Genomic DNA, 72089 nt, shown 5'->3' with positions numbered 1-72089 from the left:
ACTGATCATCTTGCGTGATGGCTTAATACAGCCAACAGTCTTCTCAGGCTGGGGTGGAGCATAACTAGTCTGAGAGCAGTCACGTGCATAGTGTCCTGGCTTCCCGCATGTGAAGCAAGTCCCTGAGGTTGGACGTGGACCCGCACTGACAAACGGTCTACCAGTAGGCCTGGGTGGAACATACGACTGAGTTGGAGAAGGCACCACATAGGATGGCCTCGGTGCATATCCGGAAGGAAGAGCGGAGTTTGGAACCCAAATCCGGCGCTTCTGGGAACTAGAACCGGAGGAAGATCCCAAATCACAGGATGTGCTTACGAGACTCCTCGTAAGTGAGTTGAGCTGTCTCTGCATTGATGGCCTTGTTCACAAGGGCTTGGAATGTATCACAATGATGCAGGTGGAGATCACGACGCAACTTGGGGTTGAGACCCTTCCGGAACCTAGCTTGCTTCGTGGCGTCCGTGGACACTTCTTCTGTGGCATAGCGGGCAAGGTTCTCGAATTCTCTGCTATAAGCATCAACAGCCATCTTACTCTGGGTGAAACTACAGAACTCTTCTCTCTTGCGATCAATGAGGGCCTGGGGAATGTGATGCTCGCGAAAAGCCTCAGTGAAATCCTTCCAGGTAGGAATCTGGCCAACTGGAAGCATAGCCTCATAGTTCTGCCACCAAAGACTAGCAGGACCTTCTAGGTGATATGTGGCATAAGTGACCTTGTCATCTTCAGCTACGCTCGCGGAACGCAGCTTATGGGTGATGCTACGGAGCCAGTCATCTGCATCGAGTGGCTCGATGGAATGATGAAAGGTAGGTGGGTGCAAGCGCATAAAGTCATGAATGGTCACAGATCCCTTGAACTGATGTGCGGTATTCTCCTCGATACGTGCCAACAAGCGGTTAGACTCACGCTTGTTCCTCTCCATCTCTAGCATGAACTCTGTCAACGAAGGCTGGTCGGGAGGATCCTCATCCCTACCATATCCATGGTTCTGGCTACGAGCAACGGGAACTTCGCTTAGCCGATGACATCCTGAGAAACGAACCAAGGACGGAATCAGCATCAACTATGGACTGTAGAATGTAGGACAAGGAGTTAGTATCACTCGAACTCCTAGGGCAATTCCGGCAGCATAACGGCAGTAAAATGCTCAGAATGAGACATCATACTAAAAATGGGGTAGTACAACAACTCAACATCACCACTCAAGGTTCTGGGATAGTACTAAACAGACTACACCGGAAATACTTAAAACTGGGGTATGACCCTGATCAACCAATCCTATGGGCTACGGAGTAGTAACACGTGATCCTGATAGACGGAAGAGAAGCCTAGTTCCTTAACCCCGTCGGAAAGATAGGACGACTCAGATCAGAAGGCCATGAGGTAAAGGAGTAAAAGAGCCTTACGTTCCTTCCCACAATCAATTCCCTTACATAACTAAAGAATTTCTAGACTCAACTTCGACCAGAATGGCTTGGTAATCCTACAGGCAGTCAGGCTCTGATATCAAAGCTGTCAGGACCCCGACTCGATGTCACATCGATCTAGCCGTAACACCTCATATCACTTTGCGGCCTCACGCACGGTATCCCCACGGGTGTCGTCTTACCTTTTCCCGGGACCGTTTGCGCCTTTTGGCTCACGTATATGATAGTGTCGCTAGCATCCATATGATAAGGAGCCCGGGCTGACATGACTAGTCGTAAACCCAAAGTGGCACAGACTTACAGGGACAGGCATCCATGACCCAGCTTCGAACATGTCGGTCATCAGCAAGTGGGTCCGGGCTGTAGCACTGGGCTAGCAGGACTCCGGTACTCAAAGCGTGACATTTCCCCGAAGGGACAGACACAGGAACGAAGAAGGACACATGCCGGCCAGCCTAAGTGTTCCAGAGCAGTAGCAAGCTACCATGGCTCAGCGGTAACACTAGGAGACATTTCCCGGTAAGAGAGGCTACTAAAGATAAACAACTGGATAGTCAGATCCCACACATAGCACTACACATTACACGTACGCATAACATGCAAGTATGTGCTGTACAACATGGCATCACAGCATAACTCAACAATTATATAGATAAAGGCTCAGAAGAGCCGTCATAGCAATTATTGCAAACAGGGTCACTAGACCCATCATACAGAGCATACAAGCAACAAGCGGAAGCATTACATGTCTGGGTACAGACATCTACAAATGAAAAAGGCTGAAGAGCCTGACTATCTACAACATCCGATCAAGATCGTAGCTGAGGTACTAGCTACTAGTCGAAGTCCATGAGAACCCTAGTAAGACCGAAGTCTCCGCTGCAAAAACATAAATAAAGCAACATGAGTACAAAGGTACTCAGCAAGACTTACATCAGATCCTATCATACATGCATTTGTATCAAGAGGGTAATGTGGGGTTTAGTTGCAGCAAGCCAGCTTTGACTCTGTGGCTATCCTATTCTACGACTACCAGAAACTTTTGAGGTGAAACAACGAACACGAGTCCACTAATCACCATTCAATACACTACTATGGATTCGTCCCCGTCTCCCTACGAGAAGGCCATCCATAGCACTCACACTTGTCTTGAGCATTTTAGGGTATCCACTTCAAGTTGTCTATGTACTATGTAAGCATCCAAGAAGTCCATAACCGCGGACCCGGCTATTCGAATAGATCATGTTAACCCTGCAGGGGTGTACTTCTTCACACACGCTCTCGCCACTTACCGCCATGTACACGTCATGTATCTCGGCAACCTTCAAGCAGAAGCCTGGCGAGGGTGTCGGCCACGACCTGACTAACCACACAAGACTCTAGTCCAGGTTTATCGCCTATTCGGGTTCCATCCGCAAGGAGATCCGGCCGGGGTGTCGCTTATGGCCCCAAACGATGTGTACAGGGTTCCCGAGCCCACCAACCGGGTGCCACTCGGTACACCGGGCCACGTGTGCCTAGTCTGTCCCAAGCCCACCCTGCCGGGTGCCACTTGGTAGAAAAATAGCACTACCTACAAACACCAGAAACTAGTTGCGACTCCTGGACAGAGATCAAGTTGGTTAATAAGTCGAGAGGGCTTGGAGCGCCCGGAGCCCAATGTGTGGTAGTATCGAGTCACTGGACAACATACACAGAACTCAGGGCTTAAGGACGGTTCCAGTGAGACAACCCACCATGTACTCCTACATGGCCTCTCACCGCTACCTTTACCAAATCGTGTTCACACACTTCACTCTCAGCATCAGAACATATCGTAACACTCCAATTCATTCCCAATGAATCAGACCTGACACAACTCTAAGCAATAGCAGGCATAGCATGGTAGGAACACAACAATGGCTTCAATCAACTCCTACACATGCTAGTGGGTTTCAACTATTTACTGTGGCAATGACAGGTCATGCAGAGGAATGGGTTCAACTACCGCAGCACAAAGTAGCAGATGAATCGTTGTTTTCCTAATGCAATAACTGAGAGCAGGAGCAAGAGAGTAGGGTTTTATCGAAATGAACAAGGGGGATTGCTTGCCTGGTAACACAACAAGGCAGGCACTGCTTCACAGACAGGTACTCTGGAACGTCTCCGGAGCAGGACCTATCGAGAAGGAACGGTGCCGGCAATCAATACACAATCATATGCAACAATATGATGCATGAACATGGCATGTAGATGTGATGCTGTTCAGCTAATGCAACTAGTGTTCAATTGGTTTGAAGTCCATTTGAACCAAAGGTTCAAATGCATTTCTAAATTAGGTCTCTTATATATGCCATAATGTGTTTTCCCATATTCAGCATGTATAAGTTGGTTTTTCATGCATGAAACTAGTACAGATGGAAAGGTTGCATTTTTCTGATAATTTTTCATATATAAATTATTTAAATCTGAGCTACGGTTGAATTGATATGAATTTTTGAAGTTTAAATCAATTTCTAGATTTTCTGAATTATTTTAATTCCAGAAAATGTATAATTGCGTCAGCATGACGTCATCATTGCATCAGCGGTCAACGCGGCTGTCCAGGTCAATCCTGACGTGTGGGGTCCACACGTCAGTGACACTGGGGTTTAACAGGGGTTAAACTAACTTAATTAAAAGGTTAGGGGCACCGGGGCCCACATGTCAGCCTCAGGGGGGGGGTTAGCGCGGTTGACCGGTCAATCCCGCCGGCGTTTAGCCGCCGGCGAGGCCGAGCGCGGCGGAGGGGCTCGGGATCGCCGTTCCGGCGACCATTCGGGCGGCGGAGACCACCCACGCGAAGCCCGCGCTCACGCGCATCCAGTGGAGCACGCGGAGGGCTGCGGGGGGGCGGAGCTCGCCGGAGCAGAGCTCAGGGCGGCGGCCGGAGTTCGGCAACTTGTGGCCGCGGCGTTGTGGTGCACGGCAGTGGAGACGGAGGGTTCCTACGGGCCCTGGCGCCACCAGGAACACGGGGACGCGCGCGGAAGGGACCGGCTTGGGCTCGTGCCACCGTGGCGCCATGGCCGGCGGCGAGGAGCAATCGGCTCCGGTGAGAAGGCGCTGGAGTGCGGGAACGAGCGCGGGGAGGAGGGGAAATGGAAGAGGAGCTCACAGCGAGGTCGATGAGCAGCTCGGTGGTCTCGGGGAGGCGGCGGAGACGGCGAATTGACCGCGGCGAACTTCGGTGGCCGGCGACGGAAACGGCGATGGTGGCGGCGTTGCAGCACGTCCGGGAGGTCCGTAGCTCAACGAGGAGGTGGAGGGGGTTGTGGCGGAGCTCGGAAGCGGGTCGGGGAGGCGAGGGGAGGCCAGTTGCTACGGCGATGCCCGTCGGCGGCGGCGGTGGTTCTCGGGTGAGAGGGAGAGAGAGCAGGGGGAGAAGAGGAGGGCGAGGGGGAGTGAGAGTGGTGCGGGGCAGCTACGTGGCTTCGTCCGGGGCATCGAGGGAGTCCGGGGAAGCAGGAGGTGGCTAGCAGGGGGGGAGGTGGCGGGCGCGCGTGCCGGCGAGCGTCGGGCACACGCCGTTCCCCTGTCGGGGAGGAACACGACAGAGGAGGGGGGGCCAGGTGGGCTGGGCCGCCTGTTGGCTGGCCGGCCTGCTGCGGCTGGGCTGCACAGGGGAAGCCCCAGGTAAGCCCCTCCTTCTTTTATTTCTGTTTTTCTATTTTTTTTCTGACATTTGTTTGATTTAATAAATATATTAAATCATTTAATTTTATTATGCCAATTTTTGTAGGGGCTAATGGTATTATTCCAGGGCTCCTCAACAAAAGGCACAATTTTTGGACATATATTTCAAATATATAATAATATATGTCCAAAGCAAATAATTATCGAATTAATCCAAATGGCCAAAATAAATATCCATGAGCTCCTAAAAATATTGTTTTGATTTTTATCTCTGTCCAATATTTTTAGAGGGCATCATGAGCATTTTCTTGGACCCTTTGGAGCAATTTTTATTTGGGTCATTTTTTTAAAAAATGATTCTGAGGGTTCCACCAATCCTCATTTCAAATTTAAATGAAATTTAAATATGATGCACAAATGTCTAGCTAGCCTAGGTCATACCAGACTAGGGATGTGACAGTATTACATGGGTTGTTTGCGAAGATTACCTCACTTGCGACATTGCTTTCAATGCGGTTATGCCTCTAAGTCGTGCTTCGACCTGTGGGAGATATAGCCGCATCGAGGGCGTTACAAGTTGGTATCAGAGCCTTCCCCGACTTAGGAGCCCCCTGCTTGATCGAATCGTTGGCGTTGTTGAGTCTAGAAAAATGTTTTGAGTCTTTTAGGAATTATATATCGGAGAGTTAGGAATTTTATCGTTGCAGTTCTGGAATACCTGAGTTTCGCCGACATCGAAAATCTCTTTTATGCAGTTGTTGGTGAGATAACCTCGACGCCACCCAGTACTGGGGCGGGATTTCGAGAGTATTACCATAACTCGTATAACGGATGCTCTTCGAAGGTTGAGGTAAATGATTTCCGAAGGTTTCTTGGTTATGTGTTGAAGGATGGATACAGCTGGATGTAGGATTTGCTAGTTTTGGGTGAGATATTATGCTTCCCCCGTATCCCCAACACCTGATTGCATAACCGAAAAGTTTCGGGAGTTTATAAGTGGGAATTCAAGTAGCTCTTAGGATATCTTTCCGACAGATGTATGATATGAAATTGGGGTTCGACGTCTAGTGGTCCGCCTATCCACGGTTGGTTTACAGTGGTCTCGTTGTGTCTTGAAGAGTCCTTGGCTATGCCGACTTGGGGACGCTTCGTATGTCATGTGCACTGCCTTCCACATGATGGTGTTGTACAATCGAGCCCATGTAGGCCCCACCACGAAAACTTTGGACAAAATCTCTATCATTTGTTTGTTTCGGCTTATTCTGCAAGCCAATCCTTTGTTTTGTTTTGAGTTGTGGTATTCGAGTTGCTTCGAAGTCAAATGTTGATTTCATACCTTTCCTAAATGGTGTTCTCATATTCCTATGCGAATACTAATCCTTCTCGATCATCGAGTTTGTCATTTCAATTTCTTGTCAACCGATGTGCTTCTCTTCAAGTGGATCCGATCATTTCAACATCCGCAAGATCAACTCAAACTCTCTCAACGGTGTTTGTTTCATCCTTCCCAAGTTGCCTTTGTTTTCCCACCCTCCCACCCTTGGTTCTTTAAGGACTCGGATTTCTTATTCTAGTATCTATCTTATGTTTGTGAAGTCTCTCCATTCTTTTCCGTCAATGTTCTTATCCGGTGATTCTCATGAAGATCCTAACGGAGCCTCAAGTTCATCATTATTCGTTATCTTTCTTCTCCGGTGGTTTCAAGTCAAGTTTTGTTGATCATTCCCTTTCCTCATTTCAGTGCCATCTCATACCAGTGCTCCTCTTAATCATTCACCTCCCGCTATACATTTGTCCCGGAGTGCTCAAGATATCTCGAAGATTCATGTTTCCACTCTGCTTTCGTTCAAACTCTTTCGAGGATGTTACCTCATTCTAGCCATTTATTTCAACTCGTGCTATCTCCTTTTCAAGTAATCGTTCAACGGTGTATCTTTTGAATGGGCCCTAACCCACAGGTCTTTTTCCAGGATCTTACCTGACTGTTCTAATTCTCCCGGAGCTATCCTAAAAAAATTCTTTTCGAAGTTTGATGTAAAAATGAATTGTCATCAGTCAAATGCCTTTCTCCAAGATCTTTCATTTTTTTCATCGTTGGCTCAACCTCTTCGCTTTCGATTCTCCCGGAGTGTCTAAATAATTCATGGTGGTATTTCTCATCGTCATTCTCGGATTTTGAAGACCGAAGAAGAGTTTTCCTCAAAATCTTAACCATTCTCTCAGAGATGCGTAGTTCAAGCTTGATACCATCCTCTCATAATTGTTTTCGATTGTGAGAATTATTTTCACCTATCAGGAGCAATTCAAGATTCTGTTCAGTTTGATTATCCGGAGCCCATCATCTAAGATTTATTCATTCTCAGCTTTCAGCTATGGTTCTCCAAATCTTACTGGTGCATCATTCAAATATTCTCTAATCAATTCATGATCTCTTCGTTTCACGTGTATCTAGATTCTCTCAAGCATCTTCGTTCATTTGCAAATTCTTCCCGGTGATTCATTATCTTTTATTTATTCTCTTTCAATCCTTATGGTTGTTCGTTTAAGATTTCTCTTCCTTCTTTATCATACCAATTCATTCGTTCTTTTCAATCCCGACCGGTGATTCGTTGAAGATCTTCCCAAGTTTGAGCTATATCTCTCTTTAATCCTTTCTACGAGAATAAGTAGTGTGCCAAATCCATTGGTTGTCATCAATTTAATTGGTGAAGGATAAGCATAATGTAATTCTTATTCTTGTTTCAACGAGTGAACTCAATTCCCTATTCCGGAGGCTCATCAAATTCCTGATTTCAATTTTTTCATCTTCTCTTTTTCTCGGAGTTCCAAGCTCACAAAATCATATAATCACGAAGATCCATCTAATCATTGCAAGTCTCCACCTTGTGTTTTCAACTTCTCTTTTTTTCGTTATCCTTTTGTTTACCGGAGTTCTTCATGGAGGCTCTACATGATGGTTCATCAAGAATTTAATTCCTTCTCCAAGTTTTCATCGAGATTCTTTTCAGAGGAGATCAAATATTCTTCATCTTTCTATCCAAAGTGCAATTCTTTTTACCTTATATTTTGAGGTGGTGTTATGTCATTGTTGACAATTTCCCTTCATGTTTCATGATTCAAAAGTTGTCAGGAATGAGATATTTAAACCCATCAATCTCTTCTTTGGAATTATCTTCGGTTATTTTTCACCTAAAGCTTTCCCTAAGGATTGTTGCTAATTATGGTGCTTATTAACGACCCTAGTTCTTCATTTATCCTCCCGGTGAAATAAGTTTCTCGTCTTCTTGTTCATATCAATCCAATCGATTGTTTCCGTTAGTGGAAGAATTTCACCTCAAGTTCTTGAGATGTTTTCCATAAGCCCTCAACAAGCCTGTTCTTTTCGTTGTTGATTTCCCAACAACTCCGTTAAATCCTTCTTTTTAAGGATGCTCTCTCAAATTCATTTGAGGTAGAACATGTTGTTTTCTTCTCCGTTCTTTTCATTGCATTCTTTCATTTGTTCCGGAGGCATTGTGATGCTGCTCTCTTCGACCCATCATCTTGTTTTGTCAAGATCATGTCCAATTCCTTCCATTTACAAGCGGAGTGCTATCCAAATCACATCATTCTTATTCCTTCCCTATCGTGTTTTAACTGGAGTATTGTGCCCCTTTGCTCAAGTTCTTTTCGCCTTATCAAGCTTTGCATCTCTTTTCAACCGGAGTGCTGTCTGAATTTGTTTCTTCCTTGTTACTCTTCCCTACTGGAGTGCTTTCAACTTTGTTCTTCCTCGTTCCTCTTTCCTAACGGAGTGCTTTCAACTTTGCTCATCTCCGTTCTATTTTTTTTTCGAAATGGCTTAACCTTTTCAAGGTTCTTTGGTTTCACTCATTTGTCAAAGAAGCAACTTAGTTTTACCTCTTCTCTTTCTCTTCCGTTTTTCCCTCCGGTGTCATTCTAGATCTCGGGACGAGATCCTCTCGTAGTGGTGGAGTGTTGTAACACCCCGAGACCGTTGCGCCAGGTGTCGTCCAGTTATTCGCTGTTGTTGCCTTGTCATTTGCTTGCGTGTTGCATCTTGCCCCGTCATCATGTGCATTGAATCATCATATTTTCAAAACTTGCATTAGTCCGGGTCTCCCAGTTCCATCCATTGTCCGTTCTTAGCCCAGACACACTTGCGCGCGCCCACGACATGTCCATAATATTATTTTATAGGTGGCCGGAAAATGTTCTCGGTTTGGGTTGAAAGTTGGCGTGCGGTCTTATTATAGTGTAGATAGACCGTTTGTCAAGTTTCATCACATTCGGAGTTCGTTTGATAGCCCAACCGTTAAACTATAGCGGCATTATAGCCGGTCTAACGTCGGACGTTTTCGGTCTCCGGAAACAGTCGCCGGGGCTCTCTCTCTTCTCTTCTCTCAGCTCGAGACCGTCTATATAGTCCACTACTCACCGCCAGACCCTACCTAACCTCTCTTGTTAGCCCGCGACCCTCCTCGCGCGCGCGCCCGAAAGCTGTCCCGGACCCGACTCGGGCTGTCGCTACCGTTGTGTCCGGATCATCCCCGAACAGCTACAAAACGTCTCCGTTTTCCTATTTGAACTCCCTACCTTTTTTTCGGAACATCCGATTACGATCGGAGGGACCTAACCGCCCTAAACTGGTATGTTTTGCTATATATAGCCCCCCTAGTCCATTTCTAGACAAACCCTAATTTCTAGGCAGTTTGTCCCATCCCACTGCCGCCAGCATCTCCCACCTCGGGATCCGTCTCCACCCAATCCCACCACCGCCTCCATTTTCCGTGCCCGACCAACCTCCTTTGGTCGCAGCCCCGCGTCACCACGCTCGTGCCCGAGCAGGAGCCCCTCAAGACGGAGCTCAATCGCAGCAGGACCCTTGCCTCCCTCGATCCACCTCGTCCCCGTGCGCGAGATCCACTCCTCCCGATCCATCCACCATGGTCGTTGCCCCGCTTCTTCGAGACCAGCCGCTGGTGATCTGCATCCGTGTCGCCTCCCACCGTCGACTGCAAGCCAAGGAGCCTCCCCGTGCTCCTCCACCTCGCCTCATCGTCTGGCAACCGGTGCTGCCGCCGGCGACCCCGAGATAAGCACCGCTGGCCTTCTCCTACTCCTGTTGTGTCCCTGCTTTCCTCGCCTCACCTCCCTGTCTCTCTTTCTCTGTTCAAACAGGAGCACCATGGCTATCGGTCCCCATCAAGCTCCACGCCCGGACCTCCTCGTTGAACCTCGCCGGAGTTCCTCCATGATGCCAGTAGGAGACCCCTATCCCGTCGTCTCTCTCTTCTTCCTTCCCCTATTCCCTCTCTGAATCTCTCTCTCCTTTCTTCAGGCAATAGCACCAGCCGTTGCAGCCTCTCGCCGGCGAGCCGCCGCCTTCCTCCACGCCTCCTCGTCGGCCTCCTCCACCTTCCCATCGCGCCAGCAGCTCCAACCGCTCAAGTCCCAATCTCGAGTTGCGCCCCTGCCTCGCCATGGCCGCCGGCCTCGTTGTTTCCTTGTTGTGAGAAACTTCCATCTTAACCGAATCTTCTTTATTTTCCTAGATCCGTTCTGGCGTGTATAGTTTATTTACAATTGCCACTCTGTTTCTCCACGAGCTCAGTAGTAGCCCGACTGGTAAAAGTTCCTTTTTCCCTCCAAGAGGTGTTGGGATCGAGTCCCAGGCGCCTTAGGTTTTTTTTCTATTTTGTTTTTGTCAACGCTATCACACGCGCTTGGGCCTAATCTGCCGGTGGTCTGCTCTGACCTTCTCAATCCAGCCCAGTTTTCTTTTTTTCTCTGCTCAACAGTTTTTCCATTTGTCCAGGAAAATTGTTTTACAGATTAGTCCCTAAAGTCATGCATCTAATAACTTTTCACCCATGCATCGGAATTAAAAAAACTATATATGTAAAATGCTTAGAATTTCATCTAGTTTAATAATATGCAACTTTCATCCATGTTAAAAATGTTTAAACTGCTATTTGTGTAATTTTGCTCCTATGTCATGTTAAAATGCTTTATTTCATAACTAAATAACCGTAGCTCCAAACCTAACAAACTTTATATGTAAATGGGGTAGAAAAATGCCTAGTTTAACATGATGCACTCTTCTAGCATGTTTAACAACTCTAAAATTATGTTTAGGGAAGAACAGTACCAAACCTAATATATGCATATGAGGAGTTTGCGGACTTGTTGTTTTGTTGTTTCAGCCTCATTTAAACTTGCCTATATCAGATAGTTGCATCATGCTTCACCTCTTGTCATGCTAACAACACTTAATATTGTTGGGTACATAAACAAGATCGATCTAAATAAGTCATGTGGTGTTTCGTCAATATGCAACTGAGTTGCATATTGAGCTCCACTTAATTTGTAGGGTTGTTTGTGCATTTTGCCATGCCATGCCTCATTAAACCGGACATGCATCATACTTGGTTGTGCATCATGCCATGTTTATGTGGTGGTTTTTTACTATGTTGTTTGCTTCTTTCCGGTGTTGCTTCTTCGGGTTGGTTCCGATAACGTCGTGTGTGTGAGGATCCGTTCGACTACATCCGTTTGTCTTCTGCATGGACTCGTTCTTCTTCCTTGCAGGATCTCAGGCACGATGACCATACCCTCGAAATCACTTCTATCTTTGCTTGCTAGTTGCTCGCTCTATTGCTATGCCTATGCTGCGATACCTACCACTTGCTTTACCATGCCTCCCATGTTGCCATGTCAAGCCCCTAACCCACCTTGTCCTAGCAAACCGTTGTTTGGCTATGTTACCGCTTTGCTCAGCCCCTCTTATAGCGTTGTTAGTTGCAGGTGAAGATTGGAGTTTGTTCCATGTTTGGAACATGGTTATTTTGTTGGGATATCACAATATCTCTTATTTAGTTAATGCATCTATATACTTGGTAAAGGGTGGAAGGCTCGGCCTTATGCCTGGTGTTTTGTTCCACTCTTGCCGCCCTAGTTTCCGTCATATCGGTGTTATGTTCCCGAATTTTGCGTTCCTTACATGGTTGGGTTATAATGGGAACCCCTTGACAGTTCGCTTTGAATAAGACTCCTCCAGCAAGGCCCAACCTTGGTTTTACCATTCGCCACCTAGCCTTTTCCCTTGGGAGTCGTGCATCCCGAGGGTCATCTTTATTTTAACCCCCCGGGCCAGTGCTTGTCTAAGTGTTGGTCCGAAATAGAGCCACTTGCAACTCCACCTTGGGGAAACTTGAGGGTTGGTTTTAGCTGTACGTAGTGTTCATCCGGTGTTGCCCTGAGAACGAGATATGTGCAGCTCCTATCAGGATGTCGGCGCATCGGGCGGTCTTGCTGGATTTGCTTTACCATTGTCGAGGATGTCTTGTAACCGGGATGCCGAGTCTGATCAGATTGTCTTGGGAGAAGGAATATCCTTCATTGACCATGAGAGCTTGTGATGGGATAAGTTGGGACACCCCTGCAGGATTTTGAACTTTCGAAAGTCGTGCCCGCTGTTATGGGCAGATGGGAATTTGTTAATGTCCGGTTGTAGAAAACCTGAAACTTAACTTAATTAAAATGCATCAACCGCGTGTGTTACTGTGACGGTCTCTTCTCGGTGGGGTCCGGGAAGTGAACACGGTGTTGGAGTAATGTTTGACGTAGGTTGTTCTAGGATCACTTCTTGATCATAGTTTCTCGATCGTGCTTTGCCTTCTCTTCTCGCTCTCATTTGCATATGTGTAGCCACCATATATGCTAGTCGCTTGCTGCAGCTCCACCTCATACCTTTTACCCTTCCTATAAGTTTAAATAGTCTTGATCGCGAGGGTGTGAGATTGCTGAGTCCCCGTGACTCACAGATACTTCCAAAACCAGCTTGCAGGTGCCGTTGAACCGTGCAGATGACGCAACCAAGCTCAAGGAGGAGCTCGATGAAGATCTCATTCATTTTGTTGTTTCATTTCAGTTGATCAGTAGTGGAGCCCAGTTGGGACGATCGGGGATCTGTGTAGCATTTGGGGTAGTCTTCTTTTATTTTGGTTCCGTAGTCGGACCTTGATTGTATCTGGATGATGTAATGCTTTATTCATGTTTTGTGTGAAGTAGCGAATGTAAGCCAACTATGTATCTCTTACCCTTTATGTATTACATGGGTTGTTTGCGAAGATTAACTCACTTGCGACATTGCTTTCAATGCAGTTCTGCCTCTAAGTCGTGCTTCGACACATGGGAGATATAGCCGCGTCGAGGGCGTTACATAACATGGCCAGCTTCTCAAGTGTTTCTTTAATTAAAGTTGGAGCTGGTTTGTTATAATCTGTCGTGCTAATAGCCCGCTGAGACCTGGAGTATAGCTGTTCAACCAATGTGTATGCCGCTTTGAGCTTCATCCGCATATCTGTACCAAGATGAGTGATCCGAGTGCCTGCCAAAGATTTTATCAACATTTTGGTCAGTTGTAAGGTTCATCGACTGGCGCAACACACATAAGCAGTCACTTACCAAAGATAGCAGAGGTCATAGCATTGATTTGGTGTTTCAAACCGGCTAGTTCATCAACCACTGGCTTCAGGGCTGCCTCAGCGTCTACAGCTCTTTTGGTTAAACCGGATTTCTCGGTTTCCCAGTCAGCACGGTCTTTGTTGAAAGCTTCCTTGAGCTTTTCCATGGCGGCTAGGGCTTTCGTTAGCTCCTCTTTGGTTTTAGTGGCTTCCTCTTGTTGGGACTTCATAGTGTTTTGCAAATCAATGTTTCGGGCCTCATTATTCCTCAGATTAGACTGCAAACATTGAAGACATATCAGATGACAGGATACGTACATATTCTAAGTACAAATCGCATAACAGGTTATGCACTTCATACTTGGGGGCTAATGTGTATTTGCTCAAAATTTCTACAGTTTATACAAGTCTCCAGTACAATGTAAACATTATCCTTGACACTTGGGGGCTAATGTATGTTGATTCAAAAACAGATGCATGGATTAACACCCAGATTAACTTTTTAGAGTTAAACCGGCCTTTGGGGGATAGGAGATAGAAAGCTATCTACTTAAAAGGTAAATCCGGTTCTTATCAGTGGCTTAAAGTGCTATGAAGACCCGGGTTATGATTTACATTATAACCCGGCCCTTGGGGCTATTTGGGCTAGCATGTTCAGACTATGAATCAAGATACAAAGGAGGAAGAAAATACCTCATATCGCTCCTTCATCAAATTTACTAAACCGGCTTCGTAATCCCGGTTTGCGTGCAAGCGATTCAAGAAGCCGGAGTGAAGCTCCTCTGCGTTGAGATGAGCGTAACTTGCCAAATCACTGCTCCATTTGCCTTTTTCTCTAGCAGCCTGCTCTTCTTTGGCACTATGTTGAGCCAAAGCTACGGGATGGCCAGGAGAGCTATGGCCTATTCTAGTAATAATAACATCATCACCTTGGCCTTCAGGGTTTTTGGTTGATGATATTGGAATTTCAGCATCTTTTACCGGACTAGCCCGGTTTGGTTCTGTCGGTTCAGCATCGGGCGCGGCAGGCTCTGTGTCTGTGGGCTTGTCAGTATTTTGGCCTTCAAGGGGCAGGTCATCAGAAGTAGCTTCAGGATGAGGACCTTCCGGTCCACAAGTTTGTTCCGGTTCACCTCTTGGTTCTTCTTCTTCTTCGGCGACCGGATCTTCGGGCGGATTGGTGGTCCGAGGTTTCTTGCTGGGTCTGGCTTTGGCCCTGCAAACAGGATAAAAGAGGATTAACATCCTATTCAAATGATTTATGACGCATTGATAGGAAAGGTTTTTGCAACTTACCCGACCACAGTTTTCAAAGGGGGGAGTTGAGTTGCTGTAGATTCACCAGAAGATGAAGGGGGTGTCACCTGATAATTTGAATCGGACGGATTAAGAGGCTGTCTGAAATAACCTGCCTTGTCCGGCTGTAAGAATGGTCAGAAGTAGGAGAGACCTCAGACCGGCGCTTCCGAACCGGAGTATCAGGTAAACCGGCTGAAGTGACCTGTTGGCCACTGTGCCGGCTTGTCCGGCGAGCTTCATGTTGCTGAGTCTTCAAAATAAATGTTGGATCCAAGTGAGTAAGAGGATGAGAAAAGCTTACTTTCTGGACTGCTTGGCGGGAATTTTGTATTGGCATAGAGTTTGAACCGGAGGAAAGGGTAATTACCTCTACATCATCGGCTTGACTAGCTTCTGCGTCCTCCTGAGGAAGATCATTGTTAATGAGATGCATGAAAAGAGAGCCAAGTGAGTCAAGTTCTACCTCAACTTCTGGATCATCAATGTCATCATCAAGCTCCATGTTAATCCGGTCAGCCGTTTTCTGCTTTGACGTCCGCTTTACGGCTTTTGTTTTTGGGCGGGATGGCTTGACCGCTTTATCCCCAGTCGACTTTGCCGCTTTCTCTACGGTTTTACATTTCCAGAAGGGGTCATCACCCTATACATACATACACAAAAGAAGGATTACAGGTTGCTCAAAGCTAAAAATATTAGAAGTGAAAAGGAAGTATGATGCTTACAGCCGGCGGTTTGTTCTTGGCATAAAAGGGACTCAAACCGGTTTGGCTACATGCCAGTTCCGATTCATTTAGACTCTTGTTTACACCTTCAGTGACTTCTTCCTCGGATAATTGAAGGTTGCAATGGCGTTGAGGGTCGTCAACCTCACCGGTATACTCACACATTAAACCGGGACGCCGGCTTAACGGCAAGATGCTCCAGGATATCCAACAGCGTACAAAGTCCACGCCTGTTAAACCGTTCGCCATAAAGGCCCGGAGTTTGGCGAGTTGAGGGGCATATTTCGCCCTTTCTGAGGAACTTAGGCGTTGCGGCATCGGATGGGTGTTGGAAAGCCGGTGTTCGCAAAAGCCTGGAAGGGGATTTTCATTTTCAGGTGAAGTGTCTCTGCAATAAAACCAAGTTTGGTTCCATTCCTTTGGGTGGCTGTGATGTTTAGCATGAGGAAAATCAACTTCTTTCCGCTTTTGAATCGAGACACCGCCAAGTTCTGTGTTTGGGCCATTTACAAACTCTGTGCGCCGGTTTAAGTGAAAGAAATCCTGGAACAATTCTGCAGTTGGTTCTTCCTGTAAGTAAGCTTCACAGAAAACCTGGAAGTTGCATAGGTTGGATACTGAATTTGGCCCAATATCTTGGGGATGGAGTTGAAAATTGACAAGCACATCCCGGTAAAACTTTGATCCTAGCGGTTTGAAGCCACAGCCTATGTGGTCAACAAAGACCACCACCTCACCCTACCTTGGGGTCGGAGGATTTTCTGTTCCTGGAGCTTGCCATTTAATTTCAGTCTTCTTAGGCAAAGAGCCCATGCTGACCATATCATTCAACTGATCCTCGGTGACCCAGGAACGAGCCCAGTTGCAGGCAGTGAATTGTTTGGCCATAGCGGAAAAAACAAGCTGAAAATAAAAGGCCGGTTTACAAATCACTCATGATGATATACAAAGATACAATGGAGTATGAAACGTACTGATATGCGACATGACATAAACTGGAAACCAATGCAAGGATAAAAGGTAATGCCAGCATAGGAGTACTCAGGCACTGTTAAACCGGAGTATAACTATGAAGGTAAAAGACTCCTCCGGTTTATCAGAGGGCTAATGGTACAGATTGATTATGCAAAGTTAAACCGCTTATGATGGTGTGAGGAGAAACAGATTTCACAGTGATGTATAAATATTTCGGATCTAAGAAAGACAGAAAAGCAAAATATTTTGACCTAAAAAGGGTACGACCTGAAACAGTTTATGAAGGACTGCAACAGTTTTTTGCGTATAAGGATTTGTGAGGGTAACAAAAGATTCATCACGGCAAGGGGTATGATAAGTACAAAGCATTCATCTACGGGCCAAGAAAGAACACCGCTATAAGCTCTGATGAAACTCAAGAACAACGAAGAGCAAGGAAACCCTAATGGATCTAAGAAAGAAGGGGAAAAGGACTTACTGCAACCACGGAAGCAGCGGAAGGGCGCTGTGGAACTCTGGTGCGTACAGGTTGATGCAGCGGCCGACGGCGAAGCAGAGGCGAGGTTCGAAGATGACGGCGGCGCTCGGGTGCGGGGTCATCGAGAGGAAGAAGAAGAGATGAATGGGTAGCGGAAAGAAAAGAAGGGGGTCCTCTGCCCCTATTTATAAGGCGAAGCGATAAAATGGCAAGTGCGGGAATCGAGGAGCCCCAAAATGGATAAGTTAATAAAAGTGTCGCCTCGGTGGCTGAATACACGTTAACTGAAGGTAATCATTGATATCAGCGGATAGATGATGTCAGGGCGGGTTATCATAATCTGGAGGCATGACGTCATGGCAGTTTACAAGATCAAGGTGAAGATATGAGGGAAGATTTTTTCTAAGTATAGAAGATTGACATGAACAAGTTCAAACCAACCTGGGGCCTAATGTTGGGGATATTACTACTGGGGGTAAACCGCCTTATGTAGCCGGGTTGACTCCTTGAAGATTAGAAGCCCATGAAGATGCAAGGATGATGGCACTTCATGGAGGCCCAAGGCCCAAAGGCAGGTTAAAGCCTGTAAATGTAAACCGACTTAGTCATGTAACTTGTATGGTAAGATAGGAAGGATAGAGACCAAACTAGACACATTTATGACCCGGCTTCGGTACTCTGTAAACCGGCGGACGTCAACCTATGTATATAAAGGGACGACCCGGCAGCGGTTTAGGGACAGACAACAACTCGAGAGCCAGACAAAGCGGATTCGCTCCCTGGCCTTCGAAACCCTAGCAATACCAATCACAACTAGACGTAGGCTTTTACCTTCCACGAATGGGCCGAACTAGTATAAAACTCCCCATGTCCCCTTGTCTGGTTTAACCCCTTTGAGTTAACTCATAGAGATGGCTCCACGACTAAGTCCTTTCACAAGGACATCTGCCGTGACAAACCCACGACACCTTGCATATTATAGTTCATCACGAAGTTCTACTAACTTGGTGATGGTGACTAGAGAATTCTGTCAATCACTATTTTATCTCGAAGATTAACTCCCACTTGATTCAAGCGATTGTAGTACCCAGACAATCTGAGCACATGCTCACTGCTTGAGCTATTCTCCTCCATCTTTTAGCTATAGAACTTGTTGGAGATTTCATATCTCTCAACTCGGGTATTTGCTTGAAATATTAACTTCAACTCCTGGAACATCTCATATGGTCCATGACGTGCAAAACGTCTTTGAAGTCCCGATTCTAAGCCGTTTAAGCATGGTGCACTAAACTATCAAGTAGTCATCATATTGAGCTAGCCGAACGTTCATAACATCTCCATCTGCTCCTGCAATAGGTTTATCACCTAGCGATGCATCAAGGACATAATACTTCTGTACAGATCATGGATCCAATCCGCATCATTGCTAGTAACATCTTTCAACTTAGTTTTCTCTAGGAACATATCAAAAATAAAACAGGGGAGCTAAACGCGAGCTATTGATCTACAGCATAGATATGCTAATATTACCAGGACTAAGTTCATGATAAATTTAAGTTCAATTAATCATATTACTTAAGAACTCCCACTTAGATAGACATCCCTCTAATCCTCTAAGTGATCACGTGATCCAAATCAACTAAACCCTGTCCGATCATCACGTGAGATGGAGTAGTTTCAATGGTGAACATCACTATGTTGATCATATCTACTATATGATTCACACTCGACCTTTCGGTCTCCGTGTTCCGAGGCCATATCTGTTATATGCTAGGCTAGTCAAGTTTAACCTGAGTATTCCGCATGTGGAACTGTTTTGCACTCGTTGTATTTGAACGTAGAGCCTATCACACCCAATCATCACGTGGTGTCTCAGCACGAAGAACTTTCGCAACGGTGCATACTCAGGGAGAACACTTATACTTTGATAATTTAGTGAGGGATCATCTTATAATGCTACCGTCAATAAAATCAAGATAAGATGCATAAAAGATAAACATCACATGCAATCAATATAAGTGCTATGATATGGCCATCATCATCTTGTGCTTGTGATCTCCATCTCCGAAGCACCGTCATGATCACCATCGTCACAGGCGCGACACCTTGATCTTCATCGTAGCATCGTTGTCGTTTCGCCAATCTTATGCTTCTACGACCATCGCTACCGCTTACTGATAAAGTAAAGCATTATAGGGTGATTGCATTGCATACAATAAAGCGACAACCATATGGCTCCCGCCAGTTGCCGATAACTCAGTTATAAAACATGATCATCTCATACAATAAAATTTAGCATCATGTCTTGACCATATCACATCACAACATGCCCTGCAAAAACAAGTTAGACATCCTCTACTTTGTTGTTGCAAATTTTACGTGGCTGCTACGGGCTTAGCAAGAACCGTTCTTACCTACGCATCAAAACCACAACGATAGTTTGTCAAGTTGGTGCTGTTTTAACCTTCGCAAGGACCGGGCGTAGCCACACTCGGTTCAACTAAAGTTGGAGAAACTGACACCCGCCAGCCACCTGTGTGCAAAGCACGTCGGTAGAACCAGTCTTGTGTAAGTGTACGTGTAATGTCGGTCCGGGCCGCTTCATCCAACAATACCGCCGAACCAAAGTATGACATGCTGGTAAGCAGTATGACTTATATTGCCCACAATTCACTTGTGTTCTACTCATGCATATGATGTCTACACATAAAACCAGGCTCGGATGCCACTATTGGGGAACGTAGTAATTTCAAAAAAATTCCTACGCACACGCAAGATCATGGTGATCCATAGCAATGAAAGGGGAGAGTGTTGTCCACGTACCCTCGTAGACCGAAAGAGGAAGCGTTCGCACAACGCGGTTGATGTAGTCGTACGTCTTCACGATCGGATCGATCAAGTACCGAACGCACGACACCTCCGAGTTCAGCACACGTTCAGCCCGATGACGTCCCTCGAACTCCGATCCAGCCGAGTGTTGAGGGAGAGTTTCGTCAGCACGACTGCGTGGTGACGATGATGATGTTCTACCGATGCAGGGCTTCGCCTAAGCACTGCTACAGTATTATCGAGGTGGACTATGGTGGAGGGGGGCACCGCACACGGCTAAAAGATCAAACGATCAATTGTTGTGTCTCTGGGGTGCCCCTGCTCCCGTATATAAAGAAGCAAGGGGGTGCGACCGGCCTAGAGAGGGGCGTGCCAGGAGGAGTCCTACTCCTACCGGGAGTAGGACTCCCCCCTTTCCTTGTTGCACTAGGAGAGAGAAGGGAAAGAGGTGGAGGAGAAGAAGGAAGGGGGGGTGCCTCTCCGTGTCCTATTCGGACTAGGGAGGAGGGGGCGCGCCCTTGTCCTGGCCGCCTCTCCTCTCTTCCACCAAGGCCCATTAAGTCCCCGGGGGGTTCCGGTAACCTCCCGGTACTCCGGTAAAATCCCGATTTCACCCGGAACACTTCCGATATCCAAACATAGGCTTCCAATATATCAATCTTCATGTCTCGACCATTTCGAGACTCCTCGTCATGTCCGTGATCACATCCGGGACTCCGAACAACCTTTGGTACATCAAAACATATAAACTCATAATATAACTGTCATCGAAACATTAAGCGTGCGGACCCTACGGGTTCGAGAACTATGTAGACATGACCGAGACATGTCTTCCGGTAAATAACCAATAGAGGAACCTAGATGCTCATATTGGCTCCCACATATTCTACGAAGATCTTTATCGGTTTCACCGCATAACAACATACGTTGTTCCCTTTGTCATCGGTATGTTACTTGCCCGAGATTCGATCGTCGGTATCTCAATACCTAGTTCAATCTCGTTACTGGCAAGTCTCTTTACTCGTTCCGTAATACATCATCCCGCAACTAACTCATTAGTTGCAATGCTTGCAAGGCTTAGGTGATGTGCATTACCGAGAGGGCCCAGAGATACCTCTCCGACAATCGGAGTGACAAATCCTAATCTTGAAATACGCCAACCCAACAAGTACCTTTGGAGACACCTGTGGAGCACCTTTATAATCATCCAGTTACGTTGTGACATTTGTAGCACACAAAGTGTTCCTCCGGTAAACGGGAGTTGCATAATTTCATAGTCATAGGAACATGTATAAGTCATGAAGAAAGCAATAGCAACAAACTAAACGATCAAGTGCTAAGCTAACGGAATGGGTCAAGTCAATCACATCATTCTCCTAATGATGTGATCCCGTTAATCAAATGACAACTCATGTCTATGGTTAGGAAACATAGCCATCTTTGATCAACGAGCTAGTCAAGTAGAGGCATACTGGTGACACTCTGTTTGTCTATGTATTCACACATGTATTATGTTTCCGGTTAATACAATTCTAGCATGAATAATAAACATTTATCATGATATAAGGAAATAAATAATAATGTTATTATTGCCTCTAGGGCATATTTCCTTCATCACGTTCAATGCACTTCAAACATGGAGGAACAAATTCATCCTGAGTAGCGTTGATCTGTTGAGCAAGTAATGAATCATGCTCCTTTTGAAGATCTTCATAACTCATTCTTAACTGCTCAAGATCTTGCTTTCTTTGAAGAAATTCATAAGAACGCTTCTCATGATCAGATAGGAGAGTGTTATGATGAGCTTGAAGATTGTCAAACTTGTACTGAAGTCTCTGAAGATTTTCAGTCAAGATTTTAGTGCGATCCATTTCCTCGCCTAACATATCATTGCTTTTATCTAGCATATTTTTAACCTTTTCAAGAGCTGTTTGTAGTTTCACAACAATCTTAGCAAGTTTAGAATAGTTGGGTTTGAGGTTTTCATCAGATTCATTCTCACTAGATTCAGATGAGGGATATTTGAGTACCTTTGAGCCTTTTTCCATGAAGCAATAGGTGGGAGCATAGTCCTCATCGCCGTCATCAGTAGTGTTGGGGAGGTCATTTTCTTCAGAGTTGAAGATGGACTTGCTTACGAACGCGGTAGCGAGGGCTAGGCTCGCCACACCAGAGTCTGACTCCTCAAATTCCTCTTCTTCCTCATTTTCCTCAGATTCAGCCTCAGAATCCATTTCCTTGCCAATGAATGCTCGAGCCTTCTTGGAGCTGCTCTCCTTGTGAGATGAGGACCTTGAGGGTCTTGATGACGAGGACTTTGAAGATTTCTTCTTCTTCTTTGAATCAATAGAACTGTAATCCTTGTACTTATTCTTCTTCTTCGATTCCTTTTCCCACTAAGGACAATTTTGAATGTAGTGTCCAGGTTTTTTGCATTTATGGCAGAGTCTCTTCTTGTAATCATGGGATGAGGAATCTGATCTCAAGTCACCACCTCTTGAGGATTTACCAAAACGACCACGTCTTGAAAACTTTTGGAACTTCCTCACGAGCATTGCTAGCTCCTGGCTCAGTTCTTCAGGGTCAACAAGGCTGCTGTCAGAATCTTCACCATCAGATTCGGATACTGCCTTGGCCTTTAGAGCCCGTGATTTACCATAACTTGGTCCGTAGAGATCTCTCTTCTCAGCAAGCTGGAACTCATGAGTGTTTAGTCTCTCGAGGATATCAGCGGGATCAAGTGACTTGTAGTCTCCACGTTCTTGTATCATCAATGTCAGGGTATCAAATGAGAAATCAAGCGATCTCAGCAATTTCTTCACCACCTCATGGTCGGTGATATCAGCGGCACCAAGTGCTTGAAGCTCGTTTGAGATGTCAGTGAGGAGATCAAAGGTTTGCTGAACATTTTCATTGTCGAGTCTTTTGAAGCGGTTAAAGAGATTTCAAAGAACGTCAACTCGAGAGTCACGTTGTGTTGAGACTCCCTCATTGACCTTGGACAGCCTATCCCAGATAAGTTTAGCTGTCTCCAGAGCACTCACTCTGCCATACTGCCCTTTGTTCAGATGGCCACATATGATATTCTTCGCTTGAGAGTAGAGTTGCTTTAATCTCTTCACATCAGCAGCATTGATGGTGGGAGTGACAGAGGGAACACCATTCTCCACAACGTACCAGAGATTGTTATCAATTGCCTCCAGATGCATGCGCATCTTATTCTTCCAATAGGAGTAGTCCGTCCCATTGAAGGTAGGACACCCAGCAGAAACCTTGATCATACCTGCGATCGACATAACTAAAACTCCAGGTGGTTAAACCAAAATCACACAAAACAAGGGAATACCTAGCTCTAATACCAATTGAAAGTGCGTTATATCGACTAGAGGGGGGTGAATAGGCAATTTTTATGAATTCTTCACTGAGGAATTTGCGGGTGAGGAAATTCCTGAGTGAAGAACTACTTGCAGCGGAATAAGTACTCAGAAGTAAACATAGCAGTGCATGAGCATGGTCTCCATGATGAAATGAAAACAAGTATAGAGTACAGAAAGCGTAAACACAAGATAACACGGGATAAGACAAACAGACTAAAGAAATTGAATTGAGGAAATAGAGGAAGTCTTCAGTCAAAGTCTTCAAATAGATATGAACAAGCACTCAACACATAAAAGAGGAAATGGAAGGGTTGAGGAAATGGAACCAGGTAATTTGGCGAAGACAATGATTTGGTAGACCAGTTCCAATTGCTATGACAGTTGTACGTCTGGTTAGCGCGACAGTCTCGGACACCCAGTTCTGAACACGTAGTTCAGAACACTCAGTCCTCACCGTATTCCCCTTGAGCTAAGGTCACACAGACCTCGCCCATTCACTCGTGATAAATCTTCAGGTGACTTCCAAACATTCACAGACTTGGTCACTCGACGATCCACAATTTCCACTTGGATGCTCTAGACCATGACGCCTAATCGTCTGGAAGATGCACAGTCTTCAAAGGTAACAAGCGTCGGATCCACACAGGATCAATCTTTTCAGTGATGCTCAATCACTTTGGGTTTGTAGGTGTTCGGGTTTGGATTTTTCCTCACTTGATGATTTTCACTCAAAGTCCTCGGAGGATGGGATGCTCTCAAATGACAAGTGTCAGTTTCTCTCGGAGCAGCCAACCAGCTAGTGGTTGTAGGGGGCGGTTATTTATAGCCTAGGGAGCAACCCGACATGATAAGCCATAAATGCCCTTCAATGATATGACCGTTAAGTGGGTAGATATTTTGGGACAGCTGGCACATAGCACAGCAACGGGCGGAATTTTGAGTATCAAATTCCTCAGGGCTATCATGTTCCTCACTGTGTAGGTAATCCGCACTGGCGAATTCCTAACTGCTCAGTCAGAACAAATTCCTTAGAGACCAGAAGAACTTCGTCTCAGTCACTGAAGAAATTTGACTGAACTGTATGAGATTTCCAATGGGTTCACTCGAAAGGATTGGTAGGTAGGATTTGAGTTGAGCATCATATGGAAATTTTTCCTTAGTATTTCTTCGACCCCTTTAACAGTACGATGTTTCCTATGACTCAAGAAAGAGAAAATGAAACTACAAAAACAAAAGTCTTCATACTTCATGCTACTCGAATGAATACCAAGTCTTCAGGATTGTACCAATTTTCTTCACTTTCAAAGTCTTCAGAAAGCCAAAGTCTTCAGTCGAAAAACTTCATTTTTAGGGGTCGACTTTCTCTGTAAATATCAAACTCTTCATAAACTTATAGACCTGTGTACACTCATAAACACATTAGTCCCCTAATCTATAAGTTTTCAATACATTAAAATCACTAAGGGGCACTAGATGCACTTACAGTAATGAACTTGAGCACCCAATGAATGAGACAAATATGCCATAGACGATGATGCTCTTCACATTCTCCTTGGGGAGAAGTACCACATTAGAGAAGTTGATTCATTGGAGATTTGCCACATGCATATGTAGATCGGTAGTACAAACCAAATATGAGCCAACCTCATTTTGACGAATTTGACTCGAACTAAGTTTTTAATATAAAATCCAATGCTTTATGCAAAATGAAAATACAACTCGAACTAGACTTATTCCTAGGATAATATGAGATATTATTTTGTTGGATTTCGCTAAAACCCGAACTTCAGATTTTTTAGTGAATGGCAAATCGAACATTCGTGACACCAAATTATGTTTCGCGAGGATATCAATTTTCTCCGGCAATCCTGACAAATCCCGAGGACAACATAATTTGCCGTCCAAGGCGTTCGATTTGTCACGCCAGATTTTTAATATTTCCCTACTTCTATAATAATGATAAAAAAGGACAAGTTGTACTCCCTCCATCCCATAATGTAAAAACGTTTTTGACACCGCTGCAGTGCAAAAAACATTCTTATATTATAGGACGGAGGAAGTATAACAGAAACGTCCTGTCCGCGTGGCGCGTGCGGATCGGAAGATACAAACAAACCTAGTCATCCGCCGATCCGATCAACTCCGTAGGGCAAGGGGCCGGTTTGCCTTGCCATGGCGGCGGACAGGCTGAGCAAGTTGCCGGACTGCCTGCTCCAGGCCATCCTCTCCTCCCTGGGAGCCAGGCAGGTCTTGCAGACGACGGCTCTATCGCGGCGGTGGCGACACGTCTGGCGTGGCGCTCTGTGCCTGTCCCTCGACATCGACCAGCGGGAGTTCGAAGCAGCGTCGGCCGACCGCGACGGCAGGAGCAGCAGATCAGTGGAGCTCGAGGAGTGGGCAAGGTTCGACGACTTCGCGGACAGCCTCCTCCTGCTGGAGTTGCACCGCCGCGACGGCGCCGACGGCCTGCCCCTGGACCTGGACTCGCTCCGCCTGCACGTCGTCGACCATCTGCAGGCCAGCCGGCGGAGGCTGCCGCTCCACATCAAGTGGCTGGACTGGGTTCACGGCTGCCTCGACCGCTACCGTCCCGCCGCGCTCGAGATCCAGAGCAGTTACGACATAACCGTCGACCTGCGTCTCATGGGCCTCCGCTCCGATCTGAGCCGCCTCAAGACGGCGCGCCTCGTGGTCCTACACAGCGGCGGCCTCGGCGACTCCGTGTGCCCTCAGCTGGAGCACGTCGAGTTCACCAGCTGCGCCATTGGTTTTGTGGAGGTGGTGACCAGTCCCACGCTGAAGAAGCTCGTCATGGACCGTTGCTGGAGGAGAGGGGACATGAAGCAACGTGCTACCCCGCTCGTCGACGCTCCTGCCCTTACTTCTCTACGTCTGGTCCTCGAGTTCCAGGGCATATGGGTGTTCCGGACGCCGTCGCTCGTCGAGGCATCGGTCCGTTCCACGAGACGGTGGGTCGACAGGTTCGACGAATACCAGCTTCTCTGCAACCTCTATAACGTGACAAGATTAGAGCTCTCCGGCTTCCTGGCGCTAGAGAAGGTGCGTTCTATGGCCGACGAGAACTTCTCTTTCACTTTTACTTTGGCTTATCTTTCATGCAGTGCAGACACAAGGCGAGCAAGAAAGCAATTTTTATGACACTGAATTCCTCTTTGTTTCAGATTAGGATGAAGCGAGGACATCAAGATTTGCCAACATTTCGTAACCTGACTACATTGCTCTTGGACGAGTGCGACTTGACCGGTGAAGTTTACAACATGCTAGAGTTGTTTCTTAACAATGCTCCCAACCTGGAGAAACTTACTCTGCAGAATTGCAAGGTACTTAGATATCTCCCCTTACTCCCAACTTGAAATAACAGTTAAGCTTGCATTAATAGTTTCAACTTAAATTAAAGCTTCCGCAAGATTGGACCGGGTCGAAGAAGATGTGTCTGAACCTCAAGTTTAGGGAGATCAACTGTCATAAGGAGGGCGATCTTCAACAGGTGGATCATTGAGCTTTTGCTGGGATTGAAGAACGTCCAGAAGACCGGCATTTGCTAAGAAACAATGAAGGGACTTGGGCGTTGATCAAATAAATGTTCTATTCAATTCAAACACAAGCATGCTTGTATTCAAATAGGTTACAGGAAACCAAGAAAAACTCTTGCAGATAACATTGCTATCATCTGCTTTCTCTCTGCCCCGAGGATTTGTAAGAGCGTGACTATGACTAATAATACTCAAAATGATATTTGTGATGTCATCTAAAGACATCATATATATTCACTCATAATAAAGTTGGCTATTACTCTCACAGAATCGTCATATTGGTAGGCTCCATATGCATATGCATTATCGAGGAAGGATGTCGAGGTGATGTGCAAACTCAAAGCCTCCATATTTACTGCCTCCATAATCGTGGGACCTACTCGTCAATGGGACATCCCTTTCCCCAATCTCCCTGCCATCCCATGAAGTTTCCTTCGTGCCATAGCCATGCTAAAGGCGCTCTATATCTTCATGAAGGACGCCATATTTGGCTACATCAGCCCCCCCCCCCTATCCACTATATCACAACAAACATTGATACTACCTCCGTTTTTATTACCCCGTGTCTAAGTTTTTCCCAATTGCTTTGCGCGCCAGCCCATTTCTCTATTTCCTTCCAACTTTGCCTTGCTTTTTCGGCTTATCACGCAGCTAATGCGTGTACTACCCAATCTGTTGTGTGACAGAGAAATTACTGTAGGAGTTAGTGCGCATACATGAGCGGGCGAGCGGCATGCAGGACAACCGAGTCGTTGGGGCCAATCAGCCGCATGCCCTTACCTATAGTGAGTGGGTTCCCAACATGCAATTAACATCAAAGCAGGGGTAAGACGGTCCAAGAAAAACTCAGTGATGTGCTCCTTTGTATGCGGGTTTGTAACACCCTTGATGCGACTATAGCTCCCACGTGTCGAGGCACAACTTAGAGGCATAATCGCATTGAAGGCATATGTCGCAAGTTAGGCAATCTTCACAACATCCCATGTAATATACATAATAAAAGGGGAGATAACATAGTTGGCTTACACTCGCCACGTCAATCAAGTACATAAATAGCATTACATCATTCAAACACTCATGGCCCAACTACGGCGCCAAAATAAAAGACAACCCAACATGCGACACGGTCCCGATCACCCCCAACTAGGCACCACTACTGATCATCAGGAAAGGAAACATAGTATCGTTGAGAGTCCTCGTCGAACTCCCACTTGAGCTCAAGCGCGTCACCTGGAGCGGAATCATCAGGCTCTGCATCTGGTGTAATAGTAATATGTGAGCCATAGGGACTCAGCAATCTCGCACCCTCGCGATCAAGACTATTTAAGCTTAATAGGTAAGGTAAGGTAAATATATGTGGAGCTGCAGCAAGCGACTAGCATATATGGTGGCTAACTTATTCGCAAAAGAGAGCGAGAAGAGGAGGCAAAGCGCGAGCGAGAAACTAGGGAGCAACCTGCGCAAGCATTACTCCAACACCGTATTCACTTCCTGGACTCCGCCGAGAAGAGACCATCACGGTAACTCACACTGTTGATTCATTTTAATTAATTTAAGGTTCAAGTTATCTACAACCGGACATTAACAAATTCCCATCTACCCATAACCGCGGGCATGGCTTTCGAAAGTTCAAATCCCTGCAGGGGAGTCCCAACTTAGCCCATGACAAGCTCTCACGTTCAACGAAGGAATAGACCTCCTCCCGAGACGTTCCGATCAGACTCGGTACCTCGGTTCTTCAAGACACTTCGACAGGTTAAAACAAGACCAGCAACACCGCCCGAATGTGCCGACAAATCCCGATAGGAGCTGCACATATCTCTTTCTCAGGGCACACTCAGATTGTCTTAGGTACGGGTAGGCCAGCCCAGAGTTACCCCTGGTGGCCACCGGCAGCTGACAGGTGGACCAACACTCAGAGGAGCACTGGCCCGGGGGGGGGGTTTAAATAAGATGACCCTCGGGCTCCGGAAACCCAAGGGAAAAAGAGGCTAGCTGGAAAATGGTAAAACCAAGGTTGGGCATTGCTGGAACGGTATTCAACATAATAATATCCCAACAAGTAAATAATGTTCCAGCAAGGAACGGTCTCCAATCTTCACCTGCAACTAGCAACGCTATAAGAGGGGCTGAGCAAAGCGGTAACATAGCCAATCAACGGTTTGCTAGGACATGGTGGGTTAGAGGTTTGACATGGCAATTTGGGAGGCTTGAAAGCAAGTGGTAGGCATCGTAGCATTGGCATAGCAAAAGAGCGAGCATCTAGCAAAGCAAAGATAGTAGTGATTTCGAGGGTATGATCATCTTGCCTGCAAAGTTGTCAGAGTTGACTGGATCCTCGAAAGCAAACTCAACGGGCTCCTCGTTAGCGAATTCGTCTCCCGGCTCTACCCGAACAAGACAAACAAACAAACGGATCACAATCAACCACGTGCAAAGCTCAAACAATACGATGCAAGGATGGTATGCTATGCGGAATGCGATGCGGGATGCATATGCAAGATTTGACAAGGAAAGCATGAACCTGGCCTCAACATGGAAATCCAAGTGTGGCACTGGAAAGATGAGATGAAATCTCTTGAAAACGATATAAAGAACGCCGGAATCGGAGTTACGGTTTGGAAATGGCAAGCGATTCAAATATGACCACGATCTGCGATTTACAGCAAGTAGCCATCTAAATGCAATGATATGAACATGTTATAGCACCCAAACATGACAACAAAATACATGGCAGGGATCCACTCAAGATGCTTAACAAAATTGTAGCATTGAGCTACGGCCAATTCATCCATTAACAGGTTCAAACAAGCATGGCAAAAATGCATATGGTTAACAGATTTCAGACTTAGTGATATCAACACTTGTCTGGAATCCCAGATCAGATAACATTCTTTGGAGCAACAAAACTACATGCTATAGGACCTGAACATGGCAAAGTAAAACATGGCATGGAGCTACTCAAAAGGCTTAACAAAAGTCCCTTAGTGACCTTGAGCCAAAAGGGATCAGAAAACACATTTGCAAGTCCCTTCAGAGCTCGATTGACTCAAGGTAGGGTGCTCGATAATTGCAAACAAAGACATGGATGGATAGAGCACTACAAGATTAACAAAACATCCTTGCTGATCATCCTCAAAAGAGGCACAGATCACTAGGAAACAACATGAAAATATGGCCAGATGAGATAAACAGCTCAAGGACTTAGTGGAAATGCTAAGTCCCTGAAATCAGCATTACCAAGTGCCTCACTTTGCAAGTTTGTGCTAGTCACCACACACATCACAAAAATACATAGGTTGCACCTCTGGAAAGATGGCAAAACCCTTAACAAAACATATGTAGAGCTCAGGGGCATATCATGCACACAATAATCATGGCAAAAATGACAAATATCTAAATGGAGCAGCAGATCTGACAATTATCTCAAGTAGCACTCTTCTAACAACATTTCGAGCATCAAGATGAACTCAAATGAAAATGATGCAATGAGATGAAATGATGTACTCTCTGAGGCGAACATTTTGATATGCTATATGCCCAAAACGGAGCTACGGATGCAATGTTACGACACGATGAACAAGGGCATATAATTAGGGTTTCGGGGGTAAAAGTCAACCCGATCTGGATCTGGATCTGGCCCAGTATTGTAGCAGCGTGTTCTTCGAGGATCACCGGCCCGAGCTCGCCGGAGTTGACGGAGTATACGGCGGCCGGCGGATCCGTGGGAGGGGGAAGGTGGAGAAGCGGCCGGAGCTCGCCGGACGCTCGCCGACGTCGGGCGGCGAGGAATCCGCGGCGGGGCGGCGAGGGGTGGCCCGGCCGGCGATGGAGCGTGGCGGCCGGCGCGGGGCTTCCCGCCGGAGATGGAGGCGACGGGCGGCTGGGCGAGAGGAGGCGGCGCGGGGCGAAGACGTGGGACGGGAGGGCCCGCCGTGGGATCTCCGGGCCTCGGCGCGGGGGCGGCTGGTGGCGCCACGTGGCAACCGCGGATTGGAGCATCGGTGGGGCGCGGACGTCTCCGGTCAGAGTTGGACGTGTCCGGCGCGGCGCGAGGGGTGGATCTAGGGTTTCGGAGGAAGAAGAACGGGAATTTCGGAGGGGGTCTATTTATAGGCATAGAGGGAGCTAGGAGAGTCCAAATGAGGTGCGGTTTTTGGCCACGCGATCGTGATCGAACGCTCTAGATGATGGAGAGGGTTTTGGTGGGTTTTGGGCCAACTTGGAGGGGTGTTGGGCTGCAACACACACGAGGCCTTTTCGGTCCCTCGGTTAACCGTTGGAGTATCAAACAAAGTCCAAATGGTACGAAACTTGACAGGCGGTCTACCGGTAGTAAACCAAGGCCGCTTGGCAAGTCTCGGTCCAATCCAGAAATGTTTAATCCCCACACACAAAAGAAAGGTAGAAATGACCACCGGAGGAGAACGAAGCGCCGGAATGCAAAACGGACAACGGGGAAAATGCTCGAATGCATAAGATAAACACGTATGCAAATACAATGCACATGATGACAATGATATGAGATGCATGAAAATGATAACACACACGGAGAAAAAACCCGAACCCGAGAAAATAAAATAACTTAAGGCTGGAAACGGCAAGAGTTGGAGTACATATTGGGTAAGTCATATCCGGGGTGTTACAACACTCCATCACTACGAAAGGATCTCGTCCCAAGATCTAGGACTGAAAGAACACCGGGTACTCAGAACGGAGGTGATCCTCGCGTTCCCAGGTAGCTTCACGGTCGGAATGGTGTGACCACTTCACTTTGAGGAATTTGATTGACTTGTTGCGAGTCTTGCGTTCAGTCTCTTCAAGAATAGCAACGAGGTGCTCACGATAGGAGAGATCATCTTGGAGCTCAATGTCCTCGAAGTTGACGGTGCGGTCAGGAGTCTTGAAGCACTTTCGGAGCTGAGAGACATGGAACACGTCATCAACATTTGGAAAGTTTGAAGGAAGCTCGAGTTGATAGGCGAGATCGCCTCTCTTGCTGACAATCTTGAAAGGTCCGACGTATCTAGGGGCAAGCTTCCCTTTGATACCGAAGCGATGAGTACCTTTCATAGGAGAGACGCGGAGGTAAACATGATCTCCGATCTCGAAAGCCAGATCACGGTGCTTACTATCATAGTAGCTCTTCTGGCAGGATTGGGCTGCTTTGAGGTTATCTCGAATGACTTTGCACATTTCCTCTGCCTCTGTGATTAAGTCATTACCCAGCAGCTGACGTTCACCAGTTTCAGACCAGTTGAGAGGGGTATGACACTTCCTGCCATACAGAATTTGAAATGGTGCCTTGCCCGAACTTGCTTGAAAACTGTTGTTGTAGGAGAATTCAGCATATGGAAGACAATCCTCCCACTTCATGCCGAAGGAGATCACACAAGCCCTGAGCATATCTTCAAGAATCTGGTTGACACGCTCGACTTGACCGCTAGTTTGAGGATGGAAAGTTGTGCTAAAGCGGATGTTGGTGCCCATGGCCTTCTGAAAAGAATCCCAAAACTTGGAGGTAAAGATGCTACCACGGTCTGAAGAGATCACTTGTGGAATACCGTGCAGAGAGACAATTCGAGAGGTATAGAGTTCCGCCAATTGAGCTGCAGTGATCGACTCTTTGATAGGCAGAAAGTGAGCCACTTTAGTGAGTTTGTCGATGACAACGAATATAGCATCATTGCCACGTTTGGACTTTGGAAACCCAGTCACGAAGTCCATCTCAATGTGGTCAAACTTCCATTCTGGAATGGCAAGAGGTTGGAGGAGACCAGCTGGCCTTTGGTGTTCTGCCTTCACTCTTCTGTAGACATCACACTCATTCACGAATTGAGCAATCTCGCGCTTCATTCGAGTCCACCAATAAGCCTGCTTGAGGTCCTGATACATCTTCGTGCTCCCAGGGTGGATGGAGAGGAGAGAATTGTGAGCCTCGTTCATGATCACTTTACGAAGGTCACCTTTGGGCACAACAATACGATCCTCGAAGAAGAGAGTATCCTTGTCATCAAGGCGGTAGCACTTGTACTTGGGTTGACTCTTGGCAATCCCAATCTTCACCTTTTTCACCATAGCATCAAGAAGCTGGGCTTGGCGAATCTGGTCTTCCAAGGTAGGAGAGACTTGAAGGTTGGCGAGGAAACCTTGAGGAACAACTTGCAGATTAAGTTTGCGGAAAGCTTCACAAAGCTCGGGTTGATAAGGCTTGAGAATCAGACTGTTGCAATAAGCCTTCCTGCTCAATGCGTCAGCAATCACATTGGCCTTGCCTGGAGTATACTCGATACTCGGATTATACTCTTGAATCATTTCGACCCATCGAGTTTGCCTGAGGTTGAGATTAGGCTGAGTGAAGATGTACTTGAGACTCTTGTGATCAGTGAAAATGTCCACTTTTCTTCCCAATAAGAGATGTCTCCAAGTCAAAAGAGCATGCACAACTGCCGCCAACTCGAGATCATGAGTGGGGTAGTTCTTCTCATTGGGCTTCAACTGGCGAGAGGTATAAGCAACAACTTTCTTCTCTTGCATCAACACTGCGCCAAGACCTTGGAGAGAGGCATCACAAAAGACCTCGTACGGCTTGGATTCATCAGGCGGAGTCAGAACTGGAGCAGTGATCAATTTCTCTTTCAAAGTGTTGAAAGCAATGTCACACTCCAGAGACCAAACGTACTTGACGTGCTTCTGGAGAAGATTTGAGAGAGGCTTCGCGATCTTGGAAAAGTTTTCAACGAATCTTCGGCAGTAGCTTGCGAGACCGAGGAAGCTACGAAGTTGCTTCATGTTCTGAGGAGGTTCCCAATTCACAATTGCAGACACCTTCTCAGGATTCACCGCAATGCCCTTGGCAGAGATGATATGACCAAGATAAAGAACCTCATCGAGCCAAAATTCGCACTTGGAGAACTTGGCGTAGAACTTGTGTTCCCTGAGCTTATCGAGTACCAAACGCAAGTGCTTGGCATGATCTTCCTTGTTCTTCGAGAAAACCAGAATGTCGTCGAGATAGACCAAAACAAAGTCATTGGTGTAGGCGTTGAAGATGAAGTTCATCATGCGAGAGAAGTCGGAGGAGCATTGACGAGGCCAAAAGACATGACAGTGTATTCATATGAACCATAGCTTGTCCTGAAAGCCGTCTTGGGAATATCTTGCTCACGGATTCGAATCTGATGATAACCCATACGGAGATCAAGCTTGGAGAATACTTGGGCACCTTTGAGTTGTTCGAACAGCTCGTTGATGTTGGGAAGTGGGTATTTGTTCTTGATGGTCTTCTTGTTCAATGGACGGTAGTCAACACAAAGTCGGTCCGTTCCATCCTTCTTCTTCACAAAAAGAACACCACAACCCCACGGAGAAGAACTAGGCCGGATGAGACCCATTCTCTCTTGAATATCGAGTTGCTTCTTCAGCTCCTTCAACTCTTCAGGTCCGAGCTTGTAAGGACTCTTGCACACTGGTTCGCAGGCTCAAGATCAATGACGAATTCAACTGGCCGGTGCGGAGGCATTCCTGGAAGCTCTTCTAGAAAGACGTCTTGATATTCGCAAATGACTGGAATCTGCGAGATAGCATCCAGTTCACCTTTCTCATTGAGAGAAAACAGACGGATTGTATCATCACGAGCGGCAAAGACAATTACATCCTCAGACGAATGAGTCAATTGAATCTGCCTGGCTGCACAATCAAGCTGAGCCTTGTGCTTAGAAAGCCAAACCATTCCGAGAATAAGATCAATATCCGAGTCACCAAGAACCGTTGGAGAAGAAAGAAATTTGTAGTCACCCAAAGTGATGGTAACATCCGGAGCAATGGAGTTAGCATGCATGCGCCTACCGGGAGTGACAACTGCTAATGGACTAGGCAAAATTTGCAAAGCCAAACCATGCTTAGATGAAAACGGTCTCGATATGAAACAATGCGATGCACCCGTGTCAAAAAGAAATTTTGCAGGAACATCGTTAACAGGAAGGTTACCCATGATGACATCTGACGAGTCCTCTGCCTGAGCTGCGTTCATCAAGTTGACCTTGGCGTGTTTGGGGTTATGCTTGACCACAGCTGTACTTGCCGATCTCACAGGAGGAGGAGGAGGAGGGAGGCGCCTCTGGTTGAAACACGTGTTGGCATAGTGACCCTTCTATTGGCACTTGTTGCACGTGACTTCTGAAAGCGGACGGTGATACGGAGCACTCGATCTTGGAGCTTGAGACGAAGTCTTGTTCTGAAAGCCAGGGTTGGGTGGGTGGGATGATCCACTGCCACCTTCGCTCTTCTGATACGGCTGACGAAACGGAGGAGGAGGAAGCCAATACTTCTGCTGCTTGGCCACTTGAGTAGAGGAAGAAGGAGTAGCATCTCTGACTCGCTTCTTGGAAGCATCACATCTCAGTTGAGTGGCCTCTTGCTTCAGTGCCATGTTGTAGAACTCATCGTACCTCAAGGGTTCAAAGAGAACAAGAGCTAGCTGAATTTCTTCTCTGAGACCACCCATGAACTGGTATATCATGCTCTTCTCATCATGGACGTCCTGCTTAGCAAAGCGGGCGAGCTTTTGAAACAACTTGTTGTAGTCATAGACAGACAAAGAACCTTGCTTCAGGTTGTGGAATTCCTCATGCTTGCTTTCAACCACGCTCTGAGGGATATGGTGAGCTTTGAAGTCTTGACGGAATTCATCCCAGGTAATAACACATCCACCTCTGGAATCCTTGTACTGCTGGAACCATTCTGCAGCTTGATCTTTGAGTTGGAAGGAAGCGAACTTGACAAAGTCCTCAGGCCTGACGTTACTGCACTCGAAATGCTTGCACAGGTCCACGAGCCAATCGTCAGCATCAGTTGCCTCAACACAATTGCTGAAAGTCTTTGGCCCGTTAGAAAGGAACTGGTTGAGTGTAGCAAAGTGATTTTGATTGTTGCCTTGGTTCTGTTGGTTGCCTTGATTGCGCTCTTGAAGAATTTGCATGATCAACTGCGTGTTTGCATTGGTTGCGGCCATCACAACTTGCCATGCCTCCGGAGGAGGTGGAGGTGGTGGCGGATCTTGATTCTGATTGGTGCTCTTAGCGGGAGCCATCCTGAAGAGGTTGACCACCGTTAGCACATTGTCAGATAAAATGAAGCTGAATCCAACAGAATGAAAATTGCAACATAAAGTCTTCACATCCGAACAAAATGAACGAATGCATTCCTCTTGAAATGGTCACATATCCATAAATTGAGAAGCCACTTAGAATTTAGGTAGAGAAATAAATCAACAAGGTACGGATCAAGAACAAATACTCGGTAAGAAATCCCAATCTCAAACCAAATATCCATGGAAGAAGAACTAGAGCTACAAGAATTCCCACCTATGAAACTCCCGAACCTTTCCGGTTATGCAATCAGGTGTTGGGGATATAGGGGAAGCATAATATCTCACCCAAATCTAGCAAATCCTACATCTAGCTGTATCCATCCTTCAACACATAACCGAGAAAAACTTCGGAAACCATCTACCTCAACCTTCGAAAAGCATATGTTATACAAGTTATGGCGATACTCCCGAACTCCCGCCCCAGTACTGGGTGGCGTTGATGTTATCTCACCAACGAACTGCATAAAAGAGATTTTTGATGTCGGCGTACTAAACTCAGGTATTCCAGAACTGCAACGATAAAATTATGACGACAACACCTCAGAGCTCAACTCCCCGAGACACTTCCACAAAACCCCTGACAGGAGGCACCAAGACAATGTTCTCGTCATAAAACCATCGGAACGATTCGAAGATACCCGCGTGATCCTAAATTTTTTTAGTGAAATTTGAGAAGAGAAGAGTCAGAACTCTACGTCAGGATGCCTTACCAGAGCGATGAGGAGACTGGGAAGTAAAAAGAATTCCTAAACTCTCCGATATATAATTCCTAATTGACTCAAAACATTTTTCTAGACACAACTCGGCTGCTAAAAACGATCAATCAGTGGGGGCTCCTAAGGTCGGGGAAGGCTCTGATTACCAACTTGTAACACCCTCGATGCGACTATAGCTCCCACGTGTCGAGGCACGACTTAGAGGCATAATCGCATTGAAGGCATATGTCGCAAGTTAGGCAATCGTCACAACATCCCATGTAATATAGATAATAAAAGGGGAGATAACATAGTTGGCTTACACTCGCCACGTCAATCAAGTACATAAATAGCATTACATCATTCAAACACTCATGGCCCAACTACGGCGCCAAAATAAAAGACAACCCAACATGCGACACGGTCCCGATCACCCCCAACTAGGCACCACTACTGATCATCAGGAAAGGAAACATAGTATCGTTGAGAGTCCTCGTCGAACTCCCACTTGAGCTCAAGCGTGTCACCTGGAGCGGAATCATCAGGCCCTGCATCTGGTGTAATAGTAATCTGTGAGCCACAGGGACTCAGCAATCTCGCACCCTCGCGATCAAGACTATTTAAGCTTAATAGGTAAGGTAAGGTAAATATATGTGGAGCTGCAGCAAGCGACTAGCATATATGGTGGCTAACTTATTCGCAAAAGAGAGCGAGAAGAGGAGGCAAAGCGCGAGCGAGAAACTAGGGAGCAACCTGCGCAAGCATTACTCCAACACCGTGTTCATTTCCCGGACTCCGCTGAGAAGAGACCATCACGGTAACTCACACTGTTGATTCATTTTAATTAAGTTAAGGTTCAAGTTATCTACAACCGGACATTAACAAATTCCCATCTGCCCATAACCGCGGGAACGGCTTTCGAAAGTTCAAATCCCTGCAAGGGAGTCCCAACTTAGCCCATGACAAGCTCTCACGGTCAACGAAGGAATAGACCTCCTCCCGAGACGTTCCGATCAGACTCGGTACCTCGGTTCTTCAAGACACTTCGACAGGTTAAAACAAGACCAGCAACACCGCCTGAATGTGCCGACAAATCCCGATAGGAGCTGCACATATCTCTTTCTCAAGGCACACTCAGATTGTCTTAGGTACGGGTAGGCCAGCCCAGAGTTGCCCCTGGTGGCCACCGGCAGCTGACAGGTGGACCAACACTCAGAGGAGCACTGGCCCCGGGGGGGTTTAAATAAGATGACCCTCGGGCTCCGGAAACCCAAGGAAAAAAGAGGCTAGGTGGCAAATGGTAAAACCAAGGTTGGGCATTGCTGGAAAAGCTTTAATCAAGGCGAACTATCAAGGGGTTCCCATTATAACCCAACCGCGTAAGGAACGCAAAATCCGGGAACATAACACCGATATGACGGAAACTAGGGCGGCAAGAGTGGAACAAAACACTAGGCGAGAGGCCGAGCCTTCCACCCTTTACCAAGTATATAGATGCATTAAGATAACGTGGCAATATAATGATATCCCAACAAGTAAATAATGTTCCTACAAGGAACGGTCTCCAATCTTCACCTGCAACTAACAACGCTATAAGAGGGGCTGAGAAAAGCGGTAACATAGCTAATCAACGGTTTGCTAGGACATGGTGGGTTAGAGGTTTGACATGGAAATTTGGGAGGCTTGAAAGCAAGTGGTAGGCATCGTAGAATTGGCATAGCAAAAGAGCGAGCATCTAGCAAAGCAAAGATATTAGTGATTTCGAGGGTATGATCATCTTGCCTGCAAAGTTGTCAGAGTTGACTGGATCCTCGAAAGCAAACTCAACGGGCTCCTCGTTAGCGAACTCGTCTCCCGGCTCTACCCAAACAAGACAAACAAACGGAACACAATCAACCACGTGCAAAGCTCAAACAATACGATGCAAGGATGGTATGCTATGCGGAATGCGATGCGGGATGCATATGCAAGATTTGACAAGGAAAGCATGAACCTGGCCTCAACTTGGAAATCCAAGTGTGCCACTGAAAAACGATATAAAGAACGCCGGAATCGGAGTTACGGTTTGCAAATGGCAAGCGATTCAAATATGACCACGATCTGTGATTTACAGCAAATAGCCATCTAAATGCAATGAGATGAACATGTTACAGCACCCAAACATGACAACAAAATACATGGCAGGGATCCACTCAAGATGCTTAACAAAAGTCTAGCACTGAGCTACGGCCAATTCATCCATTAACAGGTTCAAACAAGCATGGCAAAAATGCATATGGTTAACAGATTTCAGACTTAGTGATATCAACACTTGTCTGGAATCCCAGATCAGATAACACTCTTTGGAGCAACAAAACTACATGCTACAGGGCCTGAACATGGCAAAGTAAAACATGGCATGGAGCTACTCAAAAGGCTTAACAAAAGTCCCTTAGTGACCTTGAGCCAAAAGGGATCAGAAAACACATTTGCAAGCATGTGAACATAGCAAAAGCATAAACAGTTCTCATACTTAGTGAAAACTGAAGCATGCTGAAACATATCTCAAGTAGGCATGTTTACGAGCTCGATGCACTCACAGCGGAGCAAGTCATGAAAAGTAAGCATACATCCATCAAGAATACACAAAATTCAAGCTAGACATGGCAAGAACAATAACATAGCATGCACGGATCAACTACAACATCTCCGGCAAAATCGCTAACAAGTAGACAATCTGCCCAGATTCACGAAGTAGCAAAAGTAGAGCTCGATTGACTCAAGCTAGGGTGCTCCATAATTGCAAACAAAGACATGGATGGATAGAGCACTACAAGATTAACAAAACATCCTTGCTGATCATCCTCAAAAGAGGCACAGATCACTAGGAAACAACATGAAAATATGGCCAGATGAGATAAACAGCTCAAGGACTTAGTGGAAATGCTAAGTCCCTGAAATCAGCATTACCAAGTGCCTCACTTTGCAAGTTTGTGCTAGTCACCACACACATCACAAAAATACATGGGTTGCACCTCTGGAAAGATGGCAAAACCCTTAACAAAACATATGTAGAGCTCAGGGCATATCATGCACACAATAATCATGGCAAAAATGACAAATATCTAATGGAGCAGCAGATCTGACAATTATCTCAAGTAGCACTCTTCTAACAACATTTCGGGCATCAAGATGAACTCAAATGAAAATGATGCAATGAGATGAAATGATGTACTCTCTGAGAAGAACATTTTGATTATCTATATGCCCAAAACGGAGCTACAGATGCAAAGTTACAGCACGATGAACAAGGGCATTAATTAGGGTTTCGGGGGTAAAAGTCAACCCGATCCGGATCTGGATCTGGATCTGGACCGGTACTGTAGCAGCGCGTTCTTCGAGGATCACCGGCCCGAGCTCGCCGGAGTTGACGGAGTAGACGGCGGCCGGTGGATCCGTGGGAGGGGGAAGGTGGAGAAGCGGCCGGAGCTCGCCGGACGCTCGCCGGCGTCGGGCGGCGAGGAATCCGCGGCGGGGCGGCGAGGGGCGGCGAGGGGTGGCCCGGCCGGCGATGGAGCGTGGCAGCCGGCGCGGGGCTTCCTGCCGGAGATGGAGGCGACGGGCGGCCGGGCGAGAGGAGGCAGCGCGGGGCGAAGACGTGGGCCGGGAGGGCCCGCCGTGGGCGCTCCGGGCCTCGGCGCGGGGGCGGCCGGCGGCGCCACGTGGAAACCGCGGATTGGAGCGGCGGTGGGCGCGGACGTGTCCGGTCGGAGTTGGACGTGTCCGGCCCGGCGCGAGGGTGGATCTAGGGTTTCAGAGGAAGAAGAACGGGAATTTCGGAGGGGGTCTATTTATAGGCATAGAGGGAGCTAGGAGAGTCCAAATGAGGTGCGGTTTTCGGCCACGCGATCGTGATCGAACGCTCTAGATGATGGAGAGGGTTTTGGTGGGTTTTGGGCCAACTTGGAGGGGTGTTGGCCTGCAACACACACGAGGCCTTTTCGGTCCCTCGGTTAACCGTTGGAGTATCAAACAAAGTCCAAATGGTACGAAACTTGACAGGCGGTCTACCGGTAGTAAACCAAGGCCGTTTGGCAAGTCTCGGTCCAATCCGGAAATGTTTAATCCCCACACACGAAAGAAAGGTAGAAATGACCACCGGAGGAGAACGAAGCGCTGGAATGCAAAACGGACAACGGGGAAAATGCTCGAATGCATGAGATGAACACGTATGAAAATGCAATGCACATGATGACATGATATGAGATGCATGACAACGATAACACACACGGAGACAAAACCCGAACCTGAGAAAATAAAATAACTTAAGGCCAGAAATGGCAAGAGTTGGAGTACATATTGGGTAAGTCATATCCGGGGTGTTACAGGGTTACAAGTTATGCGTAGAGAAAAGAAAACGTAAGAAGTATGGATTAATAAGATGAAGCGTGTTTAGACTAAAAAATCTATTTTATTTTCTATATGTGTACGTGGGGTGTCATATTTCCATTTGCATCACTATTTCCTAGTATAAATTATCCTATATCAATGATTTATTTCACATTATGATGCAATTCTAATGCATTTTCTCTCTTAAAATGCAATGTAAACACAAAGAGGGAAATTGTCGAACATCTAGAAGTCTAGACCTAATTCACAACAGAAGAAAAGGCAATTTTTCGGAGCTCCAGAAACACTAGGGATTTTACTGAATTATTTCCAGAAAATATGAAGAAGACGGGGAGCGAAGATTGGTCGGAGGGGACCCACCAAGGCGCCACGCGTCCAACCCGTGCGGGTGGGGCCTAGGGCACGCCACCTGGTCGCGTGGGCTGGTGGCTCCTCTCCTGATGCCCTTTTGCCATAAACTCACACTTCAGAAAAAAATCATAAAAAAATCCTCGGGACTTTCCCCCATCGTCTACAAGATGGAACCTAGGTGGAGCACTTTTGCTCTTCGGCGGAGCGATTCTGTCGGGGAAACTTTGCCCCAGAAGGGAGAAATCAAATCCATTATCATCACCAACACCCCATTCATCATTGGGGTCATCATCTTCATCAACATCTTCACTAACACCATCTCATCTCCAAACTCTAGTTCATCCCTTTGCTCAATCTTTGTATCAAATCTTAGATTGGTTGTGGGGTGTACTTATATGTGTTGGTTACACCTTGTAGTTGATGCATAGGAGATTTATTGGTGAAAGATTGTTATGTCTCATTGTTTATCTTATATTTATACCCATTGTCATTATCCATGTGAAGTCTTGTGAGTAGATCCATTAGTTTTTAGGACATGGGAGAAGTCTTGTTGCTAGTAATCATGTGAAGTTGATTATCGATTAATATTTTGATGATATGTTGCGTTGTTCTTCCTCTAGTGGTGTTATGTGAACGTCGACTACATGACACTTGACCATATTTGGGCCTAGGGGAAGAGATTATTATGAAATTAGTTCGTAGATGATGCGTTGCGGGGGTGATAGAAACCCAAAACCCAGTTTATGAATTGTTCTGTGAGGGGTTGTTTTGGATCCTGTTGTTGTTATGGTTAGATTTATCTTAATTACTTCTCTTGTATTGCGGATGCTTGCATGGAAGGTATAATCATAAGTAGGTATTTGTTCAAGTAAGGGTAATACATTATCTCCGATCCATCCAGACAACACTTGTTGAATCAATGAATGGTAACATAATGAATCTTGGTGAAAGTAACTTGGCGAGATTCCCATGTGGCCTCAAGAGTGTTTTAGCTATTACAAGAAACACCACCGTCTTATCCTTATAATACATAAGGATTGGGCCACTTGTTGCACTCTATTACTTTTGTTACTTTTATCATGTTACAAATTATGTTGCTATCAAACAACCTATCAAATTATTTTACATCATTTATAGTGAAACCTTGCCGAAAACTACTAGTCAATTCCTTCTACTCCTCGTTGGGTTCAAACTCTTATTTATCGAAACGGCTATGATAGATCCTCTATAATTGTGGGTCATCAGGGTGGAGGAGGGCGGGGTGTGGTGTGGTCACCATCCTACGAGGGCGGTCATTCTGATGGTTCCAAGTGCTGACTTCGAGACGGGCCGGTGATGGTGCAATGGAGTTCCTAGGGGTCTTGTGCAGGTTGTGGTTTTGTGTTGTATAGGCTGATGCATGATTTTCGAGATTTATTCTCTTTCCAGCGAGATGACTTCGCTTCAAGGGTGTTGGTCCTCCAAGGCCTAGGTGCGGTGACTTCCTGTAAGGGCATATTTATCCCTAAGGTGTGTTGGTGATTGATGACATTGCTTTTGTGGACTAATCGTGTGCCTTGAGTATTTCAGACGTTTCATTTCATCACTAGGCACAAGACGGTTTTTGTCCCCCTCGAATACTATTGAAGACGACGTTTGTCTACGTTTCTTTTCGGTGGATTTGAGTCGTGGGAAAGCCATCTATTAAGAGAGGGTCCTCATTGGTGAGGCTAGGGTGGAATCAACACGTACACATCCCTTTTGCACCCTCTCAGCTTTTCTGATTCGTTGAAGGCTCCCTTGCTGCCTTCTCCCTGTGGTCTGGTCCCAGCGGTAGTACCGCTCAAGAGGTACAAGCGGCAGTACCGCTCCACAACGGTAGTACCGCTTGTACATCTTAGCCGTAGTACCGCTGCGGCTCCGTGCTCCTACCGCCTCGATTCGAGGGTTCTCCTCTTGTGTCGGGTTTTGCGGCACTAGCTGCGGTAGTAGAGGCGGAAGTACCACTTGTGGGCGGTAGTACCGCCCTGGATCCAGGTCCTGCTCTGCGCCTTACTGCACGGCAGTACCGCGAGGTGGAATGGTAGTACCGCTGGCCACAGCGGTAGTACCGCTCACCCCTGCGGTAGTACCGCCCTGTGCGGGGCCGAGCAAGGGTAACAGTTGGATTGTCTTCCCCACTTATAAAAGGAGGTCTTCTTCTCCAAGTTGACCTACCTCTTTCCGCCAAGCTCCATTTATTGCTCCAAAGCTCATTTTCGCCCGATCTCTCTCCCTACCCAATCAAACTTGTTGATTTTCTAGGGATTGGTTGAGAAGGCCCAGATCTATACTTCCACCAAGAGAAATTTGATTCCCCCCACTCATCCCTTGCGGATCGTGTTACTCTTGGGTGTTTGAGCACCCTAGACGGTTGAGGTCACCTCGGAGCCATATTTCATTGTGGTGAAGCTCCTTGGTTTTATTGGGAGCCTCCAATTCGGTTGTGGAGAGAGCCCCAACCTTGTTTGTAAAGGTCCGGTCGCTGCCTCCAAGGGCACCAATAGTGGAATCACGGCTTCTCGCATTGTGTGAGGGCGTGAGGAGAATACAGTGGCCCTAGTGGCTTCTTTGGGAGCATTGTGCCTCACACCGCTCCAACAGAGACGTACTTCCCCTCAAAAGGAAGGAACTTCGGTAACACATCCTCGTCTTCACCGGCTCCAGTCTTGGTTATCTCGTGCCTTTACTTGTGCAAGCTTTTTGTGTTGTATCCTTAGCTTGCTTGTGTGCTTTTTGTTGTTGCATCATATAGGTTGCTCACCTCGTTGCATATCTAGACAACCTACTTTGATGCAAAGTTTAAATTGGTAAAGAAAAGCTAAAAAATTTTAGTTGCCTATTCACCCCCCTTTAGTCAACTATATCGATCCTTTCAATTGGTATTAGAGCCTCATCTCTTTACTAAGGACTTTGCCGTCCAAAGAGTATGGTTGACACCGTAGACGGTGCGGAGGAGCACTCCGGTGTGAATCCAATCTCGTCTACGGCCGATGGGGGAACCGCGGTCTCTCGTGAGGAATTCAATGTGGCCTTGGACACATTGAAGACCTCCATGACGACCGAGGTTGAAAGCATGTTTAACAAATTCATAGAAGGGCTTAAACTATCCACCGCACCGTTGAGAGTGGGTGATCCCACTAACAAGGTGACGGATGCTAACTCCGACAAGGGGGAAGCTACTAGTGACCAAGTTCCTTCTTCTAGTGGTAAAAATGGCACCGGCATCTTTGCCCATGTGGAGCCTCCACTTGTTTATGGTGGACCGATTCCTTCCACTCATTTGAATGATGCTGGTCCTCCCCCCAAGATTGTGAAAAATGAGGACGTTGATTCTTAGGTCTATCGCTTTAAGCGTCATTTAAATCATGTGAATACTAATCTTTGGAGAATCATTGAAGAAGGTTTCTATCCGCATGACCGAAGCAACTTCACTCCTAGAGAAGCCGCGGATAATCAATTCAACGAGAATGCTCTCTTCATCATCCAAGATGCAATTCCACCCGAAGATCTTCCTCATCTCCGGCCCTTCGTCATGGCCAAAAATGCATGGCATCAAGTTGTTTCCCTCTACAAGGGAAGCGCAAGCATACAACGCTCCAACTATGAAGTGGTGCAAGATGAAGCCAATGAGTTTGCAATGAAAGAAGAGGAAGAACCTCGTGAGCTTTATCGGGGGGTAACCAAACTCGCGGTCTCACTCCGAGATCATGGGAGCAAGGACACAGATGACAATTGGATCAAGTGCAAATTCCTCAAGGCAATGATGCCTTACCACAAGGCCATGTCCTCCGTCATTCGTCAAAGGCCGGACTTCCACACCTTGTCCTCAAGTGAAGTGTTGGATGAGTTTGTGGCCATGAGAATCTTGGACAAGACCGCCGATAATGTGATGCTACGTTCTCAAAGAGCAAAGAAGCCCAACCTTGCATTAAAGGCCAAGATTAGTGTGGAAGAAGAGGGCAAAGACGAAGAAGAGGAGAGCAACCCCGAAGATACAAAGTATGCCTATCATGAACACATGGCTCTTGCTTCAAGGCAATTTTGGAGCAAGAAAAACTCAAGGCCCAACTTCAACAAGAACAACTCAAGCGGCACGAAGGGCAAGCAACATGTGAGGACTTCCTATAATTGTGGCAATGTGAGCCATTTTGTTGCGGAGTGCCCGTATGAGAAGAGGGAAGACAATGGTGGCAAGCTCATCCGAGAGGACAAAGTCAAGTCTTTCCCAAACAAGAGCAACTTCACCAAGAATACTCCTCCCAAGGCATTGGTGGTACAAGAAGAGTACAATGAGGATGATGATGAGGAGGATGGTGAGTTGGTTGCCATGGCCTCCATTGCCATTGCGACAACTCCACGAGTGTCACTCTTCGACTCACCCAATGAGAGCATCACCGCCAAGTGCCTCATGGCTAAAGCCACCAACAAGGTAACCCCCAACATAAAAACTACCATCATTAATAATCCTTATTTAACGGATTGCATTGATGAACATTATGGATCTAATGTGGAGAAGAATGAGTTTGAGTCCTTTATGGGTAAACTCAAGGGTAAATCCAAGAAGCACTTCGTTGCTCTCTTGGAACAACTTGGTGAAGCCAATGACATGATCGAGGCTCACGAAGTGTCAGGACCCCGACTCAATGCCACATCGACCTAGCATGTAACACCTCATATCACTTTGCGGCCTCACGCACGGTATTCCCACGGGTGTCGCCTTACCTTTGCCCGGGACCGTTTGCGCCTTTTGGCACACGTATATGAAAGTGTCGCTAGCATCCATATGATAAGGAGCCCGGGCTGACATGGCTAGTCGTAAACCCAAAGTGGCACAGACTTACAGGGACAGGCATCCATGACCCAGCATCGAACGTGTCGGTCATCAGCGAGTGAATCCAGGTTGTAGCACTGGGCTAGCAGGACTCCGGTGAACCGGGCTGTAGCGGGCTAACAGGACTCCGGTATTCATCCGTGACATTTCCCCGAAGGGACAGACACAGGAACGAAGAAGGACACATGCCGGCCAGCCTAAGTGTTCCGGAGCAGTAGCAAGCTACCAAGGCTCAATGGAAACACTAGGAGACATTTCCCGGTAAGAGAGGCTACTAAAGATAAACAACTAGATGGTCAGATCCCACACATACCAAGCATTTCAATAACATACACACAATATGCTCGATATGTGCAAATACAACATGGCATCACAACATGACTCTACGACTCAAGTAATTAATCAATAGGCTCCGAGGAGCGAGATATTACAAACATGGGTCTCATGACCCAACACTCAGAGCATACAATTCAAAGCACAAGCGGAAGCTATCATGTCTGGGTACAGACATCTATAAATGAAAAAGGCTGAGAAGCCTGACTATCTACCAGATCCTGCCGAGGGCACAAGATCGTAGCTGAGGTAACAAGCTAAACGTCGAAGTCCACGCGGAACTACTAGTGAGACCGAAGTCTCTCTGCAAAAACATAAAATAGGCAAACGTGAGTACAAATGTACCCAGCAAGACTTACATCAGAACTAACTACATATGCATCATTATCAACAAAGGGGATGGTGGGGTTTAACTGCAGCAAGCCAGCTTTGACTCGGTGGCTATCCTAAGCTACGACTGCAAGTAACTCTTTTGAAGTGGCGCACACGAGTCCACATATTCACCATATCAATACACCACTATGGATCCACTCTCATTCCCCTACGAGAACGCCATCCATAGCACTCACGCTTATCTTGCGTATTTTAGAGTATCCACTTTCACTTGTCTATGAACTGATATAAGCAACCCAAAAGCCCTTTTCCGCGGACACGGCTATTCGAATAGATTATGATAACCCTGCAGGGGTGTACTTCTTCATACACGCTCTCACCACTTACCGTCGTTTACACGACATGTACTCGGCAACCTTCAAGCGGAAGCCCAACGTGGGTGTCGGCCACGACCTACCTAATCACCTAAGTCTCTAGTCCAGGTTTATCGCCTATTCGGGTTCCATCCATGAGGAGATCCGGCCGGAGTTTCGCTCACAGCCCCAAACGATGTGAACAGGGTTCCCGAGACACCAAACGGGCGCCCGGTACACCGTGCCACGTGCCTACCGCATCACAGCCCACCCCTACGGTCAGCGCTGCCCACGGCCTCCAGCATACTACAAACACCAGAAACTACTTGCAACTCCTGGACAGAGGACAAGGGTGATCAAGAAGCCGAGAGGGTCCATTGGTTTCGGGCCCAATGCGTGGTAGTAGCTGATCATGGATCACAAACACAGAACTCAGTTCCTGAGGACGGCTGCAATGAGACAACCCACCATGTACTCCTACATGGCCTCTCACCGCTACCTTTACCAAATCGTGTTCACACACTTAGCTCACACACAGTAGGACATGTTCACACGCCTCTGATTCATCCCCGATGAATCAGACCTGACTCAACTCTAAGCAATAGCAGGCATGACAACAAGCATGAATGAGTAGGCACATCAGGGCTCAAACAACTCCTACTCATGCTAGTGGGTTTCATCTATTTACTGTGGCAATGACAGGTCATGCAAAGGATAAAGGGGTTCAGCTACCGCAGCAAGTAACAAATATGTCGTTGTTGTCCTAATGCAGTAAAAGAGAGCAGGAGCGAGAGAGTGGGATTTTATCGGAATGAACAAGGGGGTTTTGCTTGCCTGGCACTTCTGAAGATAACATTGAGTCTTCATCAGTGTCAACGATCACATCATCGGTATCACGTCTATCGAGAGGGGACAAATACCGGCAACACAGAAGGGAACACAATCAATGCAATGCACAATATGATGCATGATCATGACATGGCAAAATGAATGTGTTTTGGGCTAATGCATCTAAAACCAGATTAAATGAAGTTGGTTTGAATACAAGATTCAAATTCAAACTCCATATGTGATTATTCAAATGCCATTTAATTGATTTGTGCTATACAGCAGCTATAAGTTGTTCTAACATGCATGAAAATGGTACAGATGGATTCCTTGAATTTTTCTGATAATTTTTCATATATAATTTATTTAATTTGGAGTTACGGTTAATTTTCTATGATTTATTGAAGTTTTAGGCATTTTCTGGAATTTCCTGAATAATATTAAATCCAGAAAATACTTATTGCGTCAGCCCCACGTCACAGTGACGTCAGCAGGGTCAACTGGGCTGGCTCGGGTCAAACCTGACGTGTGGGGCCCACACGTCAGTGACACAGGAGCTAATCCCGGTCAAACCCAGCGCTAACTGAGGTTGACCAGGGGTGGGGCCCACAGTCAGTGGCCTAGGGGGTTGGTTAGGGCGTCATTAGCACTAATTAAGCGTGCCACGTCGGCAGTCGCCGGAGTATCGCCGGCGGCGACCATTCCGCACGGCGGCGCGGCTCGGATTCGAGCTAGGGGCGATGGTTTGGCGCGCGGTTTGGCTCATTGGAACGTCCGCGACGCGGCGCATCCAGCGGTGGCTGTGGCCGCGGCTGGGGTGGCCGGTAGCAGCAACTACGGCGAGCGAGGCGGCGGCCGGAGCTCGGGCCAGCACGACGCGGTGGCTGCAGCGTGTTAGCCGGAGAGCAGAGGAGCGCGTCGGGACCCTGGGAACCTGGAGAGCACGCGGGAGCTACTGGAGCGAGCGGAAGAGCTCCGGGGCGCGAGGTTCGCCGGCCATGGCGATGGCCGGAGCTCGGTGCTTGCGGGGACGGCAGCTACGGCACGAGAACGAGCAGGGGGTCAGAGGGGAAACATAGAGGAGCTCACAGGGGTTGCGACGGTGGCCTCGGGGAGCTCGGGGAGGCGTCGGAGGCGGCGAATCGACAGCGGCGGTCCTCGGTGGCCGAGGAGGGGGAAAACGTCGGGACGGCGCTTCGGGGCTTCTCCGGTCGCGTGAGCCGACGGGGAGGTCGAGGGAGGCACTGCGGAGCTCAGGAGCGCGTCGGGGAGGAGAGGGGGTGGCGGTGGCCGCGAGGGAGCTCGTCGGTGGCGGCGGCTCCGTTCGGTCCGGGCGAGAGAGAGGGAACAGAGGAGAGAGGGGATGCAGCGGGGGAGGAAGAGGAGCGAGGGGACATGAGGCCTCGTCGTGGCGTTGCTAGGGAGGCCGGGGGAAGCAGGAGGTGGCCGGGAAGCAGGAGGTGGCCGAGGCCTCTCGGGCGCGCGCCACGCCTCGCCTCTGTTCGTCCTCCTGGCAGAGGAGGAAGAGGACAAGGGGGAGGAGGTGGGCTGGGCCGGTTGGTGGCGCCAGGTAGGCTGCGGGTAAGTGGCCCAGGTAGGTTTTCTGCTCTGTTTTATTTTTTCCTTCTGTTTTGTTTTATTTAATCTTTTGCCACTGTTTTGAAATAAAACAAATTCAAAGACAGTGACAAAATTCCCCTGAACATTTTATTTAGCACAATGGAATTATACCAAAGCACATAAAAATGTTTCAGTTATTTGAACATATATTCAGTAATATTTGGATATAAGTTCAAATTCAAAATAGTATTGATTTATATTCAAAGTCTCAAAATAAATCCTTTTAAAATGTTCATTATTTTTGGTTTGGATCAAAACCCTTGCCAAAAATATTAAACATCTAAGAAGAACATTTTGGAACAATGAATGAGATTTTAGGGTTTTTGCCCTTCTTTTATTTAGGGTTTTGAGGCTTCTGACTTCCTCAGTTCAGGTTTCAAAAGTTTAAACATGATGCCCAGATGGAAGCAAGCATAGGACAGGCCAGAACTAGGGATGTGACAACTCACCCCCACTAAACAAGAATCTCGTCTCGAGATTCAAGCGTAGGGTAGGATGAAAGGTAAGCGCAAACTAGTACAATCTTCATGATCCAGGTTGCACTTCAAATGAACGTTGATTTGAACACCATCTTTGTCTTGTCGTCTTGCTCTGAGAACTCCAGCTAATCATGACAAGAAGAGGAAAGGAAAACTCTGGAAGGATCGGTCTTCTCGAAGGTCGAACAACTCAGGATTAACTCCCGGAATGTGACATAGCAACATCTCTCGAGCTGAGAGACGAAGCATACCTCTAGAGGGATGGAGTGGAGCAGGTGACGAGGTTCACTAGGTAGACAACAATTCCAGACTTAAGAATGTGGCGATCGGTTGTCAACGTAGCGAGGAGTTGAATTGCCATGATACCACGACGAAACATCCTGGAGAAGGGTGATTCGTAGATTATTATCTTAAGTGGCAAAAAGAATTACCTTTGATATAGAGATCATTGAGACTCTCTATATCAGCCTAAGGCAAATCACAGCAATCGATTGGCGGGGTCGGTAGAATGGCATACTTGGACTTGGATGATGTGGATTACCTTGTTGAAGACAACATAATGGATGAACTTGCTTACCACCGGAAATGGAAGAGACCCATGGTAGAATGGCACATTGACGGTGCAAGCTGGGAACAAAATGCAAATGCTGGGAATGATTCTGGTAACTGGGGAAGAACCCAACAATAGAGAGTGAATTCACTGTTTGAGTAGGTCATAGCATTGCCGAGGAAACGGAGAGGATCCCCAGTTAGTGCCGAAGATAACACCTAGCGCTTGTGCGTGCTCTCAAGAACTTGAGCATTTCCACAATCATCAAGGTTTTACCAACATCCGTGTCAATGATCCTGGCAACACAACTTGCTACCATGATGAATGATGATGGATGATGCAGATGCAAAGGAAGATAACACTTTCTCAGATTTCACCCTTGGCGGGGCCAAGGAAATAAAATCTGGATGATCGACCGAGAGACATTTAGCACTCCGCTTCTAATGTTCTCCTTGATGTGCCAGTGTAACCCACTCATTGAAATGGTTTGGTAGCTAGAACATCAAGTAAAGGTCGGACTTCAGGAACACAAAAATCCATAAGGAACAACTAGGGAGTAAATCCTACGAAATCCTTATGGGGAGGTGGCCAACCTCCTTAATCAAGATACTACAACAATGGGTCTTCCGGCTGGGTGTGTTGGCCACGACATCCACCTTACCGGTTATCGAGGGACCAATATTATAGTTCTTGGGAAATGTTCCAACCATCATATCTGCCTGAGATTCAGATCTGGTTGGTGTCAGGATATTCCAGACTCATCGAGTCTAGGAAGAAAAGAAAGTTTGCAACATAAATCGACGAGATGACGTTGCGAGATTCTCGGGAAATGAACTACGATAGCAAGCTCCAAAACATGAGCTGGTTCTGCTACACACGTGTGAACACGCTGTCACAGACAAACATGAACACATGGTAGTCTTATAATAAAACACTACCGAGTTCCGGGGGAAAACCATCATCGAGGATATCGAAGTCCTTGCATAAGGTATACTCTTAAGAAGGAACTTCTTCTCCTTGAACAAATCAATTAGTGGCTTGGTGTGCTCGGGACACATATAGAATGGAGGTAGCTAATCTCACAATCCAATGTATACTTCACACATGCATGACTGACTTGGGATGATTCCAAGGAAGCAAAAACAATCTTTCTCGGATACACGGCGGCAACTTACACCAAGTGCACGTGAATTAGAGAAAGTCACATCTTTCATCCGGACATATGCTCCATGAGCGGGTCATGAAGATAATGCTTAGAAAAGTTTCCAGTACTAGCTGGATGTTCAACATAATCATGGAGAGGTTAAATATATTGCTGATGGGCTCAACAACAACTCATCCTGGTTTCCATGAAGAAGGAGTTCCATAATTATGTGAACGAGTGATAGCACTAGTCAGACCCAAACGATATAATGGTGTATGCTCGAGGAAAATCCACGAGTAAGACAACACTACGAACATCGTTGGTTCGGATTTGATTTGACGATAGCCCATACTCAAATCAAAGGTTTGGGTAAGATAATAGATCGAACAATTGATCACAAGGACCAATTGATGAAGATATCATCTTTCTTCAACACACACTACACAAGAATATCCCTTTGGAACGAACTAAGTCGGGCAAGCTTCCATCTTCCAACTTTCCAAGTTGTTGTTCAGCTTAGCCAACTAGCTCAGGGGTATCCCACACAGATTCTTGGAGAAGGGGTGGTTTACAAGGATAAACCAACTTGATCACGAGCTCAACATAGCGGTCGGGTGACGACCCGGTGATACTTCCGAGAAGATAATCGGAAAATCACAACCACCGATATGCTATTAGGCTCAGGAACAATCTTGCTTTTCAGGGCAAGACGATATGATCAACAGAGCGAGGGATTGGCACAATCCTAACTCATTGATCGAAGGGTGCACCGGAAATAAGGACTAGATAGCACGATCAGTCTTAGAATGATGATTCAAGAACCAACAGGCTAAGAATGAAATTATTGTCCTTTAACTACCAAACAACGAGGTTGCTGGGAGTATGGATTTCACACATCACAATTCATTTGTCGGTATTCCGGTTGCATCAACACGAGGGCCGAGGAATGACTAATGATGGTGAGAAGTATCACTACGTCAAAATTCATGAGAGTTGGTGCAGTTCTCATGACAATTCTGACATAAAGGGGGTAATACTCCAAGGTAGAACAGAACCAAAAGCTGGATTGGCATCTGATCTGCGGAATACAACTACTTTGACCCAATCCTAGATATGGATGAGGTACTGGAGTTTGTTTCTCCAAGTCATTCAGGACAGAATGGCTTGACGGACCACAAGAGTAATAGGCATCGATAAACGAACGCACGCATACTCTTGACTATCAATTGATAGACGAAGGTCAGTAGACAACTAAAGAGGGACAACTCAAAGGAACATATAACTTTCTGAGTTGTGGATGCATAGATTAGTATGTCGAACCAAGTTCAACATAATTCCTCCGGATAACCCATGCAGAAAGGTAGAACTGGCAGAACCACAATATATAATGGAGAACTCATCAAGAGCACTCTGGTTGTGATCGTTCAGTTCAACGAGGAACTTCTGCCATAAGTAGTTCATGGTATTTGGAAGAAGAAGATACCACGGACTTCAAGGACTATCGCAAAGGTTACTAATAACCTAAGGGAACTAGCAAACACTATCGACATGAAGTAAGTAGGGTGAATCTCGGGTTCAAGAAGCCCGGAATGGAATACCTACTAACTAAGTGGCATCAAGGGATGCTTACGAGAATGATGGCCAGAATCATCACACTGGGACACAATCATGGCTAAATTACTAGATGATCCCCTAAGACACCTAGGGTCATAATACCAACTCCAACATATATGTCAAGGCAATAAAGTACCTCAACTCACTGATTTGTGTGATTAATCTGACCAAAGGCACATCGGAAACAGGAGGAAGGGATTTGCAAATGCATCAGACTCTTTGGAAACCTGGGATGACTCGAACAGCATAACGGCTGTAAATGCTCAGAAAAGATTTGAGACATTCACAAAAATGGTGGCATAACCACTCAGAAGCATAGTATCAAGGTTTCGAGATCAACAGTTAACGTACGGAAGTAGTAGAAACTGAACTCAAGCTTAAATCCAACAATCTTATAAGTCTACGGATTAGTAACACGTGATCCTGATAGAAAGAAGAGATAGCCTAGTTCTTAATCCCCGTAGGAAAGATAAGATGACTCAGATCAGAAGGGCATAAGGTATAAGGAGTAAAAAGAGCCTTATGTTCCATCCCACAATCAATTCCCTTATATAACTAAAGAATTTCTAGACTCAACTTTGACCAGTTTGGCTTGGTAATCCTACAGGCAGTCAAGCTCTGATACCAACGCTGTCAGGACCCCGACTCAATGCCACATCGACCTAGCATGTAACACCTCATATCACTTTGCGGCCTCATGCACGGTATTCCCACGGGTGTCGCCTTACCTTTGCCCGGGACCGTTTGCGCCTTTTGGCACACGTATATGACAGCGTCGCTAGCATCCATATGATAAGGAGCCCGGGCTGACATGGCTAGTCGTAAACCCAAAGTGGCACAGACTTACAGGGACAGGCATCCATGACCCAGCATCGAACGTGTCGGTCATCAGCGAGTGAATCCAGGCTGTAGCACTGGGCTAGCAGGACTCCGGTGAACCGGGCTGTAGCGGGCTAACAGGACTCCGGTATTCATCGCGTGACATTTCCCCGAAGGGACAGACACAGGAACGAAGAAGGACACATGCCGGCCAGCCTAAGTGTTCCGGAGCAGTAGCAAGCTACCAAGGCTCAATGGAAACACTAGGAGACATTTCCCGGTAAGAGAGGCTACTAAAGATAAACAACTAGATGGTCAGATCCCACACATACCAAGCATTTCAATAACATACACACAATATGCTCGATATGTGCAAATACAACATGGCATCACAACATGACTCTACGACTCAAGTAATTAATCAATAGGCTCCGAGGAGCGAGATATTACAAACATGGGTCTCATGACCCAACACTCAGAGCATACAATTCAAAGCACAAGCGGAAGCTATCATGTCTGGGTACAGACATCTATAAATGAAAAAGGCTGAGAAGCCTGACTATCTACCAGATCCTGCCGAGGGCACAAGATCGTAGCTGAGGTAACAAGCTAAACGTCGAAGTCCACGCGGAACTACTAGTGAGACCGAAGTCTCTCTGCAAAAACATAAAATAGGCAAACGTGAGTACAAATGTACCCAGCAAGACTTACATCAGAACTAACTACATATGCATCATTATCAACAAAGGGGTGGTGGGGTTTAACTGCAGCAAGCCAGCTTTGACTCGGTGGCTATCCTAAGCTACGACTGCAAGTAACTCTTTTGAAGTGGCGCACACGAGTCCACATATTCACCATATCAATACACCACTATGGATCCGCTCTCGTCTCCCTACGAGAACGCCATCCATAGCACTCACGCTTATCTTGCGTATTTTAGAGTATCCACTTTCACTTGTCTATGAACTGATATAAGCAACCCAGAAGTCCTTTTCCGCGGACACGGCTATTCGAATAGATTAGGTTAACCCTGCAGGGGTGTACTTCTTCATACACGCTCTCACCACTTACCGTCGTTTACACGACATGTACTCGGCAACCTTCAAGCGGAAGCCCAACGTGGGTGTCGGCCACGACCTACCTAATCACCTAAGTCTCTAGTCCAGGTTTATCGCCTATTCGGGTTCCATCCATGAGGAGATCCGGCCGGAGTTTCGCTCACAGCCCCAAACGATGTGAACAGGGTTCCCGAGACACCAAACGGGCGCCCGGTACACCGTGCCACGTGCCTACCGCATCACAGCCCACCCCTACGGTCAGCGCTGCCCACGGCCTCCAGCATACTACAAACACCAGAAACTACTTGCAACTCCTGGACAGAGGACAAGGGTGATCAAGAAGCCGAGAGGGTCCATTGGTTTCGGGCCCAATGCGTGGTAGTAGCTGATCATGGATCACAAACACAGAACTCAGTTCCTGAGGACGGCTGCAATGAGACAACCCACCATGTACTCCTACATGGCCTCTCACCGCTACCTTTACCAAATCGTGTTCACACACTTAGCTCACACACAGTAGGACATGTTCACACGCCTCTGATTCATCCCCGATGAATCAGACCTGACTCAACTCTAAGCAATAGCAGGCATGACAACAAGCATGAATGAGTAGGCACATCAGGGCTCAAACAACTCCTACTCATGCTAGTGGGTTTCATCTATTTACTGTGGCAATGACAGGTCATGCAAAGGATAAAGGGGTTCAGCTACCGCAGCAAGTAACAAATATGTCGTTGTTGTCCTAATGCAGTAAAAGAGAGCAGGAGCGAGAGAGTGGGATTTTATCGGAATGAACAAGGGGGTTTTGCTTGCCTGGCACTTCTGAAGATAACATTGAGTCTTCATCAGTGTCAACGATCACATCATCGGTATCACGTCTATCGAGAGGGGACAAATACCGGCAACACAGAAGGGAACACAATCAATGCAATGCACAATATGATGCATGATCATGACATGGCAAAATGAATGTGTTTTGGGCTAATGCATCTAAAACCAGATTAAATGAAGTTGGTTTGAATACAAGATTCAAATTCAAACTCCATATGTGATTATTCAAATGCCATTTAATTGATTTGTGCTATACAGCAGCTATAAGTTGTTCTAACATGCATGAAAATGGTACAGATGGATTCCTTGAATTTTTCTGATAATTTTTCATATATAATTTATTTAATTTGGAGTTACGGTTAATTTTCTATGATTTATTGAAGTTTTAGGCATTTTCTGGAATTTCCTGAATAATATTAAATCCAGAAAATACTTATTGCGTCAGCCCCACGTCACAGTGACGTCAGCAGGGTCAACTGGGCTGGCTCGAGTCAAACCTGACGTGTGGGGCCCACACGTCAGTGACACAGGAGCTAATCCCGGTCAAACCCAGCGCTAACTGAGGTTGACCAGGGGTGGGGCCCACAGTCAGTGGCCTAGGGGGTTGGTTAGGGCGTCATTAGCACTAATTAAGCGTGCCACGTCGGCAGTCGCCGGAGTATCGCCGGCGGCGACCATTCCGCACGGCGGCGCGGCTCGGATTCGAGCTAGGAGCGATGGTTTGGCGCGCGGTTTGGCTCATTGGAACGTCCGCGACGCGGCGCATCCAGCGGTGGCTGTGGCCGCGGCTGGGGTGGCCGGTAGCAGCAACTACGGCGAGTGAGGCGGCGGCCGGAGCTCGGGCCAGCACGACGCGGTGGCTGCAGCGCGTTAGCCGGAGAGCAGAGGAGCGCGTCGGGACCCTGGGAACCTGGAGAGCACGCGGGAGCTACTGGAGCGAGCGGAAGAGCTCCGGGGCGCGAGGTTCGCCGGCCATGGCGATGGCCGGAGCTCGGTGCTTGCGGGGACGGCAGCTACGGCACGAGAACGAGCAGGGGGTCAGAGGGGAAACATAGAGGAGCTCACAGGGGTTGCGACGGTGGCCTCGGGGAGCTCGGGGAGGCGTCGGAGGCGGCGAATCGATAGCGGCGGTCCTCGGTGGCCGAGGAGGGGGAAAACGTCGGGACGGCGCTTCGGGGCTTCTCCGGTCGCGTGAGCCGACGGGGAGGTCGAGGGAGGCACTGCAGAGCTCAGGAGCGCGTCGGGGAGGAGAGGGGGTGGCGGTGGCCGCGAGGGAGCTCGTCGGTGGCGGCGGCTCCGTTCGGTTCGGGCGAGAGAGAGGGAACAGAGGAGAGAGGGGATGCAGCGGGGGAGGAAGAGGAGCGAGGGGACACGAGGCCTCGTCGTGGCGTTGCTAGGGAGGCCGGGGGAAGCAGGAGGTGGCCGGGAAGCAGGAGGTGGCCGAGGCCTCTCGGGCGCGCGCCACGCCTCGCCTCTGTTCGTCCTCCTGGCAGAGGAGGAAGAGGACAAGGGGGAGGAGGTGGGCTGGGCCGGTTGGTGGCGCCAGGTAGGCTGCGGGTAAGTGGCCCAGGTAGGTTTTCTGCTCTGTTTTATTTTTTCCTTCTGTTTTGTTTTATTTAATCTTTTGCCACTGTTTTGAAATAAAACAAATTCAAAGACAGTGACAAAATTCCCCTGAACATTTTATTTAGCACAATGGAATTATACCAAAGCACATAAAAATGTTTCAGTTATTTGAACATATATTCAGTAATATTTGCATATAAGTTCAAATTCAAAATAGTATTGATTTAAATTCAAAGTCTCAAAATAAATCCTTTTAAAATGTTCATTATTTTTGGTTTGGATCAAAACCCTTGCCAAAAATATTAAACATCTAAGAAGAACATTTTGGAACAATGAATGAGATTTTAGGGTTTTTGCCCTTCTTTTATTTAGGGTTTTGAGGCTTCTGACTTCCTCAGTTCAGGTTTCAAAAGTTTAAACATGATGCCCAGATGGAAGCAAGCATAGGACAGGCCAGAACTAGGGATGTGACACGAAGATACCATCTCTAAGATGGAGGGGCATAGTCGTGACTATGCCGATGAGATTTCAGATCTTTCCAATGCTCTTGAGAAAGAGCGTGGTCTTCATTTGGCTCTTGAGGAGTCGCACAATGATGATCACGTTAAGTTAAAGAAAGATCTTGATCATGCTATTGTTGTTTATCGTGTGCTAAACTTCGAGAAGGCCAAGCTTGGGGTTGATCTTGCTAGACTCAAAGAGGAGTTTGACCTACTTGACAAGGCTCACAAGGTCTTGAAGGGTACTCATGCTAGCCTCAAAGAATCTCATGATCAACTTCAAGTAAAGCTAACCAAGGAGAAAGCCGCATTTCCTCATATGGTGTTAACTGATAATGCAAATGCTAATAACCCATGTTGTGATCATGTGCATCTTGTTGAGGAGAATGCTAAGTTGAAGGAGCGACTTGAGAAAGGCCTTGTTTCTTGCATACAAGGCGAGAAAAACCTCAACGACCTTTTGAGCAATCAAAAGGGAGTTGTGGCCAAGGAAGGGATTGGGTACACACCCGAGTCCTAGAACAAGAAGAAGAATGACAAGGCCAAACGACCTCCCCCTCTCAAGCAAACCTTTGTGAAGGAGGGAGAGGGTTCTACTAAGGATAATAAGAAGAACACCGTGAAGGGTGATGATGCCAAGAAGGGCAACACTTCCCTTCCCAACCAAGCCGGTGACTTTAACCCTTCTTATGTCTTGTGTCGTGCTAGTGATGGACATGTTTATGCCAAATTTGTTGGCTCTCCTTATGAGTACATTGAATGGTCTATTTTGGTTCCTAAGACCCTTGTTACTAACATCAAAGGACCCATTACTAAATGGGTACCTAAAACCAAGCATTGATCTCTTGTAGGTGTCTGCTTCCGGTGGGGGATCATGGTTGCTCGATAGTGGAGCCACTAATCATATGACCGGAAGCAAGGACTTGGTGGAGGATGTTCACAAGATTCCATCTATGCCCACCAATGTCGAGTGGGGTGATGCCTCGTCCTCCAAGGTATTGGGGCTTGGCAAGGTTGTCATTTCTCATGATCTCACGATCGAGAAGGTCATGGTTGTTGAGTCCCTTGCATACAATTTACTTTCTGTTCGTCAACTTGCACTCATGGGCTTTGCCACTTTCTTTGATGTTGATACCGTGGCCCTCTTGTGGAGCAAGACTCTTAAAGTAGCCTTTGTTGGGCATGTCAAGAACGGTCTCTACGTGATTAACTTTTCGGAGCGACCCACTAAGACCGTGACATGCCTAATGGCTAAAGTTGACGTGGGATGGCTTTGCAATCACCGTTTAGCCCATGTCAATATGAGATCTTTGCAAAGTCTTCTCATGGGGGACCATGTCCATGGACTAACAAATGTTAGTTTTGCTAAAGATCGTGCTTGCAGTGCTTGTATTGAAGGAAAGCTTCATGAAAAGGCTCACCCTCCCACGACTATCATCTACTCGAAGAGGCCTTTGGAGCTCCTTCACTTGGATCTCTTTGGGCCTCCATCCTTTGATAGTCTTGGGGTTAGAAAGTATTGCTTGGTGATTGTGGATGACTATTCAAGATACACTTGGGTATACTTCTTCAAGAGGAAGAGCGAGACCCAACAAACCGTCATTGACTTTGCAAATGAAGCCCAATGACAACACAATGCAAAGATCTTGATAATAAGAAGCGACAACGGCACCGAGTTCAAGAACTACACCTTGGATGAGTTCCTTAGTGATGAGGGGATCAAGCATCAATATTCCGCACCATACACCCCTCAACAAAATGGTGTAGCAGAGAGGAAGAACCAACGTTGATGGATGCGGCAAGGACCATGATGGCGGAGTTCAAGTCTGCATACAACTTTTTGGCCGAAGCCATCAACACCGCTTGTCATGCATGCAATCGGCTCTACCTCCGCAAGGGCTTGAACAAGACTCCTTATGAGATACTCACCGGTAACAAGCCCAACCTCAAGTACTTCCGGGTGTTCGGGTGTAAGTGTTTCATTCTCAAGAAAGGTGTTTGTTTGTCTAAATTTGAGGCTAGAGCTTATGAGGGCATATTTGTTGATTATGCTACCAACTCTCATGCTTACCGTGTCCTCAATAAGTCCACGGGACTCATTGAGGAGACGTGTAACGTGGAGTTTGATGAGAATAAGGGCTCCCAAGTGGAGCAAAGTGGCACTTGTGATGTAGGTGATGAAATTCCTCCCCAAGCCATAAGAAGAATGGGAGTTGGCTTTATCCTACCCATTGAGGAACCCCTTGTGGCCGAAGGAAAAGGACAATGCACTACTCAAGTGGAGCCATCACCAAGCCAGGGCCCACACGCTTCCGAAAAACAAAGTGAAGGCCCTCAACATCATGAACAAGACCAAGGGCAAGATCAATCTCAAGACAGTGTTGAATCACTAAGTGATGCCCAAGGTCAAGTTCTCTCCTCCGAGCAAGTTCAAGATCAAGAGTAAGCTCAAGACGGAGCTCAAGATGATCAAGTCACCGCTCCTCAACTCACCCCCGAGGAGGAATTGGAGCGTCGTGTGATACGTCTCCAACGTATCTATAATTTTTGATTGCTCCATGCTATATTATATACTGTTTTGGGCAATATTGGGCTTTATTATCCACTTTTATATTATTTTTGGGACTAACCAATTAACCGGAGGCCCAGCCCAGATTTGCTGTTTTATGCCTATTTTAGTGTTTTGAAGAAAAGGAATATCAAACGGAGTCGAAACGGAACGAAATCAACTGGAGAAGTTATTTTTGGAAGGAAACACACCTGTTGGACTTCGACCCCACGTCAGAAGATGCGGGAGCTGCCCACGAGGGTGGGGGGCGCGCCCACCCCCCTAGGGCGCGCCCCCTGCCTCGTGGGGCCCCGTGGCTCCCCTGACGTGCTTCTTCTGCCTATATAACTCCATATACCCTAAAACTTCCAAAAAAACATAGATCAGGAGTTCCGCCGCCAGAAGCCTTCGTAGCCACCAAAAACCAATCGGGACCCTGTTCCGGCACCCTGTCGGAGGGGGGAACCCTCATCGGTGGCCATCTTCATCATCCCGGCGCTCCTCATGACGAGGAGGGAGTAGTTCTCCCTCGGGGCTGAGGGTATGTACCAGTAGCTATGTGTTTGATCTCTCTCTCTCTCTCTCGTGTTCTTGAGATGATACGATCTTGATGTATCGCGAACTTTGCTATTATAATTGGATCTTATGTTTCTCCTCCCCCTCTTCTCTCTTGTAATGAATTGAGTTTCCCCTTTGGAGTTATCTTATCGGATTGAGTCTTTAAAGACTTGAGAACACTTGATGTATGTCTTGCCGTGGATATCTGTGGTGACAATGGGATACCACGTGCCACTTGATGTATGTTAAGGTGACCAACTTGCGGGTTTCGTGACATTGGGAACCTATGCATAGGGGTTGGCACACGTTTTCGTCGTGATTCTCCGGTAGAAACTTTGGGGCACTCTTTGAGGTTCTATGTGTTGGTTGAATAGATTAATCTGAGGTTGTGTGATGCATATCGTATAAACATACCCACGGATACTTGAGGTGACATTGGAGTATCTAGGTGACATTAGGGTTTTGATTGATTTGTGTCTTAAGGTGTTATTCTAGTACGAACTCTAGGGCTGTTTGTGACACTTATAGGAATAGCCCACCAGATTGATTGGAAAGAATAACTTTGAGGTGGTTTCGTACCCTACCATAATCTCTTCGTTCGTTCTCCGCTATTAGTGACTTTGGAGTGACTCTTTGTTGCATGTTGAGGGATAGTTATGTGATCCAATTATGTTAGTATTGTTGAGGGAACTTACACTAGTGAAAGTATGAACCCTAGGCCTTGTTTACCATCATTGCAATACTGTTTACGCTCACTTTTATCACTTGCTACCTTGCTGTTTTTATTATTTCAGATTACAGAAACTATTATCTACTATCCATATACCACTTGTATCACCATCTCTTCGCCGAACTAGTGCGCCTATACAATTTACCATTGTATTGGGTGTGTTGGGGACACAAGAGACTCTTTGTTATTTGGTCGCAGGGTTGCTTGAGAGAGACCATCTTCATCCTACGCCTCCTACGGATTGATAAACCTTAGGCCATCCACTTGAGGGAAATTTGCTACTGTCCTACAAACCTCTGCACTTGGAGGCCCAACAACGTCTACAAGAAGAAGGTTGTGTAGTAGACATCAAGCTCTTTTCTAGCGCCGTTGCCGGGGAGGTTAGTGCTTGAAGGTATATCTTTAGATCTTGCAATCGATTCTTTTAGTTTCTTGTTTTATCACTAGTTTAGTTTATAAAAGAAAACTATAAAAAATGGAATTGAGTTTGTCTCATACGCTTCACCTTTTTAATATCTTTCGTGGGTATGATGGAAAGGGTAATTGTGCTCAAGTGCTAGAATAAGAAATCTATAAAATGTTTGGCACTAAATATTTGAATGATGAGTATGATTGCAATGTTGTTAGTATGAATTCCTTGAATATCCATGATGCTAATGATATGCAAAGCCACAAGCTTGGGAAGCTATGTTTGATGAAGACGATATTTTTGTCCCCCAAGTTTTGATGAGCAAATTTATTATGATGAAAGCATGCCTCCTATTTATGATGATTATATTGATGAAAGTGGATTTGGAGAGGTCATGACTTTATTTTGTGATGAATCCACTATTTCAGAAGAGGTTCCAATTGATTATGAGAACAAAGTTGCTATCTATGATGATTATTGTGATGACTTGTATGCTATAAAGAATAATAATAACAATGAACCTTGTCATCTTGATCTTAATTTTCAATCATATGATAGTTATTTTGTTGAGTTTGCTCCCACTATTATTCATGAGAAGAATTTTGCTTATGTGGAGAGTAGTAAATTTTCTATGCTTGTAGATCATGAAAAGAATGATTTAGGTGATGGTTATATTGTTGAATTCATTCATGATGCTACTGAAAATTATTATGAGGGAGGAACATATGCTTGTAGGAATTGCAATAATATCAAGTTTCCTCTCTATGTGCTTAAAGTTTTGAAGTTATGCTTGTTTTACCCTCCTATGCTAGTTGATTATTGTTCCCATAAGTTGTTTGCTCACAAAATCCCTATGCATAGGAAGTGGGTTAGACTTAAATATGCTAGTCATATTCCTTATGATGCTCTCTTTATGTTACAATTCTTATCCTTCATGTGAGCATCATTGAAATCATCATGCCTAGCTAGAGGCGTTAAACGATAGCGCTTGTTGGGAGGCAACCCAACTTTATTTTTGTTCCTGTTTAGTAATAAATAATTCATCTAGCCTCTGTTTAGATGTGGTTTTATGCTTCTAATTAGTGTTTGTGCCAAGTAGAACCTTTGGGAAGACTTGGGGAAAGTCTTGTTGATCATGCTGTCAAAAACAGAAACTTTAGCGCTCACGAGAATTGCTGCCATTTTTATTTGGAGAGTGCTATTTAGTTAATTATGTTTGAAGATGATTAATAGATAAATTCCTCAGGTCCAGCAATTTATTTGAGAATTTTATGAGTTCCAGAACTATACGTTTGATTCAGATTACTACAGACTGTTCTGATTTTGACAGATTCTGTTTTCTATGTGTTGTTTGCTTATTTTGATGAATCTAAGGCTATTAAAATAGTTTATAAACCATAGAGAAGTTGGAATACAGTAGGTTTAACACCAATATAAATAAAGAATGAGTTCATTACAGTACCTTGAAGTGGTGATTTATTTTCTTGTACTAATGGAGCTTACGAGTTTTCTGTTAAGTTTTGTGTTGTGAAGTTTTCAAGTTTTGGGTAAAGATTCGATGGACTATGGAATAAGGAGTGGCAAGAGCCTAAGATTGGGGATGACCAAGGAACCCCAAGGTAATATTCAAGGATAGCCAAGAGCCTAAGCTTGGGGATGCCCCGGAAGGCATCCCCTCTTTCGTCTTCATTCATCGGTAACTTTACTTGGAGCTATATTTTTATTCACCACATGATATGTGTTTTGCTTGGAGCTGTTAGGATTTTCTTGCTGTTATTTATAACAATGTTTTGCATCTTTTATTTCAATAAAAGTGGCATTGATAGCCTTTACTATGCCTATGTTACAAGTATACATGTTGCTGTTTGAAAACAGAAAGTTTACCGCTGTTGCAATAATTCCCTAGAAAAGTCAGAATGTGATAAAATGTTGAAACCTTTTGAATATTAAGATCTGATAAATTTACTACAGTGGGAATTTTATTTCATAATTTTTGGAGTTAGGGAATTATGGATGTTGCAGCATTCTTTACAGACTATCCTGATTAGGCATATTGCTGTTATGTTTGCATTGTTTGCTTCTTTAATGATTCTATTTGAGGATAGGACTATTAAATATGCAGAGGCATTTAGTATGAAATATTTAATAATAATTTTAGTGGTTTGTTACAGTAGAGTATGATAAGGTTTTTGCAATGGTTTATACTAACTTATCTCACGAGTCCTTGTTGAGTTTTGTGTGGATGAAGCTTTTGAGATTTAGGGAGACCGTGATATGAGAGGAATTAAGGAGACACAAAAGCTCAAGCTTGGGGATGCCCAAGGAACCCCAAGATAATATTTCAAGAAGTCTCAAGCATCTAATCTTGGGGATGCCCCGGTTGGCATCCCATCTTTCTTCTTCAACAATTATCGGTTAGTTTTGGTTGATCCTAAGTTTTTGCTTCTTCACATGATGTTTGCCATTCTCAGAATGTCATTTTATTTTGGTGTGCTTGCTGTTTGAATAGAATACCAAGATCTGAAATTATTAAATGTTAGAGAGTCTTCACATAGTTGCATAATTATTCGACTACTCATTGATCTTCACTTATATCTTTCGGAGTAGTTTGTCATTTGCTCTAGTGCTTCACTTATATCTTTTAGAGCATGGTCGTAGTTTTATTTTGAAGAAATAGATGAACTCTCATGCTTCACTTATATTATTTTGAGAGTCTTAAATAGCATGGTAATTTTCTTAAAATCCTAATATGCTAGGTATTCAAGAATAATAAAATTTTCTTATGAGTGTGTTGAATACTATGAGAAGTTTGATACTTGATAATTGTTTCGAGATATGGAGATGGTGATATTATAGTCATGCTAGTTGAGTGGTTATGAATTTGAGAAATACTTGTGTTGAAGTTTGTGATTCCCGTAGCATGCACGTATGGTGAACCGTTATGTGACGAAGTCGGAGCATGATTTATTTATTGATTGTCTTCCTTATGAGTGGCGGTCGGGGACGAGCGATGGTCTTTTCCTACCAATCTATCCCCCTCGGAGCATGCACGTAGTACTTTGCTTTGATAACTTCTAGATTTTTGCAATAAGTATATGAGTTCTTTATGACTAATGTTGAGTCCATGGGTTATACGCACTCTCACCCTTCCACCTTTGCTAGCCTCTCTAATACCGCGCACCTTTCGCCGGTATCATACACCTACCATATACCTTCCTCAAAACAGCCACCATACCTACCTATTATGGCATTTCCATAGCCATTCCGAGATATATTGCCATGCAACTTTCCACCATCTAGTTCATCATGACGCATTCATCATTGTCATATTGCTTAGCATGATCATGTAGTTGACATAGTATTTGTGGCAAAGCCACCGTTCATAATTCTTTCATACTTGTCACTCTTGATTCATCGCATATCCCGGTACATCGCCGGAGGCATTCATATAGAGTCATCTTTGTTCTAGTATCGAGTTGTATCATCGAGTTGTAAATAAATAGAAGTGTGATGATTATCATTCAATAGAGCATTGTCCCAATAAAAAAAGGAGAGAAAGGCCAAATAAAAAAGGAAGGCCAAATAAAAAAAGGGAAGGCCAAATAAAAAAGAAAATAAATAAAAAGGGGCTATGCTAATATCCTTTTTCCACACTTGTGCTTCAAAGTAGCACGATGATATAGCGAGTCTCATATATTGTGCTTCAAAGTAGCACCATGTTCTTCATATAGAGAGTCTCATATGTTGTCACTTTCATATACTAGTGGGAATTTTACATTATAGAACTTGGCCTGTATATTCCAATGATGGGCCTCCTCAAGTGCCCTAGGTCTTCGTGAGCAAGCAAGTTGGATGCACACCCACTAGTTTCTTTTGTTGAGCTTTCATACATTTATAGCTCTAGTGCATCCGTTGCATGGCAATCCCTACTTACTCACATTGATATCTATTGACGGGCATCTCCATAGCCCGTTGATACGCCTAGTCGATGTGAGACTATCTTCTCCCTTTTTGTCTTCTCCACAACCACAATTCTATTCCACCTATAGTGCTATGTCCATGGCTCACGTTCATGTATTGCGTGAAGATTGAAAAAGTTTGAGAACATCAAAAGTATGAAACAATTGCTTGGCTTGTCATCGGGGTTGTACATGATTTAAATATTTTGTGTGGTGAAGATGGAGCATAGCCAGACTATATGATTTTGTAGGGATAGCTTTCTTTGGCCATGTTATTTTGAGAAGACATGATTGCTTAGTTAGTATGCTTGAAGTATTATTATTTTTATGCCAATATGAACTTTTGTATTGAATCTTTCGGATCTGAATATTCATATCACAAGTGAGAAGAATTACATTGAAATTATGCCAACTAGCATTCCACATCAAAAATTATCTTTTTATCATTTACCTACTCGAGGACGAGCAGGAATTAAGCTTGGGGATGCTTTATACGTCTCCAACGTATCTATAATTTTTGATTGCTCCATGCTATATTATCTACTGTTTTGGGCAATATTGGGCTTTATTATCCACTTTTACATTATTTTTGGGACTAACCTATTAACCGGAGGCCCAGCCCAGATTTGTTGTTTTATGCCTATTTCAGTGTTTTGAAGAAAAGGAATATCAGATGGAGTCGAAACGGAACGAAATCAACTGGAGAAGTTATTTTTGGAAGGAAACACACCTGATGGATTTGGACCCCACGTCAGAAGATACGGGAGCTGTCCACGAGGGTGGGGGCGCGCCCACCCCCTAGGGGGCGCCCCCTGCCTCGTGGGGCCCCCGTGGCTCCCCTGACATGCTTCTTCTGCCTATATAACTCCATATACCCTAAAACTTCTAGAAAAACATAGATCGGGAGTTCCACCACCAAAAGCCTCCATAGCCACCAAAAACCAATCGGGACCCTGTTCCGGCACCCTGCCGGAGGGGGGAACCCTCACTGGTGGCATCTTCATCATCCCGGCGCTCCCCATGATGAGGAGGGAGTAGTTCTCCCTCGGGGCTGAGGGTATGTACCAGTAGCTATGTGTTTGATCTCTCTCTCTCTCGTGTTCTTGAGATGATACGATCTTGATGTATCGCGAGCTTTGCTATTATAGTTGGATCTTATGTTTCTCCTCCCCCTCTTCTCTCTTGTAATGAATTAAGTTTCCCCTTTGGAGTTATCTTATCGGATTGAGTCTTTAAAGACTTGAGAACACTTGACGTATGTCTTGCCGTGGATCTCTGTGGTGACAATGGGATACCACGTGCCACTTGATGTATGTTAAGGTGACCAACTTGCAGGTTTCGTGACATTAGGAACCTATGCATAGGGGTTGGCACACGTTTTCGTCGTGATTCTCCGGTAGAAACTTTGGGGCACTCTTTGAGGTTCTATGTGTTGGTTGAATAGATGAATCTGAGGTTGTGTGATGCATATCGTATAATCGTACCCACGGATACTTGAGGTGACATTGGAGTATCTAGGTTACATTAGGGTTTTGATTTATTTGTGTCTTAAGGTGTTATTCTAGCACGAACTCTAGCTGTTTGTGACACTTATAGGAATAGCCCACCGGATTGATTGGAAAGAATAACTTTGAGGTGGTTCCGTACCCTACCATAATCTCTTCGTTCGTTCTCCGCTATTAGTGACTTTGGAGTGACTCTTTGTTGCATGTTGAGGGATAGTTATGTGATCCAATTATGTTAGTATTGTTGAGGGAACTTACACTAGTGAAAGTATGAACCCTAGGCCTTGTTTACCATCATTGCAATACTGTTTACGCTCACTTTTATCACTTGCTACCTTGCTGTTTTTATTATTTCAGATTACAAAAAGTATTATCTACTATCCATATACCACTTGTATCACCATCTCTTCACCGAACTAGTGCACCTATACAATTTACCGTTGTATTGGGTGTGTTGGGGACACAAGAGACTCTTTGTTATTTGGTTGCAGGGTTGCTTGAGAGAGACCATCTTCATCCTACGCCTCCTATGGATTGATAAACCTTAGGTCATCCACTTGAGGGAAATTTGCTACTGTCCTACAAACCTCTGCACTTGGAGGCCCAACACCGTCTACAAGAAGAAGGTTGTGTTGTAGACATCATCGTGCCGCCAAGATCGCTTCCAAGCTCACAACCAAGGGCCATCTCATGACAAATGTTCTTTGAATCATCCGAAAGGGGGTAAGCACTTGTAGACAATTGGCAAACTATTGTGAACATCACGCGTTTGTCTCTTGTGTTGAACCCCAAAAGGTCTATGAGGCGCTCGAAGATCCGGATTGGCTCAATGCCATGCATGAAGAACTCAACAACTTCGAGTACAACAAGGTGTGGAGATTGGTGCCAAGGCCAACGGGGAACCACAATGTCATTGGAACCAAGTGGATATTCAAGAACAAGCAAGACGCTCATGGAATTATCATTTGCAACAAGGCCCGGTTGGTAGCACAAGGCTACTCCCAAGTCGAGGGTATCGACTACGGTGAAACCTTTGCTCCCATTGCTCGCCTTGAATCCATTCGCATGTTGATTGCTTATGCTTCTCATCATAACTTTAAGTTGCAACAAATGGATGTGAAGAGTGCATTTCTTAATGGTCCCATTAATGAGTTGGTGTATGTTAAGCAACCCCCCGGGTTCGAGGATCCCTATTTTCCCGATCATGTGTACCAACTCAATAAGGCACTCTATGGCCTTAAGCAAGCCCCACGTGCGTGGTATGACCACCTACCGAGTTCTTGCAAGATCGCGGTTTTGAAATTGGGAAAATTGACCCCACTCTTTTTACCAAGAAGGTCAAAGGGGAGTTGTTTGTGTGCCAACTATATGTTGATGATATTATCTTTGGTTCCCCTAACAAAGCTTTCATTGAGGAATTTGCCGCACTCATGAACTCCAAGTTTAAGATGTCCATGATGGGAGAATTGAAGTTCTTTCTCGGGTTCGAAGTCAGGCAACGGAGAGAAGGAACCTTCGTCAACCAATCCAAATACACTGAAGACATGATCAAGAGATTCAAGCTCAATGATGTCAAGCCGACTTCCACTCCAATGCCCGTCAGATGCCAACTTGACTTAGATCCCAATGGTAAAGCGGTTGATCAAAATGTATATCGCTCCATGATCGGCTCCTTGCTTTACCTTTGTGCATCTAGACCGGATATCATGTTGAGTGTGGGAATTTGTGCATAGTTTCAAGCCGCACCTAAGGAAAGCCACTTTGTGGCGGTCAAGAGAATCTTTCGATATTTGGCTCATACCCCAAACTTTGTCTTATGGTACCCAAGAGGAGAAAACTTCAAGCTTGTAGGTTATTCGGACTCCGATTGGGCGGGAGACAAAGTGGATAGGAAGTCCACTTCCGGAGGGTGCCAATTTCTTGGTTGCTCTTTGATGAGTTGGTCTTCCAAGAAGCAAAGTTGTGTGTCTCTCTCGTCCACCGAGGCGGAGTACGTGGCCGCCGATAGTTGTTGTGCACAACTTCTTTGGATGAGGCAAACTTTAAAGGATTACGGTGTCATTTGTGGAAAAGTGCCTCTTTGGTGTGACAATGAAAGTGCCATCAAGATTTCTCTCAACCCGGTTCAACATTTCAAGACGAAGCATATTGAGATTCGGTATCACTTCATCCGGGATCACATTAGGCGAGGGGAGATCGAGCTCAACTATGTCAACACTCATGATAACCTTGCAGTTATTTTCACGAAGCCTTTGGATGAAGCAAGATTTCACGAGTTAAGGCATGAGATAAATATCATTGATTCGAGCAATGTGACTTGAACCCTTGCACACCCCACCCACTACAAAAAAAAGACACATCCATGACATTTTGGGCCGAACGAATTTTTTTTGTCATACCTATGACACTTCTATGACGATAATTGTGACAAAACCCGGTATCATCATAGATGTGGTGGGGTCCTACTTCTATGACAAAAAATCATGATAGAAAATGGGCTTTTCGTCCTTGGCGGGCCGGAGACGCAGCTGCATGACATTCTTTGGGACGTTCATGATGGAAAAAACCGTGGTAGAAGCCAGGGCACGGAAAATATCGGGGAGTCCCCGGTTACGGTGGGTGGTCGGGGGCCGAGTGATGCGCGTTTCTCTCGTACGAGGCGTTGGGCTCTATCTGAACCCGAGCGAGGCGTTGGGCTCTAACTGAACCCGAGCGATCGATCGATGGCTGTTAACTGAACCCGATCGAGCGATTCCTTCGCTACTACTGCTAACTGAAGCCAATCGATGTTGCCTTTGGATGAACAGTGAGCGTTGGGGGGTGGATGAAGAGTTCCCGGTGGGGGTGGATGAATAGGACCTCATGGTGTTGCCTCTGGATGAACAGTACCCCGATCGATCGAGCCGGTTGGGGCTGGATGAACAGGACCCCGTGGAGGCCAGGATGAACATGACCACCCCGTGGAGGGCAGGATGAACAGTAGACGGTGGAGGGCAGGATGAACAGTAGACGGTGGAGGACAGGATGAATAGTAGCCCGTGGAGGGGTGGTTGAACAGCAGCCCATGGAGAGGGCTGGTTGAACAGGAGCCCGTGGGTGAACAGTCGCAGGTGGAGGCTGGAGGAGGTCGATGGTGGATGAACAGTAGCTCGTGGAGGCTGGAGGGGGTCGACGGTGAAGATGAACAATATCTCGTGGAGTCCCGTTTTGTGGTACGCCACACCCCTCCCGATGAACAGGACCCTCGTTTCGACCGTAGCGCTCTAATACAAATCCGTTTCCTCCGTTTTGCGGTACGCCACACCCCTCCCGATCAACAGGACCCCCATTTCGACCGTAGGAGGTCCGTTTCCTCCATTTTGCGGTACGCCAGACCCCTCCCGATGAACAGGATCCCGTTTCGAACATGGACGGTCGAACACAAGGGCGTTTCCTCCGTTCTGCGGTACGCCAGGCCTCGTTTTGATCGGCTGTTCCGTCCAAGCCCTCCCGATGAACACGACGACGCATTCCGTTCTGACCCAGTCGGTTGGCTCCCCATGAACACGACGACGACGATGTTTCTCCGTTCCGACCCAGCCATGTACACGAGCCCTGGCCGTACGTACGCGCGAGTAGGCGTTCGAGACCCTGCCTGTATGTACATACGTCGCCGTATTTTCTTTCTTGCACACTGGTCGCTGTACGTACGTGTACATGCTACGTGCGTGCCTCTACTATGACACGTCCGCGCCTCTACATCGACCAGTATGTACGTACACGTTCGGGACCAGAATGACAACGCTACGTACGCTTCGACCAGGTGGGTCCCGACTGTCAGGCACTTCCTTGCCTGCAAAGATGTAACTGGTGGGTCCCACCAGTCAGGGGGGTGAATCGTTTTTTTCCCGAACGCACTTCCTTGCGTGCGAAGATGTAGCTGGTGGGTCCCAGTAGTCAGGGGAAAACATTTTTTCACAAAATACGGTGGCCCGTTCGGTGGGTCCTCGCTGTCAGGTGGAGGAATAATTATTTTGCGCATAATAAGGAGGCACTTCCTTGCTGCGGCCGTGGACCCAGCTGTCAGCCTCTCCACGTACAGTACTCTTCCGATGGAAGTCGTTCCTTGACCATGTTGACCACGCC

General features: G+C 46.2%; 1 protein-coding gene across 2 annotated transcripts; it reads left to right on the top strand.

Moving 5' to 3' along the window:
- Positions 1–25304: 25304 nt before the first annotated feature.
- Positions 25305–27026, top strand: LOC123130704 (MEIOTIC F-BOX protein MOF). 2 transcript variants are annotated; one of them, XM_044550523.1, is made up of 3 exons: positions 25305–26295; positions 26418–26576; positions 26654–27026. In XM_044550523.1, the coding sequence occupies exons 1-3, from the start codon at positions 25408–25410 to the stop codon at positions 26753–26755; spliced, it is 1149 nt and encodes a 382-aa protein (XP_044406458.1). In that variant the 5' UTR covers positions 25305–25407; the 3' UTR covers positions 26756–27026. The 2 variants fall into 2 exon arrangements, with proteins under 2 accessions (XP_044406458.1, XP_044406457.1); XM_044550522.1 differs by having other exon boundaries at positions 26636–27026.
- Positions 27027–72089: the final 45063 nt, after the last annotated feature.

The sequence above is a fragment of the Triticum aestivum genome, chromosome 6A, assembly GCF_018294505.1.
Source record: "Triticum aestivum cultivar Chinese Spring chromosome 6A, IWGSC CS RefSeq v2.1, whole genome shotgun sequence".
Lineage (NCBI taxonomy): Eukaryota > Viridiplantae > Streptophyta > Magnoliopsida > Poales > Poaceae > Triticum > Triticum aestivum.
This window is presented reverse-complemented; position numbering and strand designations above follow the sequence as displayed.

Coding starts and splice junctions, on each gene's coding strand:
- LOC123130704 (XM_044550522.1), top strand. CDS start 25,408: ATGGCGGCGGACAGGCTGAGCAAGTTGCCGGACTGCCTGCTCCAGGCC. Junction 26,296..26,417: donor GCTTCCTGGCGCTAGAGAAG/GTGCGTTCTATG, acceptor TCTTTGTTTCAG/ATTAGGATGAAGCGAGGACA. Junction 26,577..26,635: donor TTACTCTGCAGAATTGCAAG/GTACTTAGATAT, acceptor TTGCATTAATAG/TTTCAACTTAAATTAAAGCT.